The sequence below is a fragment of the Gossypium raimondii genome, chromosome 3, assembly GCF_025698545.1.
Source record: "Gossypium raimondii isolate GPD5lz chromosome 3, ASM2569854v1, whole genome shotgun sequence".
Lineage (NCBI taxonomy): Eukaryota > Viridiplantae > Streptophyta > Magnoliopsida > Malvales > Malvaceae > Gossypium > Gossypium raimondii.
Window position 1 is genome coordinate 13,057,190 of NC_068567.1, and position 72,089 is coordinate 13,129,278.

The 72,089-nt window shown below is 31.9% G+C and overlaps 2 protein-coding genes and 1 non-coding gene across 3 annotated transcripts; all 3 read right to left on the bottom strand.

The window, feature by feature from the left end:
- Positions 1–17,244: 17,244 nt before the first annotated feature.
- LOC105797233 (uncharacterized) lies at positions 17,245–18,332 on the bottom strand. The gene is made up of 2 exons (XM_012627181.2): positions 18,063–18,332; positions 17,245–17,925 (listed from the first exon to the last, which is right to left on the bottom strand). Exons 1-2 carry the CDS (start codon positions 18,218–18,220, stop codon positions 17,502–17,504), a joined length of 582 nt encoding a protein of 193 aa, XP_012482635.1. The 5' UTR covers positions 18,221–18,332; the 3' UTR covers positions 17,245–17,501.
- Positions 18,333–44,187: 25,855 nt separating this feature from the next.
- On the bottom strand, positions 44,188–44,293 carry LOC128040170 (small nucleolar RNA R71). The gene has a single exon (XR_008194829.1). It is a non-coding gene; the product is annotated as a small nucleolar RNA R71 (small nucleolar RNA).
- Positions 44,294–64,551: 20,258 nt separating this feature from the next.
- Positions 64,552–66,977, bottom strand: LOC105797234 (14-3-3-like protein B). The gene is made up of 4 exons (XM_012627182.2): positions 66,402–66,977; positions 66,104–66,226; positions 65,242–65,358; positions 64,552–64,752 (listed from the first exon to the last, which is right to left on the bottom strand). Exons 1-4 carry the CDS (start codon positions 66,897–66,899, stop codon positions 64,732–64,734), a joined length of 759 nt encoding a protein of 252 aa, XP_012482636.1. The 5' UTR covers positions 66,900–66,977; the 3' UTR covers positions 64,552–64,731.
- Between the last annotated feature and the right edge of the window lie 5,112 nt (positions 66,978–72,089).

Genomic DNA, 72,089 nt, shown 5'->3' on the forward strand with positions numbered 1-72,089 from the left:
ATTCACAATGTAGCATCATTCACAATAGTGGAATGAATAGCCCAAGAAATGGGTAAATGATATCCTCTCATTAGCATTACGTGATAGATGAAAAGTAAACATGGCTACGGTCGTTCGTGTTTGTGATGAAGGACTTAATTACTATTTGATAGTAATTGAATTTTCATGAAGAAAGATGTAATGCTTACCATGAGATAAAATAGGATCATATTGGGAGAACATATTTATCCCAAAAAGATTAAGGATATCCTATGAAGGTAACACACTTGTTACAAGGTCATTGGATGAGTATTGATCGAGTAACTTTTGTAATGGTATGTTGTTAGAGAGAGCTCAGTCATGATATTATAGTGGAATGACTTTATGGCTAAATGAGTTTATAATTAATAGGAAAAAAGTTGAAACTTAATTATAAATTATTTGATACCTAATTACATATGTCCAATCGGTTCCTCTGCTAGCTTGTTGAAACTAGAAATGAATTGTACATTGAATCAAATGAACAGAAATGAATGGAAATGATATAATTAGAGAAATTGGTTACATTCGAAAATGAATCTGGTTTCTCACTAAGTTTGGAAATAATCGAGAGTTAATTTAAGTTTTTCAATTATTATTGAAGTAAATAATTGAAGTTCAAAATATAATTAATAAATTGGTTATTTTGAATCAATTGAATGTAGAAATTAAATATATTTTCTCATAGATTCTTTTACGGTAAAATCATTATGACTTTATCAGAATTAGATTTAGGTTGAGAAAATTATGTCTATTTTAGGAAATAGAAAAACATGTGTTAGATTGGATTAAATTATAAAGTGCTGGGTTAAAAGCCGGGGTGAGTTCCAAACCCCTCATATTAAATATGAAGGGCGACAACCCTAGTAAAATAACTAGGGTTTGTCGACCTCCCTCTCCTAGTTCAACTAAAGGATTGTTTTTCTATTAAATAGGTATTAATTGCATTCTACAAATTCAACTAGAGTTTCGCTTTCTCTCTCTATAAATATAGATGACACTGGTAAGGCTATATACACAAGTTTGAGATAATGTTATTCTACCAAAAAATAGTCAGAATTTATTTCTAAGTATAAATTATATTTTTGAGAATAACAATTCTACCGGTTTTTATAAGAGAGAAATTTACTTTCATATTGAAAGTACGAAAATTATTTCTAGTTCTGTGTTTGATTTATAATTGTTCAAGCCTGAACTTGAAAAAACTCATGGTAAGAGAATAGTAAAAAATGTCGTTTGGTTGAAAGTTGGAAACGCCAAGGATCCGTGTTGCACAAAGCATAAGTACTTTTTGAGAAAAAAAATCATTGCTATAAATACAAAAATCGACTCTGTTTTCAAATTTTTATTTTTTTCGCTGTGCAGGAACATCAATTTTTAACCGAAATTTTTTCAATAATTGGTATCAGAGCCAGGTTATGCTATGTTTATAATATAAACTGATATAAAAAATTTCTCTCTTCTTCATATTTGATTAAATTTTGATAAGATGTGGTATTCTTAAAATTATTTTCATGTTTTAGGATATATATGTGAATGAATGTATGTTATTATTTGATTATTTATATGTTAAATTTTGATAAGATGTGGACTATCATCTCTGCGTCGGAAATATTTTATTTATTTATTTTTTGAATAACTCATATTAGTCGGAAACAAACATAAGTATCATGTAACCAATTTTTTGACAAACCCTAGAGAACCGAACGCATCCAATACTGATCGTGACAAGGCAAACTAAATTTAAGAATAATTCAAAATAGCTGTAATTTTCAATTTTTTTCTTGATTTAAAAACCAATTTCAGTTAGGTTCATTAGGGACCCTCTACTTTCTATTTACATCAAAATTTCACAATAATTTTACATTTTATTCACTTTAGTCCCTATGTACAAAACTAACAATTAAAATTTACAATCTAGTCCTTGTCATAGTCTAAGCTTAAAATCTATAAATTTAACACCAAATTCTCCAAGAAATCAACAATGACAACTTTCAAAAATTTTAATAGTTTTACAAATTGGAACATAGGCTAGCTAAATCAAGCTCCCATGACCTCAAAAACATATAAATTACAAGAAAAGGACTTAATTGAGCTTATCTAATGTTGGACGAAAGCTTGGAACCCTCAGGAGCTTTCTTCCTTCACTTATGGTGGACGGTTCTTGTTGGAGAAGAAGAGAAGTATTTCTCTTTCATTCCACCAACTTTATATATATACAATAATGAAGGTTTTTAGTTAACTAATTAATTATTTAAAGTTAATAGTAATCATACTTACAGAATCTTAACCTCACCGTCCATTATAACTCACCTAAGATTGTTTATTTACCATTTTAGACCTTTGGTTAATTGCAATATAAGTCCCTAAGTCTTTGGCCAATTAAAAACCTATAGAGATTGAACTTTTACAATTTAGTCTATATACCTAAATTAACTATTTAATAGACAAAATTGATGGAAAAAAATTAATATATTGTTATACCAACTCCTTAAATATTCATATTTGATATTTACGAACCCGATGTACAAAAATGGGGCTCTAAAATTGTTTATTTCGGTGCCACTGAAAATTGGACTGTCACATGTATGCTCGAAATGCTTAGCTAGTCTCAAAATAGTCTATAAAGATTCCCTCATCTCTTTTAGAATTGAACTTTCCTTGATGTTATATGTCTTTGAGGATGTAACATAGATTGCCAAAGATGTGTAAATACCATACAATTGGTTTTTCCTTTTCCACATTTCATAATGTGTGATTTATGTCTTTGGCCTCAAGTGAAATCAATTTATGATTTATACAATAGTGTTGACTGCTTCAACCCAAAACTTATAAGGAATATTCTTGTTGTCTAATAAAAGATGAGCTATTTCTTAAATTGTCTTGTTCTTTCTTGAATAATCTTCTTCTTTCTTTGAACAATACCACTCTGTTATGGTGTTTTTGTAGCTAAGAATTCATGTGTAATATCTTCATCTTAGAATTCTGAGAATTCATCATTCTCAAATTCCTTGCCATGGTCACTCCTAACCCATACAATTGTTCCAATGGTTCTCACTTTCTCATTCATTAGCCTTTTGCACAACTTTCTGTATTACAAAAGTGAATGGAGAATAATCATCAACACACACAAGAATGTATGTCTTACCACCTATACTTTTTGTTTGCATTGGTCCAATAAGATACATTTGGAGTTGTTACATAGGTGTAGTGCTTTAGACTAGTTGCAACTATTTATGGACTCTTTGTGTTGCTTCCCTTTGAAATAGTCTTCACAAATCTTTGGCACTGCTCCCCTTGACTTAGGCATCCCTCTCATAGCTTCATATCTCACCAATCATTTCAGCCATTTGTATTAAATGGGCCCGAGTCTTTCATGCCACAATTCAACTTCAATGATTCTAGCTTTGTTGCACTGAGTTGGATGAATAACTTTATAATAGTTATCAAGTGTTTTGGCTCATTCCATGATGTCTTTACCCTGTCTAAAAGTGACACACCATTTGTCCTTGGTGAAGTTTACTAGCTTTCCTTGGTCATATAAATGACTAATGCTAATAAGATTAACCTTTAAAACATCAATAAGAAACATATTATTTAACTTAGGCAAACTAGGCACATCTAAAATTCCTTTGCCAAGAATTCTACCTTTCTTACCATATCCAAATGTTACACATCTAGCATTACTTTCATCAAAATTAGACAAGTATTGAATATTATCAGTCTAGTTGCAAGAACATCCACTATTGAAATACCATATATGATCAACTATAGCATTTTAGGTTATTTTTCCTCCACAAAATATTGATTCTTTTTAGGGACAATGTTGAACCGATTAGGTATTGGTATATAAACTGTTTGCTTCTATCTCAAGTCAAGAAGCATATTGTAACATATGGGTTTGATACGTCCTGAAACCCCACTATAATGCATATAATCTTGCATTTAACATGTACCTTTAAGTCAACGTTGGTCATAATGGATTTGGTTGAGCATTCACTATGATAAGTAGTTGTAGCTTTAACGAATACTGTTGAACTTATTGCAACAACTTTACCTTTCTGCTCTATATAGCCTAATCCTCCGTTTCCAATACTCCTTCTAGTAGCAACAATTTCATATATTTTTCCATTGCTTGTGTTAAAATTTTCAAACATCTGTTTGGTGGCTTCAACTTCTTTCCAAGTCTTTTCTAGGTTGACAGGTTCAACAACCAATTGTGACTATTTTCCATCTACTTGTTTATTTATCTTTTTGAATTTCCTCCTTTAGCTTGCTATTCTTAATAACCAACCAAGAGTTGACATCACAGACCATCTACTATTTGTCTAGAATTGTCTTATAGTTATTCAAAAACTCAACATCTGATACCTCCTTTGTAGCCTCATCACAATCACTTTCAATCTCTTCTATATTAACTTTGGAAGTAAATGCCACGTAATTACTCAAGTGTTCTTTGTTAGGTTTAGAATTGCTAGGAGTTTTCATCACTCCATGTAACAGACAAAGATTCTTGTTCTTCATGGTGTTTGCACACTCTGCTTGTATGTGCCCATAACCATGACATTCATGACATTGAATCCCTTTCTTTCTATCTTTGGTAGCTTCCTCATTAATTACTACTCCTTTAGATTTTCCTTGCTGAGGAGTTTTAATATTTTCAAATCATTGACTTTGTTTAGACATAAACTTGAGCCTTGTTGAAGTTTTAAGTCAATAAGGCTATTTGTTCTTGCATGGCTTATTTGGCAATGCTCTGATCAGTGGGCATTGTTTTTGTCACTTGTAAGGTAATGTTATTTTCCTTTGTTATTCTCCTCTTAGCTTCATCAAGTTTGATCTCAAAGGTTTGGAAAGATCAAATAAATTCACCAATACGCATATCAATGTCCTTGGATTCCTCAATGGTAGTTGCTTTGATGTTGAATCTTTCAGGCAAAGTTTGAAGATCCTTTTGAACTAACTTTGAGTTTGAATATTCATCTTTAAGAGTGAACATTTGATTAAACAAGTTAAAAAATTTGGCTTAGAACTTTCCAATTGTTTCATTCTCTTACATTATCAGATTCTCTAATTTAGTAATGAGCATTTGAAGTTTAGGACTTTCAAAGTATTTGTACCTTCATAAGCAATTTGAAGAATATCACAGGCCTTTTTCTAACTCTTTCATTTTGAAATGTGTTTGAACTATTGTCTATCCACACCATAAAATATTGCATTGAGAGATTTAGAATTTTAACTTTCTAACCTTTCTTCTTCTATGGTCCGTTATGCTTAGGGCTTTAGAAGCTTAAGACGAGATTCTTCAACAAAAGGATGTTCACAATTATTGGCAACATATCTCTAGGCTCTTTTATCAGTTTGTTTGGTAAAAGTAGTCATATTGACCATCTAGTAAGCATAATTAACACCATCAATCATAAGGGGAGAGACAAAGGTGTACCTTCCATTTCTACTAAATATCAACACCAAAAACTGCACTAAATGTGCTTAGTGGGAGGTTTTAATACTAGTTGACGAGTCTAAATTGATATTTAAAGATAGAATCAAGAAGTGTTTAGAGTTGTTCCAACTGTTTCAGGCACTTGTAATGAAAAGTTTAGCAAAATAAACAACACAAGAGGTGTTTTCACAGTTTGATTTTCATGTATCTGCGGAGCCTTGCCCAAAGAGAATATTCACTATTTAGCATCTCGTACAACAAGTTTTATCAAGCTCTAACATCTCCCCTCTAAGTTTTTCCCCTGAAAACTTATGACACTAACCAAGTCCCACACTTGATTATTACAGTTTAATGCACTCACACAAACTTTCCTCACTTGAACAAAATAAAATGCTTTCTTTCTTAGTATATAACTTATAGAAGTCTTCATAATATTAAGTGAAAAAGACTTACTAACGAACACTATCTTTTACAATCAATTATCCCTCTAAATTAGCAAGATAACTTATACAAATAATATCTTATAAACAACATAAGATAAGGCTTGAATAATCTGGATATGCTTCCTTCTATAGCTTGATCTGATTCAATCCATGAGTCAAGGTATGATGATTGCTTCGATTGCAATCCAAGAAACCTCTGAGATCTCTTGCTAAGTGTAGTTTGGATATCAATGATGAGCTAGAAATATTCCAATCAACTAAATAAATTATAGCCCAAGGTAATTTGATTCTAAAATTTGTCAACTCAAACATGGTAGTTTTTCTGAGTAGTCAATTCTATTACCAGTTGGCATTGGTTCAAGCACTAGTGTACGCATTCTTTGAAAAATGCCTCAACAATATAATTACATAGAAAGAAACAACTCAAAATCTTGATTTATTAATAACAAATAGATTACTTTTGATACATTCAATGAATTCAACTTCTATTTATTAAAAAATATTTTTTAGCAATTGAAATAACTTTTATATTGTATAATTACATAGAAAGAAACAACTAAAATATTTGATTCATTACTAATGATAAAAACATTATTGTAATCAAATAAATCAATTTGACACATTCATGCTACATTTGGTAGAATTATTATCTGTAACACTCGATTCTGACGGATTCTGAATCGAGTGACCTCTGAACTTGGCGGGTTAACTAAGTAGTGTTCTGAGCGACGTAATGCTACCCCCCAAATGTTGCTATTGGCGTGTAAAGTGGGGTTGTGGCAAGCATGAGATTATTCCAAGGAATTGTCTTAGAAAATGATGAATTGTTAAGAAAATGAGCTTGGTAATGTATTAAAGAACTTCGGCTAATTTGGTTATCATCGGAAAGTATTATACGTCGATTTTGGTTAGTAATGGTGCTAGTTACATTCTAACATTGTGGTAAGGAACAAACGATGGAATGGATCCAAATATATTATTACATAGAAATGTTAGATTTTTGTACGCATTTCTCTATAACTGTAAACCACTTATAAGGAAGATTGAAAATGATTGTAATGCATGTTAAACTATCATAGGGACAAAGGTTATATATCCTGATAATCAGATTAGGAAAAAGGAGGAGTTTTTCTTCTTCCTTCTTCCTTTTTCAAGAAGTGTTTTTATTTAAACCTAAAGGAGCCTAGGGTAATCCATTCTTTCACTTAAGCTAAGTTATAGATCTAGATCTCTACTGGAGAATGCTCTATGCCAAGGTAAGCTTTATGACCCTACATGCCATGATTATGAAAGAGTAAATCCATTTAACTTGGTAAGATGGATGATATAATGTCTTATTTGGGAATTTTTCATGTTAGAAATGATAGAAAAAGAGGTCCATAAATAGATCTTGATGAATTTCCATGTTTTATAGAAGTAGTTGTTGATTATTCGATGGAAGTCTGGATCTAGAGTATGGTGTTACAAAAGGTGAAAATCAAGTGAGTCCCCAAAGCTGACTCTTGTGTGTATACAGTATATTCTAGATGCTTCTGTGTTGTATCGTATGGACTGTGAAATTAACCCTAGAAAATACGGTTATAGAGTATTCTATGGTATGTATGGTTGCTAGGTTTGCATGAATGGTTGTACAAAAATTGACAAGTACCTTCATATCAGAATAAAACTATACGAGTATAATTAAAATATATGGGAAAGGTTATGTGTATGTCCATCTGGTATATAGGAACGGAGCAAAGACTAAGTATTAAGGTGGTATCAATACATGAAAGTCTATCAAGTAAGTATATGTCTGTTTTTGCGGAGTCGTTTAAAGGGGTCTGTCGGGACTATAAACACAATTTTTGAAAGGAAGAATTCATGGCCATGACACTATATCATGTAAGACCATAGTTGGTGGGTTATGGCATCATATGGAAAGAACCAAATGAAGGATATTACCTAACAGGGTTCTCTGTGTGACCCAAAACGATAAGGGAAAAACCTCACCAAGTGCGAGTCTAGGCGAATCCCTGTCATAAACACACCAGAAAAATGGAAGAATTTGTGGCGATTTAATAAAATGGAAGCCTTACGACAAATCTTGTAAAAGACACCTTTGTGGAGCACTCTAAAGAATGACCCTTATGGCAATCTTTCGAAGGGAAAGCCTCTGTGGCGGACCGTGAAAGAATGAAATAATTTCCATGGTGTATTCTGATGGAATGAAATTCTTGATGAATAAGGAAGGGAATGATATGAAAGACGAATTTTGGACTTAGAGCCTTCGCGGCAAAGAATAAAGGATATGCCCTTGCGACGGGTTCCAAAAGAGCATCCTTTTTGGTAAATTCAATAGAGAAAGTTTTCACGGCACACAAAATGGGGTACGCTTATGGCATGTTCTAGAAAGGCTCCCAAGAATAATTCATGAAAAACGCTTTTTTGGCAGACTCAGTACTAAGTGAAAGGCGTATTCATTATTACTTCTAAATGCAAATAGTGAAAACAATAAGCACAAAATGTATCTATGGGTATTATGACAAGGTACTCGATATGATTAAGATTTGTGCATAGATGGAAATTCTAAGAGATATATCGAGGTGATGAGAATGTACTCTGAAAATGAATGTAAACATGGCACGCTCTAAAAAAAGTATTGATCACCTGTGTATGGGTTTCTTATTAAAGTTGAGGAAGTTATGGCTTGGTGAACGGATAATGTAGGTAAGGTCTCAAAAGCAAGAAAGAGAAGGAATTGGACTCAGAGTAGGGTATGGTAACGAACGTGAATAAAGAAACGAAAATGGAGGCAACTTTTGTTAGAGACTCGTTAAAAAATAAGAGCAAAAAGGTGGTTCTTTAAACATTAGATGCGACATGCAAATATGGCTCAGGTAAATGGTGGTTGCCTCACTAAGTTTCATTGAACTTATTTTTGCGTGTTATGTTTCAGGTAAACTCTTAAGATCTGCAACTGGAGGGACGATGACAGGGCTATGCTAAGAAGTGGCAAGGCTGGCTATATACATATAGAGCAAATTGTTGGCGTGTTCAAGTCTGAGTTGTTTTACAGAAGTCTTTTAAACTGAATAATTATGATAGACCAGGATACCAAATGAATCATAGTTGTAAATAAATTCTTTGTGTATTTTAATTAAATTTTCATCTGGTTCACACTTACATATTTCATAGAAAAGTTGTAATTAAACAGTTGTAATTGAATGTAATTTGTATGGATAGAATTGAATTTCTTATGTACTTGAGTAGTAACACCCTAGGTTTGGATAAGGATCATTGGACTGGGTTTGGGGCGTTATATTATTATTTTTCACCATATTTTAGTAAATGAGTTACCAATAAACCAATTTCAATTGGTAATATTCTACCACTCCCACGACTAATTTTTAGCAAAGAGAAGGGGAATTTTCACTTATTTTGAAGAGGTCTTGTTTTTTACAAGTATTTTTACCCATTCTTCTAATTTCAAGTTTAAATTTACCATAATTATTTTTATTTGATGTTTAATTACTTTAAAACATGTGTATTAAATAAGCTTTTTCCTTATGCTATTACACTTGTAACCAAGCATAACATCAATGGTGTTGTGATAACTTCATTAAATTAATATTAGATCTTTGTCATTTCCAATCGTATAAGTGAATGAAAAAATTATATTAAAATTATGAAAATTATTTAGTACATCGCCAAGAGAGTATTTAGATTTTAGAAGTAGGTTTCGAATTGACAAGTGTCCTATAGGGACTATAAAATATTTTAAGAAATAAATATTTACAAAAGTCACATGTCAATCTTTTATGGTTGTTCGTCGAATAAAAATACACTACCAAGATACCAAATACTCACCCTAAAATTATATTTATAAAAAATTATTCAATATTTAAATCATAGGTAAAATGGTAAAGTGTTTATAAACATACTTAAAATTTTCATTCGTTATAAAATAAATAGACAAAGAGTAAAGGACAAAGAGAATGAGAGAGCAAAAAGAGAGCGTATTTTATTGATCAATCAGAATATTTAAAAACTTCTCCAAAGTCTCTATTGATAGGCATAAAAAGTATAAATGAAGTAGAGATCTACTTCTAATGACTATTAGAATTTCAAATACATCAAAACTTATCTTGATCTTGATGGACATCCACTTAATAAGATATTCATAACACTCCCCTTTGGATGTTCGTTGGTAGATAATATGTCTCGTTAAAACCTTACTAAGATAAAAATCCTGTGGGAAAAAAATTCCTACTGAATAAAAAAGAGTACACATATCTATAATACGCATAATATGTTGCCTCATTCAAAACCTTATTAGGAAAACCTAATGGGACAAAACCTCGGTTAAGGGAAAAAGAGTACTGTGTGTATTTATTCCACCTCATAAAAACATCACATACTTTCTCATATTCTACGTATTCAATCTTGAATACTAGTCTTTCAAATGAGTATTTGAATGCATCTAATAAGCATTTATATAACCATTATTTTGAAATTCATGAGTGAGGGAAAATTTTGGGGGAAAAATATTTTGATCTCTCCAGGAGTTTCAACAATAACCATAGCAAACTTTAATCGTGATTCTTTTATAAAAACAAAAATAGGTATTTTGGATAATTTTATAATCCTCCTTCAACTACTATTCACTAAGTCAATTTTACCACATATCTTCAAATTATTTCAATTCATATAAATGAACAATTTCTCGATAATTTTAATATGCTTCTGGCATTCTAAATCCAAGGATTTTAATATAAACTTTACACTATATAGTGATTCATATAAGGTTGTAACAACCATTAGACGCAAGTTAAATCTTTTATGAACTGTCAGTTTAATAATACATCTAAAGGTTATTGTATCCACCACAAAAGAATATTACATCTTTTCATAATCAATGCCAGGACTTAGCGAAAAGCTTCATATTTTTATTCCGTTTTTGCAAAACTAATTCATTTGTACCATTATTGGCTTTATACCTTTAGATATTTGGACTACTGGTCCAAAAACTCCACGAATTTAATTGTACTTCAGTTGCATCTTTCTATTTTGAACAATTTATTCCATAGGTTTATTCAAGATTCTCCTTTTATTTCATTATTTCAACAATAATATTGCATGCAAAACCATTGTCGACCACTTTTATTATCGGTTCCATATTTTCTCGAATTAACATAACGTATCGAGATTTCTTTATTTTCACTATTTTAATCTTCAGTTTCAGGTACCTGAATCTGTTTTGGCTTTTTACTTATTAGTTATGTCTTGGATCTCTTTTGGAGCACCCACCTCCACTATATGACCATCTAGAAGAAATTTCATCTTTGGAACCGATCAATCTATTATTTATTCTAACTGATTATCCTACTGGGACTTTGATTCAAATTAAAATATTAGATGGTATATAACACTTGGTTATTCTCATTCAGTTTGTAAATACATCTGACAGTTAACTTGTAATGAGTTATCCTTGTTGAACTTCTGGTTCAAATTACTCTCACCCTAACTCATTTCAAGTTATTATTTCTCTCCCCCTAATGTTGGGAAAACTATCGAATCAAAATGATAATCGCAAATCATGTCATAATTGAATCTAAAATACAATCAAAACATCTAATAATATAAAGACATTTGTTATTAATATATATATACCCAACTTTATTTGAGGATTCACTCATCCTTGTGCATTGTGGTGAAGCAATTGGAACATATATACACATACAAAAATTCAAAGATGAGAAATATTTAACTCTTGATCAAAAACCAATTTAATGGAGAGCATTTATAACTTATTGGCTTGATGCATACAACATTTAAATCAACATAATCTCATGTTCAAATAGGAAGTTTAGTTCTCATAAGTAATGGTTTAGACATTAACCAGAGGCATTCAATCAATAATTCTCTAAACCATTATGCGGATAAATAACAAACTTTTACAAAAGTTTTTCAAACTCAATCAATAAAAGACTGAGTTATAAACTCATCAGTATTAGCAAGATGAATTGTCTTAATTGCATGATCTAAAATTAATTATTTAAACAAGCAATCTTGCAAACGACAAGTTGCAAGTTGATAACACATATGTGATTTTTTTTGTAGATGCATCTACCAAAATCATATAATATCAAAACCATCCACATGGTGGATGAATGAACACATATTCATTTCAGAAATGCAAGATATTAAATCTCAACTTTAGCTAGTGAGTTTTTAGCAATCAATTTTCATTGAGAACAAGCAACAAATGAGAATTATTTAAATTAAAGAATCTTTTGGTTCTTTAATGAATGTCCATATAAATTCTCAATTAACTTTAGCATCATATATGATCCAGGATGGTCTAACTGGTCACGCCAAGTAGTAATTGCATTTGTATTCGTAAACTTCTGGTTTACTTTAACACGTGTTTCAATTGTACTAAATTGTAACAAATTGATAATTTACTATCATTCCATTTTACTTTGTATCCACATATAAGTACTATTGTGACACTTACTACTGGAAATGTCTAAATCAATGTGAAGTTTATAATGCCACTAAGTCAATAAATATAATTTCCAAATAATTACATGCAATATTTGCTTCAGGGAATATGTCAAAATCTTCAAATGCAGGGCATTTGGTCTAGTGGTATTATTCTCTCTTCAGATGCGAAAAGTCTAGAGTTCGACTCAAAAATACTTTTAAAACCCTTTTAATGAGAGTTTTGCATAATTAGCTAACTACCAAGAATAATTGCCTAGGTCATGTAAAGAAACAAGCCTATACTAAATATATCAATAAACGTCACATCTCAAACATAAAAATATGACATAATGAAAGCTAGCAATTTTTTTCATAATCATCATCCTAGACATGCATGAAATTTAATTCAAATCCAACCATTCAAGCTCATAGAACTTTTCATTTACAATTGCTCATGTTATTTCTCTAAATAATTAACAAATAGAATAATATAAAGCGTGTGAACTACTTACTACCTTTAACAATTTTTGAACTAAATCAAATCTGAATAACCATAAAATTCATTGGTTTGTTAACATAAATTTGCATACTAGATATGCTTTAGTCAAATATACTATTTAATTATAAAACCTACTATAGCGATAAATTAGTTAATATTTATTTTCATGAACAAATTAGATGCTTAAAACAATATGTAATACATGTAATCAAAACTTAAAAGAAGATCATCTCAAAATATTTAAATCATATATCAAGTTGATTCAATATTTAAAGACGTACCTTATTTTTTTGTTCTACGATGAGTCTTAATGATAAAAAGTAAGCAAATTAAACTTCAGTAGTAGACTTTTAATTCAATCAAAATCTATTAATAGCAAACTTTGAAAGTAGATCTTATTTTCCAAGTGTATAATAGGTACATAACCAATGACTTTTCATAAATAAATTGTCTCTCTTCTTAAAAAGTTCTTGGAAATTCTTGTTCTTTTCTTGCTTTCTTCAATTTTCCACTTCTGGTGGTGAGAAAATTTATTACGACCATCTTGCATGACTATTATTATAGTCCAACTTACTACATCCACGTCAAAGATTATGTCTTTCGAATTTATTACATATTGTTACATTCTCTTCAGGGAATGATTAGGTTTTGTGATTAAAAACTTTTGTTCAATCATAAGTAAAAAAATTTCATAATGTTGCTACTACAGGAGCACATTTGAATAATGAAAAGTTGAATAATTTCTCTCTTGTAAGGTTTTCATCGGTAATATTTTTCATGTAATTTTAATTGAGAACTTATTTTGAATATTGTAAAGTTATACTTATAGTTTTAAAACTTACAACTTTTGGTACATCCAACCATAACGAGTTTTAGATAGAATTATCATATTCTATTGCTCATATTTTTCTTTTAAATTATTCCACATTTTAAGTAGATTTTTACAGTAAAATATTTTGCTTTCAACCCCTTAACGGGATGATGACAAAAGAATATCACAAAAATAGTCATGATCAATTTAATTTATAACAAGAGTAATAAATATAAATCAATAACCCAATCCCTTTTGATACATATGAAATATAATATTTTCCTCATTTACAATCTCAATATGAGATCCATTATAAATATCTTTTAAAATCAATGGATTAACCATCACAAGATATTAATATATTAGCTCTTTTAGAGCTTTTAAGTAATTTTTATTTCCAAATATTGGGATGATATTTATTTATATTTTCTTTTATGCTCACTTCGAAATGCAATAGATTTACTAGGACAAACTAATAAATGTCCCAAAAATTCTTTATTTCATAATCACCATTGAAAACATGCGTGGATTTCAAATCAAAATCTATCTATTCATGTTGTCATGATTAGTATCCAATTATAATAAACATGATATAATAAATCATAGTAAAATATACCGAGATTCTTTAAGATTATTGTTATCACCGGCTATTATCAAGAGCACTATTACAAATAGTAAAACAACTTTGTTTTTGTAATAACATTTATAATCTATTAGTAACAAAAACTCATTTAATAAATAAAATCAAAATTTTCGTGTACGATGCTTGAAAGTTATCGATACACAATGTACTAAATTTCAATACCACATATGTGTTATAAAATCTTATGATGCTCTAATCAAATATTTATAAACTCAATTTAAAAGATATAATATAATAATTTCAAGCATATTTAATAACAATAATTTAATCATGAAAATTTTAATCATCCAAATATCATACATACTATAATTAAATAAAAGAATCTTAGTTTAAAAGAAACCTTAACGTAATAATATTTTTTCATAAAATAATTTTACTAAAAATCAATCAACAAAGAAGAAAAACATATCATGTAAGGATTATATAAAATTCTATGTATAAAAAGACAAAAAATTTAGAGATTTATGTGTACCTGACTAGTTAAAGGGTCTAATGTGCACAAGCCTCAAGTGAAATAGCAACAGCTCTGGGAGACAATCAACAATAGTAAAATTTGAGATATTTTTGTGACTTATGGAGAAAAACAATTAAAAGATAATCGTGCTAATAACGTGTTATAGAATAAATAGACAAAGAGTAAATAACAAAGAGAATGGGAGAGCAAAAAGAGAGCGATTTTATTAATCAATCGAAATATTTACAAAGCTTCTCCAAACTCTCTATTTATAGGATTAAAAGTATAAATAAAGTAGAGATTTACTTCTAATGACTATTAGAATTTAAAATTCATCAAAGCTTATCTTGATATTGATGAACATCCACTTAATAATATATTCATAAAACATTCTAAGTTGTTTGGTTTAATCATTTCATATAAAAATAGTAAAAAATAAAAGTATTATTATATTAGTATTCAATACTTTATTAAAAATTAGTTTTAAATTAATTTTTATTGAGTTAACTCATAACACCGACTCAGTAAATAAGTATAAATAATTAAGATAAATGAAATTTTAATTTAATGTAAGATTAAAACTCTCAAAGTTTTGAAATTGTAGATTCCAATTAAAAAATGTAATTATATTTATATTGTAATTTAAAAAATTAACATAATTGATATATTATATTCTCTTGCTAACTTCATTATTTCTTAATTAATCAAATTAAAAATCTTAGAAGTAGACTTGAAATTATCCTTACATGTTTAACTTTTTCATTTGTGAAAAATGCTGAAGAAAATAATAATAAAATTGTGGGATTCTTAATGCGTTGTATCAAATATTATCATATCTAACACGATCTGTCACGGAATTTCGTAGGGACAATGCAAGTCAAGTCAACACCCCATCGTAAACTAAACTCTATAGAAGAAAAGAAAATTACGGAATTATCATTTTATAATTAAGATAAGTGGGATTTTAACTTTAATTGAATTAATAAAATATTAAATATATTATTCAACTAAAATTTTATTTTAATGTTTTTCATACGTTTTATTATTAATATCATACATATTTTAATTAAAGTTGCATTTTAATATAGTATATATTCTATTTGTTATTATTAATTAGTTTCAACACATGCGCTTCATTAATTGTATATTGTTATCAAATACACTTCTATTTTTTAAATATATATTTTCAGTTTATATATATGGGTGTGATAGAATTTATAGTAGTTTTGAAGTTTTATTTAAATTACTAATTTTATTTAATTTTAAAAAATATGTACCATCTCGTGTGAATTTTTATTAGTTGCTATTATGTTTTGAATGAATTAAAATAAAATTGATAGTTTAAGTATAACTTAGACCTGTCCATGGGCCGGGTTCGAGCCGGGCCCACAAAAAAATTTTAGCTCGTTTACTAGGCCCGGGCTCGGCCCGGCCCGAAATATGGGCCTAATATTTTGCCCAGGCCCGGCCCGGAGAAAAAATATGGGGCCCGAGCCCGGCCCGTTTTTAATTAAAATTAAAATTTTTTTTTAATAAAATTAAAATTAATTGTTAGTAAAATTATCAAATTATTAATTGTTAATTGTATTAATTGTTGTAATAAAATCTAACATTTGATTAGTAAATTTATCAAATTATTAATTGTATTAATTGTATTAATTGTTGTAATAAAATCTAACATTTGATTAGTAAATTTATCAAATTATTAATTGTATTAATTGTATTAATTGTTGTAACAAAATCTAACATTTGATTAGTAAAACAAACTTGATGTTTTATTATTATTATTATTATTTTGTAACACTAGTCAAGGAAATGAAAGTAAATAAACTTAAAATAAAAAACTATTATATTTTAAAAATAAAATATATATATATTTAATATTTTTCGGGCCGGGCCGGGCCCGGGTTAAAAAAATCTTGCCCAAGGCCCGGCCCATTTTTTAAATGGGCCTAAATTTTTGCCCAAGCCCATATTTCGAGTCTATATTTTTATCCAAACCCTCCTATATTTCGGGCTGGCCGTCGGGCCGGGCCAGGCCGCCCGACCCATGGATAGGTCTAGTATAACTATTAAAAGAAAAAATTTTAATGGAAATTGAGTTATAATTTAAGTGCCCATAATGGAAAACATTATCGTCTAGAAGTAAAAGCAAAATGCGTGAAGAATGGTCTACGTTTAGGCCAATTACTACTAGATGTGTTTCCGCAAAAAGACTACCTAAGTCAACTAAAATCTCGAACAATTCTTTTATTTTTCTTAATAAAATATTTTAAGTGTAATATATGTAAATTCTAACATATTAATAATTGGTACTATAAAGATTTATTCACACGATAAATATTTTCCATCGAATTTTATTTTAATTATTTTTCCTACGAATATCATCAGATACAAAATTATAAGTTAATCGACCATTTTTGAAGCAGTAAACTTGTAGTTTCTTCCAAATACCATGGAAACTCAGATATTTCAATATTGGAAGCCTAGAATTTGATAAATCATATTGAAGAACAAGGCAAAATTCTTTATTTTTAACTATCTATTATATCAAAGATCCATAATGGTATCCATCATTCCAAGACTTTCCTCCAACCTTAACTGAGATTTTATCTGTTTGGAAGAAAAGAAAACAACCCTTGTTTGAAACAGCCCTAGTTGACTTCTCCAGCTGACCAATTGGGTTGCACTCATTTAACCCAACTTCATAATTGTGTTAATGTTTTTAACTTGAAACCTCATCCAAAAGCTTATATCTTCTTACCTTGTTTCTGGAAAAATGTCTTGTAATGACCCCATTCTTCGATATCTCTTCTAACTTTGTTCTTCTAAGCTTTTCTTCTAAATAAGCATTCTTTATGATCCTTTTTCGCTTCATTTTCTCTTCTAACTTGGGTTTCTTGATGGGAACTTTCATCAATTGTTGTTGCTTTAAACTGTTGGCATTTCTTCGGTTGCCTTTAAAGCCAGCTCCATGGTGATTATCAGCCTTTTTCTTGTTCTTATTATTATCATCTTCGTTTTTGCCTTTAGATGAAGCTGAAGAATTCAATGAATTCTGAGACTTTTCCTTTGAATGCTCCTCTTGATTCAAACACCAGTTACAAACTTCATAAACCCCAGCTTTTGGATACAGATTGCTGCAATATCTGCCACGGGAAAAAAAATAGAGTAAAATTTTTAAAAAGAATAAAGAAAATCTGATTCTTCATCAATGAAAATAAAAACCCAGAAAGATTTTTTTAAAAAATGGAAAATATGAGTAGAGGATATATAAAATAAGTACCTGTGTTGAGATCTGAAATGACAAATTTTGCATTGAAAAAGCTCTTGAGTAATACCAGAATCCCCACACATACAACACTCGAGGAGGCTTGATTGCTGCGACGACGATATTTTCATGTTTCTCTGATTCGTATGTGTTGTTTTATTACAATAATTCATTGATGAATGTTTGATTTCATTTTCATATCGCGTGTGTACAAAGTAATATATATAATTCGACTTTCAAGTGTTCTTTTTAAGTTTTGTCCGAAAAAGAATGCATGATTGAGGTTTGAGGATTGGCTTTCGGTGTGAATTACATATATATATATATATATATATATATATGATGGCGATGGCGATGTTTTTCTATCAAGTCTTTAGAAAATTTGGTTTGTCCCAAAGTTAATGCCAAGAAAGTTATTATCAAAGAACGGGTAGATGAAACAAACAAAATTATAATAATAATAATTAGTTAGGGAAATAAATAAAATACGGATCATACTTTTATACATAGAGAGAGTAGAAAGGCCGCCTAACTTTCTAACAAATTAAGTGATTGGTTAACTTTATGCCATATCCCCAATAGAATCTTAAAGATGAGATGGAATTTTAAGAATTGGTTTGGTTAAGTAGAAAAGGAAAAATAAAAGAGTGAAAAGAAGAAAGCAAATAAAATTTGAGTTTTTTAGCAATATAGAATAATGAGAGAAAAAGATTAAAAAATATGATATTTTTCAAAAAAAATTGAAATGTGAAAGTTAAAAGTGTGCATTTACTAATTATGCATTGTTTAAAATTTTATTTTTTTCCTTCTCATTTTTCAATTTTACCAAAAAGGGCGAAGCTAAAAATTTCCAAGAGGAAAACGATGTAACACATAAAAACTAGAGTAAAATTTTAAAAGCTTAATTGAACTGCACTCTTCGTTCTTTGATCAAACTGAAATCATCAATTATTTCGTTTACATCAAAAATTTTTGCAATTCCTTTTTCAAGGTAGACAACTAAAGAGTTTCTCAAAAAATCATCTTCCATCTTGTTACAGAGTCAAATTTTCACAATCTTCACAGCAGGAAAATCATGTATTGTTGATGCAGTTGAAATTGGAAAAATCAATATAAGACGAACTAATCAATCAACTAGTGGGTGCATAACTAACTTTCCATTCTCAACTAAACTTTTACAAAGTTCAGAAAGTGTTGATATTTTTCTTAATTTAGGATTTTTGACATACATTAAGTTCATAATGTCTCAACTCATATTGAAGACGTTCTTTCTCTTGTTGAGAAAAATCTTCTGCATAGAACTTGTCTACAAGAATACATATTTTCCCAATATCAAATAACTTGAAAAACTCTTTCGGATATAAAGTTGTAGTAAGAGTGAGGAGTTGAACAACATGCTTGTTAAATTTGCTATTTAATTCTAGCAATTGAGTATCTATTCTAGCAAAATATATATCAGCTCGATAATGATGCTCCATTGTAACATCTTCCTTCTTACACAACTATGACCTACCGTGTATTGAGCATTCATATTTGGAACATCCAAATCCCAAGTTTTACAAAAAGATATCACCTTGTTCAACAATTCATCTCATTCGTTGTCTTTCAACTTTTGAATCAAATCTTTTATTGTCATGTCATTTAACATATCTTGAGATCGACAATGCAAAGCTCAATAGAGATTGTAATTGCCCAATTGCCGAAAAATGCAGTTTCGAAACACCGTTTTCGTAATTCGGGTTTGAAAATAATTATATTTAATATTTATAGAGTTGGTATAAAATAATATTAGAGTTTGGTCATTCAATTTTGTCTTTTAATTGCTTAATTAAGGTACAAAGACTAAATTGAAAAGGTCTTATCGCTATAAGTTTTTAATTGGCTAAACACTTAAGGACTTAAATTACAATTAGACAAAGGTCCTACAGGGAATTTAACCAATTTCTAATATATGTTAGTGGCTGATAAACTAGGTTAATTAAAGTTAATCAAATGTTAACCAAGGTATAAAAACAAAACTTAAGTCGAAGGAAAGAGAATCATCATCTTATCCATCCTTTCATGCTTGATTTCTTCAAGAAAAGAAAAGAAGAAAATCATCCAAGGGTTTCAAGCTTTTGGCAATAAATTGGTTAGTGCAATTAAGTCATTTTCTTGTAATTTTCTATATTTTTGAGGTTAGGCGAGCTTGATTTAGCTAGACCATGTACCAATTTGCAAAAACTTTTAAAGTTTTTGAAAGTTTCCATTATTGATTTCTTGAAAAAAATTGGTGCTAAATTGATAGTTTTTAAGCTTAGATATGAAAAAAAAAACTAGATTGTAAAGTTTAAATTATTAGTTTTGTCCGTAAGGACTAAAGTGAATAAATTGTGAAATTTAGTAATATTAGAAAGTAGAGGGACTTAATGAGTGTAATTGGAATCAATTTTAAAACTGAAGCTCAAAATTGAAAGTTATGGCTATTTTAGTTTTAGAGACTAAATTGAATAAAATGTAAAATTTTAGGGCATATGAAAATAAAATTATATAGGTTCATACATATCATGGCATAATATGAAAATGTTTGGTATTGATGAATTGTCTAAAATAATTATTTAGATCGAGAATTGGATCAAACTGGAGATATTGCAAAAAAGTCAAAATTATCGATTAGTCCTTGGAGGTTCAACTTGTTATTTTTTCCAGGTAAGTTCATATGGTATAAATGTATTTAAGTAATTATGTATTTGAATTGTGTATGTAAGTGTGATTGTGGGTTGATTTGTGGTAAATTGGTATAAAAGGTAAGAGTTGGACTAAATTATAAAGAAATGTTTATGTGTTAAAGATGTTCGGGTAAACTTAATAAAGGTTAGGATACGACTGACATGTCAATAGGGTTTTGTGCATGCTTGTGAGTGATTAGTTACAGATGTTATCAAGATCCAACATTTTGTTACGTACTCGAAGATACATATGACATAGGTTTAGCCTAGACTGGTAACTTGATGTCATTTTAAAGGTTAAGCCTAGACGGGTAACCTGACATTGACAAGAAACCAGACGTCTCAATATAAAGGTTTAGCTTGGACTGGTAACCTGACACGAATATATTTAGCTCAGACAAGCAATTGGTGTAATAAAGATACTTGTGTATCAAAATTCATTTATTAGGGTTCATCAGGTGTAACAGTTAAAGTGAAGATGAAAAAGTGAAATTATATGATTTGAACTTGATGTCCAAGTGGACAATTGTTGAATTGAACATTAGTATGGTATTGAAATGTTGACATTGTCATATATATACATGATTGTAACATTCCTTAATTGAATAAGTTCTGAGTTTGGTTAAGTAAATGACTTGAAGTGGCATGTTATGTACTTGTGATATCATATGATTTGATTATTAGTAAATACTTACATTGTTAATGTTTTGGTTTGCCATGTTAGCCAAAATATGCAATTTGTTGTAGCTTTTCGTATTTAATTGAAAGGTAAGGTATGTTTTATTTAATGCCTATGAACTTACTAACCATTTTATTTGCTTACCCAATTTGTTATCCCTTTTTCTTGTAGATTGTTACCTTGCGGAACGTGTCAAGCCAAACTGTTTCGAAGCTCACACTATTCTATCACCAAATTGATAGCTTTTTTATCGTTTTGAGTCAAGGATTGTGGCATGTATATAAGTGTTTTGGTATATACCTTGATGTATAGGATGTCTTAATGAGTTTGGTAACTTGTGATGTTTTAATGGTTTTGATTTATATATGGTGATGAATATATATATGTGTGCATTTCATGCTTAATGGTGTGATAATCATAATTATATAAATAGCATATGAAATGGTATTAAACTTTGTTTATGGTGATTTGGATGTTGGTCTTGTATGTGATTTAGAAATGCATAAATTGGCATTGATAATGCATAGTTGAATTGAAATTTTTATATTGATATACTTGGAATATATATGGCATATAAATGGAGATGTTTCAAGATAGTTCGACATAGGTAAATGCTTGGTATTTGGATAATTTGATTGATATGTCTGTCATGACAATGGAATGTTGAGTCTAATGGTTGAATAGGTAATGAATGCTGTTAATAAGTTAAATGTGGTTATTTGAACTTGATTGGTATGGTTTTGGGTATGTTTTGGACCAATTAGATTTGATGTTTGGTGCGTATGTTGTATGTTTTGTTTAAAAGCATTGAAAGAGATACCAAATGGTTCATTTTTACCAAAAATAGAGTCTTTGTCCCAAAAGCATCCTTCCTCATTGCAATGACAACAGACAGTAAGTGACGCTGCTACGTCGAGTGGTTTGACGTTGTGACATGAAATATTTTTTTGGTGACGTCCCAACATGATGTCACAACGTTGGCCTTGAACTTTTAAAACTTTGCAATTTGGTATTTTTTCGTGCTCAAGTTATCAAAAGAGCTTTTGTAAGCTTTGTTAAGATTCGGGATTGATTGTTAAACCTAAAATGAATGTGATTGATGTTTGAATACTTATGGAAATGGTTATCTTATCATGAATTTCGCTATAACTGCTCTGATAACGACTGTAGCATCCTGTAGCTCAGACCTGACAATTGGGTCTAGCGAGGGGTGTTACAAAGATGATCAATAATTCCCAAAACTTCTTTCATCATATGAAAAATAAAAGTAAACTTGATAAAGGTCATGAAGAAAATGGGGTTTTCCAAATAATGGACCGACAAAATTATGGGCTGTGCTCATTCCGTTAGATACTTGATCAAATGCAATAATACTTTATCAGATGTTATTTTTCCTAAGAAGGGTCTTCGTCAAGGGGATCCTCTTTCTTCGTACTTGTTCTTATTTTGCATGGAAACATTCTCGAGCATGCTTAGAGCAATAATTTGTTAAGAGGTATTCGTGTAAGCATGAACAGCCCGATGATCAATCATTTGATCTTCGCCGATGATGCTCTTCTCTTTGTGAGTAACAAAAAAAGTGATGTTGAATGCATTATTAATATTCTTAGGAATTTTTCTACTGTTTTAGGACAAAAGATAAACTTTGAAAAATCAATGGTCTTTTTTAGTCCAAAGAATTCGAGTGCTCAAAGAAGAAATTTTGGCGATCTTCTTGGCATGAATGTCGTGGAGAAGTTGGATAAATACCTAGGCCTCTCACTCCCTATAGGTAAAAAGAAAAAGGAACCTTCATTGAAGTTACTAATAGATTATCATGCAGGATCAATAGCTGGACCAAAAGATTACTCTCACACGGTGGCAAAGAAGTTTTCATTAAGGCGGTGCTACAATCCATTCCAACATATGCTTTGTCTATCTTCCTGGCCTTGAAAGGTGTGATCGAGGGTTTTCAAACCAATCTTAGCAAAACATGGTGGGCAGGAAAGGATAAGGGCAAATTCTAGTCGATGCTCCCTTGGAAGACTTTGTGCCATCCCAATGGTATGGTGGGTCTCGACATAAGAGATATGCGGCTCTTCAATCTTGCTCTCATTGGTTGTCAAGTTTGCTATCATCAAAGCATTTCCATGATGGTAATATTTTCAATGCCAAAAAGATTGATAAAGCCTCTTTTACTTGGTCGAGTATTGCTACTGCTGCGGAGGCTCTCAAGAATGGTTTCAGTTGGCAAGTTGGAAATGGTGGTCGTGTTAATATCTAGGTTGATACTGGGGAATGGAAGACTTAAATGGAGGAGCCCTTATTTCAAATATGCTCAACACTCATGAAAGTAGTGTTAGAGATCTTTGGCTTGGGGATGAAAGATGCTGGGACATCGATCAAGTTTACAAGTTGTACAGGAAATATTGGGGTGACAGGATTTGTATCTTACCCATCTGGAATGAGGGCGAAAGTGGTAGAATTGTGTGGTTTCATAATCCTCATCATTGCTTCACATCAAAATCTGCCTACTCTTGGGTTCTTTTGAAGGAGTTGGGTCTTGGGTCACACAGGTTCTATCGAAAAACCATTTGGAAGCTCGATACTTTACCTAAAATTCGGGTGTTTTCTTAGAGTGTGGGGCACGGGATCCTCCCTACGAACGTCAAAATTGTGTCTATCAGAAATGGCTTTGATCAAGGTTGTCCTAGCTATGAAGTTGTAGCTGAGACTCTTATTCATGCTCTAAAAGACTACCCTATTTTACGTGAGGTTCTCTCTATTTTTGGGTGGGACATAAGCACCATGTCGAGGAAATATGATTGTTGTATTGACTGGCTTGAAGACATGATGAGAGCCTTTGACAAGGGAGCCATGGCTGACTTGATGAAAACGTTATGGAATTGCTGGAACAGTAGAAATAATTTTGTGTTCAAGGGTAAAGGGGAAAGGGCTAGTAATATTTTGAACGAACATCTACTTTCCCAAAATGAAGCAATCAAGAAATGGGAAAAACCTCCAAAGGGCGTTGTTAAAATTAATTTTGATGCTTCTATTAATGTCAACAGAATGGGTTATGGCGCGATCATTCGGGACGATGATGGTTTTGTGTTAGGAGGAGGTGGGGTTTTATTGACAAAAGGGTGTCGGTGCATGAGGCAGAGTGCATTGCGTTTGAAAGAAGCATCAAGCTGGCGTGTCAACTCAATGTTATTTGTGACATGCTCTTTAAAACTGACCATGCTAGTCTTGTGAACAAAATGCACAACAATGGTATGGACGTCACTATCATCGGTGCGAGGATTAAGGAATGTAAAGATGCATTCAACAACTTTAAGTCTGCCGACTTAATTTGGACAAATCTGTCTTGTAATAATATTGTTGATTTAATCTGTACTAAAATTGTGTAGTGAAGCAAAAACTTGGTTCTTCGATGGATGATCCAAAGTAAATCCATAATGTTGTTATTAATGATGTTACTTAATAAAAGTGTTGACCCTTTTGGTCGTTTTATGTTAAAAAAAATACATGCCAAATCCCAATTCAACCAAGACAACATGTTCCATTTCATATAAGCATCAACCATTGCCAAACTAACATTTCTACTTCATTCATGCCATTTCATATATCATTCCTTTGATTATAATTCATCTCACCAATTAAATAAGCGCGCGCGCGGGCGCCCCCCCACATATATATACTCAACAACATGAATGATTCACGTCATTAATTCAACATGATCACTAAAGGTTAAAGCAAACTTGCCATAAGTAAGCATATTTACATGCTAAGTTATACCACAAGACACCTTATATACATGTCACAATCTACGACTCAAAATGATCAGAAGCTACTAAATCGGTGATAGGATAATATGAGCTTCAAAATAGTCTAGCTAGACGCGTTCTGCAAGGTGATAATCTACAAAGGAAAGAGGAAACAAACGGGGCAAGCATATATGATGCTTAGTAAGTTCATAGGCATTTAACAAAGCTTACCTTATCATTTCATCTAAATACAAGAAAACCTACCATAACTTAACATGTACATGGCAATTATAACAACAATCAGGTGAGTAATAACTTATAACCTCAATCATATGATGCTTCAATCATGTAACAAGCAATTTCATGTCAATTTGGATAACCAATCTCAATAATTCATCCAACTCAAGAATAATATGTTCACATAAATGATTCAAGGCATTTTCTTCAATTGATTCCATAATCTTCCTTTTGAACATCGCGTTCATTTATCTAGTTTCAATTTCTCGTTTATACATTTATCTCTTAGCCCAATGAACTCTAGTAAATTGACTTAGATACACAGGTAACTACACCACACCAGTTGCTGGTCCGAGCTCGATATATATTCGTGTTAGGTTATTAGTCCAAGATAAATCTTATAAAGACACATCCAATTGTTTGTCCAAGCTAAAAACATACCTGTCAAGTTACTCGTCTGGGCTAATCCTTTAAAATGACATCAGGCTAACAATATAGGCTAAACTTGTGTCAAATGTATCTTCGAGTCTGAAACAAATGTTGGATCTTGGTAACATCTGTAACCAATCCTGTACAAGCATGCAAAACATCCTATTGGCATGCCAATTGTATCCTAACCTTTAATAAGTTCAAATGGTCATCTATTACACATATAATCATCGCTTTTCAATTTAGTCCATTTCTCACTTTTGTACCAATTCAATTTACAACCAATCATACATATATGTAATTCTAATGCATACTATCTAAATTATAAATACCATATGAACTTACCTGGTCAAAACAGTAAGTAAATTGAACCTCCAGGGACTATTCAACAATTTTTGCCTTTTCCCCAATTATTTTCGGTTTGATTCAGTTCTTGATTTAAACAATTATTTTAGACAATAAATTAATACCAAAAATTTTTATGTCATTCCATGATATGCATGAACCTATTTAATTTCATTTTTTAAATGCCCCTTAACTTTTGCATTTTATTCAATTTAGCACTAAAACTGAAATAACAATATCTTTCAATTTTGAGCTTTAGTTTCAAAACTGATCTCAATCACTTCCGTTAGGGACCCTCTACTATATATTGTTACATAAATTTGACATAAATTTCATAATTTATTCACTTTTAGTCCTTATATTCAAAAACTAACAATTAAACATTACAATCTAGTCCTTTTTCACATCTAAGTTTAAAACCTATCAATTTAACACCAATTTCTTCAAGAAATCAAGCTCCCATGACCTCAAAAACATATAAATTACAAGAAAATGACTTAGAAAAGTTTACCAATTACTAACTGAAAGTGTGAAACCCTTATTTGATTTTTCTAAAATCTTGGTTATGGAGTTTCGGTGGTGGATGGAAAAGACGAAGACTTTCTTCCCTTTCCTTCCATTTAATAATTCTTTTATACTTTAGTTTAAGCTTAATTAATTTATTTTAATTAAGTTAATTATACCTTTAACTAACTTAATCAACATTTAATCATGAATTACTAGTTTCTTACATCATTTCCCACTAACATACATTATAAATTGGTTTAATTGCCCTTTGGGACCTTTGACTATTTAAAATCTATAGTGATAAGACTTTTTCAATTTAGTCTTTATACCGAAATTAAACCATTAATAGAAAAAACCATTAATAAAATTTAATAAACTTTTATATCAAATTTTTAAATATTTATATTTAATATTTATGAACTTGATTTATGAAAATAGGGTTCTGAAATTGCCTTTTTCGGTACCACTAGAAATCAAGTTGTTACATCTCTTCATTGGGAATAAGCTAGTAATTGAATTCAAATGAGAGTTCTATCAAGTCTCACTAGGAAATTGTAAAGAGCCAATTTGATTCATACATGTTCTAGTTTCTAACTAGTTTATGGAAACCAAAAAAGCTATTTTAGCTGCTTGGGCACTTTGTTATTCATCATGGCGTTTGGAAGAAGCAAAAGACATATTAACAATATAAAAAAAGTCTTTGGAAGATTAATGCACTTCAACCACTTATTTAACTGCTACAACCAATGTTAATTGAAGACGGTGAGAAAAACAATAAACATAATAAGCATACTTACACATGTTCAAATTCAAAGCTTGTAAGCCACTCAATTCCCTATGCATATTGCTCGCTCTATCATAGCCTTGACCTCATAGATTTTGTATGCCAAAACTATGTTGCAAAAGAACCTTAAAAATCTCATTCTTCAAAGTCAACGTTGCAGTATCTTTAACATGGACTATATTAAAAAGTCATTTTATTAACCAACCCTTCTTTATCAACAAATCTTAAAACCACTTCCATTTGCTCCCTTTTTGATTCATCTCTCACTTCATCCATAATAATGTAAAACTTTCTATCACCAATTTCTACACTAATTGTATTACAAACTTTAGTAGCATATATTTACAGTATCAATTTCTTCGTTATTGAAGAAGTGTATTTAGCATTTTGTGGAGGACTTTTCAAAACATCTTCAACTTTCTTGTCATAAGTTACTAAGAAGGTTAACAATTGAAGAAAGTTTCCATGAACTTTTTATTCCAAAATTTCATCATAACCTCGAAACGTCAACCACCGGATAATATCTATATTTGTTTTAAGACATAAATGATTAACTGAAAATTTGTGTTGTTTTCCTTTCAAGTGATGCTTCAATATGTTGGGCTTGATTAATTAAATTTGCAAAAGCTTGTTCTGAATTGTTATATTGTGAATTTAGATCTTTTTCCTATGTGTGTCAAAAAAGCACAATTTTGTCAATCATGTACCTTTTTGCAAGTACTAAAACCATTATGAGTAAATATAATTGATCCAAAATGACCACTTGGGATTTATAATAGCCCATTTTTTAGTGGTGTCAGAAATGGTAGTTTTAGAACCCCATTTTCGATGATCGAGTCCGTAAATATTATTACTTTATTATTTACTAGGTTAGTATAAAGTTTAATTAAAGTTTGGTCCACTAATTTTGTCATTTAGGTAGTTAAATAAGGTACAAGGACTAAATTGTAAAATTAGTAAAAGTTAATCAATATGGGTTTATAATTAATTAAAGGACCAATTGAGAAATTAACCCAATTTTAAATGACCAAATAGTGGTGGATGATTAGGAAATCCATTCACTTTTGTTAATTTGGTTTAAGATTTAGTTAATTAAGTTTAATTAGTATAATTAGTAATTAATTAAAGTTAATGAAAGTATATATATCAAATTAACAGAAAAATAAAAGCAATTTTATGCTCATCTTCTTGCTCTCAAAAGAAAAAAAAGTGTTTGAAAGTTTTGTAACTTTTGACTTTAAATGGCAAGTAGTTTTAAATATGTCTATTATAATTTTTATGTTTTTGAGGTCCCAAGAGCTTGATTTAGCTAACTCGTGTACTAATTTATAAAAATTTTAAAGTTTCTAAAAGTTTTATTTATGAATTCTTGATGAAATTGGTGTTAACATTTTAGATTTTAAACTTAGAAGTGAAAAAGACTAGTTTGTAAAGTTTAATTGATAGTTTATGAACATAATGACTAAAGGGCATAAATTTCGAAATTGGTGTTATATTTCTTTAATTTTAGGTCATATAATTTTATAGAAGGATATAATTTAGATTGGTTTTGAAATCGAGGCTCAAATTTGAAAGTTATAATAATTTTGGTTCTAGGGACTAAATTGAATAAAATGCCAAATTTTAGGGAACATCTGAATAATGAAATTGAACTGATAGACTCATACAATAGGAAGATAAAGGATACTTTGAATTTACAAATTGATATTAATTATTGTATAGATCGAGATTTGTATGAAATGGAGGAGGATAAATGAGAAAAGGTAAAATTACCGATTAATCCTCGATATTTTTGTCACTATTTTTCCTGTAAGTTCATATGGAACTTAATATGTTATTTATATTATTTTTGAATTATATTATAATGTATATTAGTTCAGGTTAATCGTTATTTTGATAATTTTGACATCTAAAGGGCTAGATCATAAAGTATGGAGAATATTGTTATTACATATAGATATGATGTACTAAATGAATGTGATATTGTTATATGATTTGATGATATGTGTATGATGACATTTCAAGGTTTGAAATGATACAGAAATGGTAACGGTGTCCGTGTGAACTTAGTAAAACGATTAGGATACAAATGGCATGCCATTTGGGTTCTAAAAAGGGAAAGGGTGTTTGATTAGAAATTAATACGATGACTTGAGATCCAACATTTGTTGCGGATTCTCTGGAGCTCATGTGAGCAACATTGAACTAAACTTGTGTGAGAAACCCGATAATGTCAGCTTGTGTGAGCAAATTAGTTTGATGTGTCTGAGTTCAATTCGTTATAGTTCTCTGGGAGAAAAAAAAGAAATGAAAAAATATTAAATGAAAACGAAATGGTTGAAATGAACATAAGTGAATAGAATGGATTCTTATGAATGTAAATTGGGCATTAAAATTTTTCTATGCAAATGAACTAATCTATATGTTGTTGTTGTTGAATTGCACATATTAGTGAATGCATGTCATCTGTGATACCATTGATTTCAATTGATTAAATTGTTATAAATGTCAAGGTAAGTTAAGTAAATTTCATATGGACTAACAAAACATTCGTTATGCTTACCTGTTACATATCTTTTTCCTTGTAGATTATTGATTTGTGAAACGTGTCAATCGAATTGCCTTGAAGCTCACACTATCCAACTATCAACTCGGTAGACTTTTGCTTGTTTTGAGCTCAATTATGTGGCTTGGAAATAGGTTTTAATATATGTAACTACTTTGAATGATAGTCTTGATTTGAACTTTGGTTAATGTTCATATATGTATTTATGTATGATTTGGTCATGTGTTGAGCCATATGGATAGTATTTAAGTGACTTATTTAAGTGTGACATAGGATGAATTGATGATGGTGTGGAATAGATTAAGTTATGTAAGTATAATTGTTTTAAAATAGTGCCAAATTGAGGCATGTTGGTTTGGTTGATTTTGGAAATGGTAAAATGGATGTTTTAGTATGTGTTTTGGTTGGCTTTATGTAGGTTTAAGTGTGCTTTTAAGCACTATTAGGGTAAAAGAGTTTATTTGGCTTGAAATCCATACCAAAGTAGTGTTTTTGGCAAAAACATAGGGGTTAGTAGACTGTCTTTGGTATCGCGATACCACACCTTGGATATCATGAGCATTTTGCACGGGAATTCCCAAAGAATGATGATGCTTCATCTATTACCACTCAAAAGTCTACTCTTGCAGTTAAGGGTTGGGGAAATCCTTGTAGTGGTTTTGTTTCTAGAGGAAGTCAAAGGAAAGGTGTCGATCCGACTATTTAGTAATCAGATGTCAAAGCCCCAACACGAGCCTACGTTGTTCAAACTTGTGGAGAGGGTAATGCTACAGATGTCATAGCAGGTATATTCCTTTTATATTACTAGTTTGTCAAAGTACGAGCCTACGTTGTTCAAACTTGTGGAGAGGGTGGTACACCATACAAAGTCAGTTCACACATAAAAACGTTAATGAATTAGTCCGTACACACTTGACAAAGTCAGTTCGTATATACATTCCATAGTCAGTTAACGTATGACTTCTTATAGAATCAATTCACACATACGTTACAGTGATAGTTTGCATATAAACACAACATGCACATTATCACAGCTCGCATATTTACACAGTCCACATATAAATTCTACACACACATTGAAACAATTCACATATAAATACATATATGTATATGACACATAGTCATTCAAAATCCAAGCCACATTCATGATCGAAAATAAACACTTATTGACATCAAAACCTATACATATGCAACATAACCGAGTCTAGAATGATTAAAAAGTCTATTGAGAATGAAGCTGGATAGTGTGAGCTCTAGGGTGATCCGATAGACATGTTCTGCAAAATGCCAACTACAAAAATAGAAAAAAATTAAGTAAGCATTTCGTATGCTTAGTAAGTTCATAGGTTTTAAAACATAACTCTCCTCAATTCACAATTAAAAAAATGAATTAGCTAAATTAATAACTTTTCGGTCATCACATTTTGCAACCATAAGGTGAATTCATGATCACCAAATCATTTAACGATTCAATCTATACTATCAATCCAATTCAGTACCATTAAATCAAAATTTCCAATTACACTTCATTTACAATAACCTAACATCATATGAACATTTCCAATTTCAATTCATATCATCATTCAGTCATTTCTCTTTTCATTAACAGTTTATAGCTCGATAAACTATAATAAACAGATGTGAATATGTGGGTGATTACACCACACCAGTTATTTCATTAGAGTAGTAACTACACCACACTAAAGCACCGAAGTGTGAGGCCAATAGGCTCGTATATCATATATCGGTACATCCCTCCACTACACCAAGGTCTTCATAGAGACAATAAATAACAGTGGTCTTCATGGAGACAAACTCGGTAATCTGCAACAAATGTTGGATTCTGGTACAATTAGTGAATTCCCATACATCAATATCATTTCTTATACATATCTTTCCCAACGTGCAAATAACCCTATTGGCATGCAAATTGTAACTTATCATATCATATGTTCGTACGGGCCCAAATAAAATATCATAACAACTTTTTATAATTCAACCATTTCCTCACCTTTTGTACCGATTTGTAAACAATCCAAAGTACATTCAAATACTATAAATTCACAATTCAACCACAAAGTTAAATATATGTAGATAAATTTTCCAGATGAACTTACTAGGTACAATCAACGATAATTGAAGCATCAATAACTAATCTACAATTTTCCTTTTTCCTCGATTATCTACCGATTGATTCAAATCTTGATCTATTCAGTAACTCATTTCAACTCATTAGTTTCAATCACTTATACTATCTCATTCCGTGTATATGAAATATTAATTTCACTTTTCACAATTTCTCCAAAGTTTCGCATTTTATTCTATTAGTCCTAAAACCAAAACGATCATATCTTTCACATTTAAGCCTCGTTTTGCAATATAATTCCAATCAAATCATTCTAAATCCCTATCATATCTATAATTATATAAATTTCATTCTTATTTTGAATTATTTCCATTTTAGTCCTTATACTCAAAATTAGCATTTACACTTTACAATTTAATCCCCTTTTTATTTCTAAACTTAAAAGCTAACATTTAAACACCAAAAGCTTTGAAATTCAACAATGGTAACATTTATAAACTTTAATAGTTTGAAGAATTCATCAATAGTTTTGCTAAATCAAGCTATAACGATCTCAAAAACATAAATTTATGAAAAAAGAATTTTAGAATCACTTACATGAAAGGGTCGAATGCTCAGGAATTTTTGAAGCTTTCAACTGTTCCTTCAATGCTGATATTTGGTAGAGAAGATGAGAATGAAATTCATTCTTTTTCTTCCCACTTTTGTTTCTTTTATTTTATGCCTTACTTTCATTAATTTATCTTTAATTTTTAACAAAAAATTGTAAAAATCATACACCAACCGTCCATACTAATATATTATGGCCTAATTTCCATTTAAATCCTTGAAAAATTTCTATTTAAGCCTTTTAACTAATAAAAATCAATAGCAATTAACTTTTACAATTCTTACGATTTAGTACTTATACCTTAATTACTAACTGTTCAATAAAATTACCAGACTGAAATCAATATAACACTATAAGATGCTTGTCAATATTAATAAATAATATTTACTAACTCGATCATCAAAAATTAGGGTTCCAAAACTGTCATTTTCGAAACCACTAGAAAACAGGTTGTTACAACTCTCCCCCATAAGAAATTTTGTCCTTGAAATTTTACCTGAGAATAGATTTAGGTACTGAGATTTTATTGTTTCGTTCGATTCCCACATAGATTTTTTAGTACTATGTTAGTTCATAGATTTTTTAGTACTATGTTAGTTCCATAACACTTCAACTAAAGGTACTCATTTATTTCGCAACTCTTTCACTTCCTGGGCTAAAATTTTCACTAGCTCTTCATTGTATGAGAAATCGAGTTGCAACTATATCTCATCTTGAAAAATCATGTGAGAGGGATTAGGATGGTATCAGAATAGCATAGATACATGGAAAACGTTGTGAATCTTTTCTAATTCTTACGGCAATGCCAATTGTAAGCTACTAGGCTAACTCTCTTAAGAATTTCATATGGTCCTATGAATCCTGGGTTGAGCTTTCCTTTCCTGCCAAATCATAGAATATTTTTCCAGGATGAGAATTTTAGAAATACCCGATCACCAGTCTGAAACTCGATACCCTTTCCCTTCAAGTCAACATATGATTTATGTGTACTAGAAACAACTTTCAAACATTCTCGTACGATTCTGACATTCTCTTTAGTTTCACGAATTAGTTCAATCTCAACTAAGTTTCTTTCACTCAATTTAGACTAGTACAATGGAGTTCTACATTTACATCTATACAAAGCCTTGAATGTTGCCATCTTAATGATCGATTGGTAGCTGTTATTATAAGAAAAACCAGCTAATGGCAGAAATATTTCCTAACTGCCCTTGAATTCAATAACACAACAACATAACATGTCCTCGAGTATCTGAATAACTCATTCTGACTAACCGTCTATCTACGGATGAAAAGTGGTATTGAAATTCAATTTAGTACCCAGGGCCTCATGTAACTTACCCCAAAACCTAGAGGTAAACCTCGAATTACGATTAGAAATAATGGATAATGGTACACCGTGCAATCTAAAAATTTTGGCAACATTCAACTCAGCTAGTTTCTCAAGCGAATAATATGTTTTGATCAGAATAAAGTGAATTGATTTCATTGATCTGTCAACAATAACCTAGATCACATCTTTCTTCTTTGGTGATAGAGGCAAACCCGTTACAAAATCCATCGTAACACATTCCTATTTCCATTCGGCAATCATAATAGGTTGTAGTAACCCTGATAGAAAATGGTATTCAACCTTGACTTAATGACATACTAAACACCTGGATACAAACTCTAAAATCTCACACTTCATTCCTAGCCACTAGGAGAACATTGATTTTCAACTCAATGCATCAGCTACCATATTTGCTTTACCCGGGTGGTAACCAATGACCAGATCATATTCTTTCAACAATTCAAGCCATCCACACCAAATTGAACTCTTTCCAAGTCATCAGGTATTTCAAACTTTTATGATCAATAAAGATGTGACACTTCTCACCATACAAATAATGTCACCAGATTTTTAAAGCAAACACAATAGCTGCCAGTTTCAAATTGTATGTCAGATAGTTCTTCTCGTGTAGTTTCAACATCGGGAAGTATAAGCTATTACTTTATCATCATGCATCAAAACACAACATAATCCGTTTAACGAAGCATCACTATAAACAATGAATTCTTTCCTGGATTCAGGCTGAGTTAGAACTGGAGCTTCTATCAATAATGCTTTCAATCGATCGAAACTCTATTGACATTTTTCTAACCAAACAAAATAAACATTTTTCTATAACAACTTCGTCAACGGTAGAGCAATCATCGAAAAACCTTTAACAAACCGTCTGCAATATCTGGCTAATCCTAGGAAACTTCACATCTTAGTAACATTTTTCGAAAGTTTCCAACTCATATACCATCCGTAGAAATTATATGTCCTAGAAATCCAACCTTTCAGAGCCAAAATTCACATTTTTTGAACTTCGCGTATAATTATTTATCTCGCAGAATCTGTAATACGATTATCAAATGGTGAGCATGCTCAGTCTCATCCTTCAAATAAATCAGAATATCGTCGATAAATACGACAACGAATCTATCCAAATACGGTTGAAATATTTGGTTCATTAAATCCATAACCGCGACAGGGACATTAGTCAGACCAAATAGCATTACAAGGAACTCATAGTGACTGTATCTAGTCCTGAAGGCAATTTTCAATACATCAAGCTCACTCTCAACTGATAGTAGCCAGACCAGGATTGATCTTCAAAAATATGGTGACTGTCTTTAATTGGTCGAATAGATCAACTATACCGGGCAATGGGTACTTATTCTTTATAGTGACCTTGTTTAATTTCCTGTAATTGATACACAGTCTCATCGATCCATCTTCCTTTTTCACAAATAGGATTGGTGTATGATAACTCTAAAATATAGAGTTATTTTCAACACTTTTTCATATTCAATTTATGCAAAATTTGAGTAATTGATAACAGTTTTTATAGTTTTTATTTATACTTTTTTATATTAAATTCTACTACAGAATTGTGTCAATTTAATAAAATTTATGCTAAATACAGTACTTTTTACATCTTTGAGGACTTCATATGAAATTTGCAACCTCCTAAGGCTTCAAGAAGGAAATTTAACCTAGTAGAAAGAAGCTTAACAAATGCAGAAGCCCAAAAAAGTCCACCAGGAGAAGCCAACCGTCCACCGACCTAACGTCAAATGTAGTAGTAATTTCGGTCTATTTTCGCACTTAAGGAGCTTGTTTTCTAGCCACTTTAGTATTTAATATTATGTTTTCATTATTTAGTACTAAGTATTAAAAGTTAATAAAAAAAAGTGTTTTTAACACATTTTTTAGTGTTGTTTACCTATTAGGTCGGCACGGGCTTAGGTGGGCTTAATTTTTGTATTTAAGTGTGCAGGAGGCCTAATTTTAGGCCCAATTGATGTAAGAACTTGGGATGAGTGTTGTACAAGATTCCAAAATCATGAAAGCACGATAAAAACATCCAAAGCCATAAAAAGACAGGTATGGCGTGACATAGGAAGTCTATGGCGCGACATGTAGCCTATGTTGAGCCATAGCCTGAACATGGGTCATAAGCAATGATGACGTCAGCAACCATACTTGCACCCACAATGTCGGGGGCATATCGGGCATAAAGTGCACACATTATAGCCTATAATAAAGAGTCTTTTGTACACAAATTAGTGCATCAATCAATCCATTCATCCATCAAACACAACTTTTAATTTTCTTTTCTTTTCATGTTTTTTTAGTCAAAACTTTTCTATTCCGATGTGAAGAAAATTGCAAGCGGAGATTGCTCCGGATCCGTGCTTCAATATATTTATCAATGAGAATTCTCTCTACTCTTCTATTTTATTCTCTTATTTATATTTCGTTAGCCTGATCAACTAATGTTTGTATGAATATTAGAATAAGTCTTGTGCTTTATCCATATCTTGCATGATTTGTTTATTGGACTGATTAGTTCATTAAGTTCATAATAAGATTAGTTTGTATAAATTATGTGTTCTTAAATCCTAGGCTTGACAACCTTAGGGAGTAATCATAGGTTAAATGAGATCGGGAGATAAGTGTGAGTGAATATATCGTAGTTTATTTTGGTGGAGAAAGTGAGGTCAGGAGATAAACGAGTATCCATCGATTAATTAATTAGTAGAGGCCGGGAGGTAATACTAGTTAATTAATAGAAAATTCATATTAAAACTCGAATTCTAAAATTAGTTAATCTTCTATTTATTAATTAGGGATTTAATCGATCATAGGCTAGAGGCTCTCATTGTTGACACTAGGAATAGGAAATTCCATTAGTTTAATTTAAGTTTATTTAATTTAATTAGTTTAATTAATACTTTAATTTGGATTCGCACTGCTAATTCGTGACTTGGTTAGATTAATAATTATTTTTTGTAATTAATTTAATTTTAAATTTCTCCAATTGCAATAATACTTGCCAATGTTTTGTTGTAAACTTTACTATATTACAATTTGACCCGTAAGCTTACAAACATTGCCGATTTAATTTCTCATATTTTTGGTGTGATGTTTTTACCATAAATGATAACACGTTTTGTAGGCGGTCATCCACACAGGGGTAAAATGGTCTAGAAGACTCATTCTCTTCTTCCCTCAACCTCATTTCTTGAATCAAAGAACCACCTTCTCTTTATTTCAAGGGATGACAACCTTTTCATCCAAATATAGCAAATCGACAACCTCCTCCTCCTCTACTATTCAAAGTTCGGCCAAACAATAGAGGTTTACAAGGGAATTTTTATGCTATTTTTAATATAGGACGTTGGGGGCTAAACTAGTATCAATCCCTCAGACATCATCCCTCATTCATCAAAGCATCTTTCTTCTCTCATCTCAGATTTTCATTTTTGCATTCTTTCTACATTTGAGAGAAACGCGAGTGAGCAATTCTAAAGTGTTAAAGCTCTCAGGCCCTCCATTTAAGGAGTAAATATGCATCGAAGCAAAGGAAAAGAAAGGTGGAAACAACCACGAGCAGTATTTTAGAAAACCACCAGATTCTACTTGGAGTTTTTTATTCCCTTAAATCTTTATTTTTTATCAAAGTTGAAATACATGATTGCAATTTATTCTATTACTTTTGATTTACTAATGATGACTTATTTTTGTTTATGCTAGAATGATTGAAAATTCTTGACTTATGTTGTTCATAACATGTTTATAATATTTTATGCCTCAAATTTTATTCATCCAAAGAAAATCATAGACATGTTTTTATACATAATTAATGTTTGACTACATTTGAACTAGTCATTTAATGATGATTAGTGGACATGATATTTGGATGGTGATTAGTGGACATGATATTTGGATGGTGCATGTTTGACCTTTTGATAATGAATTAGGTCAACTTAGTAATAATATTGAAAGGTATTTACTACATTGCATAACTTTAGGAGGATTAATGTGATTAAATTGTTTCAAGATAGACATATCACTGTTACTTCACATAATTTTTAATGAATGGTGCTTTATAATATAATATTTAGTTAAATATGGCATAGACATATGCATATTGACTAATAGATAAACATAGGACTTGACGAAGCTTATGACTAAAGATTCTAAGTTAATAAACAGTTTAGTTGCTATGGATTGTTCTTGAACATTTATTTAACATTGTTGAGAATAAATTAAGTTGAAGAAAGTAATTATTCTAGCTCAATCATGTCATAGTAGTTAAACCTTATGAATTGTTGCTCCATTATACATTTATTTTTTACATAGTTAATTCACATTTCACAATTTAATTATTTTTAATCACCAACTTGCCAATTGAAATTTCACAATATTTGCCTATACAGTCCCTATGGACATAATACTCTTACTCACTACTTTATTACTTGTTGACGACTGTGTATACTTGCACATCAATCACAAATACAGTATTCGTGACAGTGCACCCTATGGTGACACGCTTGATTATATGAATCCTCTATGAGTCAACTCTTGCAACTGTGCTTTTAAGTCTTTTAGGTCAATCTTCTAGGGAAATTGAGATTGGGGGAATTCTAGACATTAAATCAATAGTGAATTCAACTTCTCGTTCTGGTGGTAACCCATGTAACTCTTCTAGAAACACATCAATAAACTCATTAATTGTCAACACCTGATCAATCTTCGAATCTATCACTCGAGTATCTAAAATGCAAGTTAAAAATGCCTTACAACCTTTTTTGATCAATTTCTCAGTAGAATTCGTCGACATAACATTGGTAGTACCATAAGTCCTTTTAGATTCAATATTGATCAACTCACCACTTTGACATCTCAGAACAATCCGCTTTTCTCTACAATTAACTACAGCGTCGTGCAAAGTTAGCCAATCTATACCTAGTATCACATCAAAATCATCAAAAAGTAACAACATTAAATTGGTCAGAAACTCACAACCCCGTATTCTCAGCCGACACATTTTACAAATCAAGTTGATTATGAAACTTTGAAGCAACAGATTTGTTACCCTAACATCAAATTCAATTGGTTCTATTGACATATTTTTTTTAGTTACTAAAGCAATGCAAATGTAAGGATGGGTTGATTCAGGGTCAATCAGTGCATATATAGTAGCATCAAAGAGAGAAAAAGTGACAGCAATGATATTTGGGGCAGAAGCTTCCTACAAAGCTCGAATGGCATAGGCTCTGCGCCCAAGCCTCAGATCCAACAGTAGAATCTTTGGTCCCACCTCAAGTTGCTCTAGTGTTACTGCTTTTTCATGGTCGTCTACCTCTCTAAGAAGTAGACATCGGTCTTCTAACCTGGTCAGTAGTATTACCCGACTTCTTTGGGTAGTGTCTCAAAAAGTGATTTATGGAACCACATCAGAAACAAGCCCCACTTTTAACTCGGCATACACCCTCGTGTGGTTTCTTGCGATGATAAAAACAATAGGTCTATCTACATTACGAACACTACCAACACTAACTGTTTGCATACTCTGAGGTCTCGGATTACTCAATCTTGTTTTATCTCATCCAGAATACCATGAATGAGAGGTAAAACAACTATGGAACTCCCTTGATATCTTTGGTAGAGGAGTATAAAATGATTTTGACATACTTTGTTTATCGGAGTCCAAAAATTTAATTTTGGAATGTTTCCTCTCATTGTAGATATCATTTATCTTCTGCGCTTGCTCAGACAGAACAACAAACTCTCGCAGTTTCAGTTCTTTGACTAACATTCGGATATCATCATTCAATCCACATTTAAAGTAGATGCACATCTTGGTCTCAACCAGTACAATTTCGTGGGCATATTTACTAAGTCGAACAAATTCTCGCTAATACTCAACCACAGATCTATTTCCCTGGTTTAGTTTGAGAAACCCTCTCTTTTTCTTTTCTAGATACAACATGTTGATATATTTCTTTTGGAATTTAGTTTGGAAAAAGTCCCAGTTAACAATGTCCTTCGGTAAAATGGCTATCAACTTAGATCACCACTAATAAGTTTCGTCTTTCAACAATGACACTATACATCTCAAACAGTCGTCAGGATTAGTGCCATTTTTTTGAAGACTCTCTATGTGTTCTCTAGGCAGTATTCAACCCTGGCTTGATCATCTTCTATTTTTACTCAGAACTCTTCAACCCCACAATTTATAATCTTGTCAATCGGAGGTCATCATACACTTTTCGTATTTTGAGGATGAGGGGGTACCATAGGAGCCACATTATGGGGTGGAGGTTGCTGAGCCACAAGATTGGCTCACATAAATTTAGAAAACCACTAATTCATCATACTAAAGAAGGCATTTCTTGCCTCATTTTCTGACATTTGCGGAATGGGGATACTATGACTTTCTTCCTAATCGAAAGTTGGAATCTACTTCATCAGAGACGACAAGGTTTAATTCGACCGATAACTTTGTATCTATAAGAGAAGAAAGTCATATCGTATCAAAAGATTGCACACTTCACAGGTTTTCATGGCATGTATTTCCTAGACTCAATACAAGCTATGTTTAGTCCTAGAATTGTGTAAATCATAGCTCTAACACCAATAAATGTAACACCCGTTGCCCAGCCCGATCGTTAAACCCGAGCTATAGAATACTACAACAATACAACTTGCACTTTTACTACAACATACATATTACTACTTTATAGACCAGCTTGTACTTAGATACTTTACAGAGAGCTTGCACATACACACTATACAAAGTCGATTCACACATAATAACATTAATGAATTGGTTCACACATACTTGAAAATTTAAGTTTATATATATAATATAGATTTTGTTAGCGCATGACTACTTATAGAATCCGTTTACACATACATTACAGTGGCAGTTCACACATTGACACAGTTCACATATAAACACAACATGCACATTGTCATAGATTGCATATTTACATGGTTCACACATTGGCACAGCTCACATATAAACATAATACACACATTATATCACACCCGAAAATGTTAAAGGTTTGGTATAACGAAAATTTTGAGTATTTAATTAGAAATTTTTTTATTTAAGCGGGTTCTAGTATGATTATGAGAATCTTGGGGATTGATTGGTAAATAGTTAGAATTTAAATTTAGTTTCATCACATTAGAAAGAGTTTTCTTTTAATGGGAAACATTATGATTAAGGGTATTAATAGTACTAACTGACTTGGGATTAAGGGAAATGGTAGTGGAAAGATTATATATGGGAGTATTCTTTCATTCTAGTATTCATTTTCTTTCTTCAATCTTCTTCTCTTGTTTGTTCTAAAGAGAGAAAAGTTAATAAGCAATTTGCATGGAGGAGAAAATTATGTATTAGCTTAAGTGATTGAAGGTTTAGTAATGGTAATCTTTTTTAAATTTTCTATATCTTTTGAACTGAATTACTCATTAGTTATTTTATTAGTTTTAGTAGTGCATTGTTTCGGTATATTTGACTATGCATTCTACTGATGATAGGGAATTGTTCTATGGTGAGATGGTTGTTGTATTGTTGGTGTATGTTTAGTGTTGAGATGCAAATACATGTTTGGTTGTAAGTATAAGTTGAATTTTTGATGAATTGTTTCTAGTAAAGCCCTATCGAATTTGATGTTGTTGAATGGTCAGTTAGGTGATATATATGGTATGATTTGTCTTGTTATTAATAGTATGTTCAGTTGAATGCTTGTTATATGTCTGTCATAAATATGAACGATATACGGAGTATGGAGGGATGTATTGGAAGATTAAAGATGAAAAAATGACATTTTGTGCACTATATGCCACATGATATTGCTGTTGCAGAGGTTCGAGCGAATTGTACAGTGAATGTATACGCATAATATTTGGTTTTGCGGAGGTTCAGTTGGAATGTATGGAGATATTTGCGCACATGTATATGATAACCTGATATGTTGTAATTCGGTGTAACAGATTAAACTAATTTTTGCATTTGAGGAGCTTGAATACAAGTATTTTGGTTAGGTTGTAGGTAAGTTTTTGTAATTTTATTTGCATTCAATAAAATGTGTAATTTGAGTCTTTTATTGACCTTAGGGGCCGAATGAGGCCTAAGGGTGAGCTAATATGCTTTGTGAATGTGCAGGAGACCATTAGAAGGCTTGCTAACTCAATACTACTCGCTGTGTTGAAACACAAAGAGCTTGATGCCACAACATAGAGAGCAAAATAAAAGAATTTCAAGACTCTCTTCAGTGTCACGACACACCCCATAAGCTACCCTAAAAATGAGCATACTGCCTTCAGTGTCATGACACAGCTTTAGTGTTCACAACATCGATCCTGTACGGAAAATAATTACAAGCCAAGGGCCTTTTGGTCCGTACAATCAAACATTAAGCACGAGAGTGTTAGCTGACCTAGGGTTGAGGACGACGGCCACCCTAAATCTAAAAATAGGTTCATTTTTAACACATGTTATGGAAAGCTTGGGATACTCTATAATTTCCTTTGTAATTCCAGTTTTTAGTTTTTCCTTTTCTTAGACTTTTAGGTTATTTTCAGTTTCATTCTTTACTTTTTTTGGGAGATCTGATTTGTGGAGCTCGATTAACTTTGTGCAAATTCATCATTATATTCAATACAATTCAAGCTTTTCCTAAACTTTATTCTCTTGATTTGTTATTAATGTTTATCTTTTATATCAAGCTTATTTTGTTTATGAGATCCATGAGGAACTAAACCTCTTATGGGGGATTAGGGAGTGGAGGTATGATTAATTAACTGTTTTGTAGGGTTTTCTTAATAGAGCAGTTGTTCAGGAGATGAAAAACTTAAACCCTAGGCTTGATGACCCTAAAAAGTCATCTAGGTGGGAATTAACCCAAATTTGGTATGGTCTATCTGTGAACACGTTAACCCCAAATCGGTCAAGACTGTGAGGTCGAGAGATAAGTAGTTATTACCAACTCGTTATTCTGGAGAAAGATCGAGAGATCCTAATAGGGTATCGACTAGTTGGTTGAACGAGAAACTTGAAGCAACAATTGATCATGATTACCAACACGAGCTAATCACCCATGCTCAGATCTAATATAGTTCACTATTTTTTTTCCCAACATTTCTTTTGTTTTTTTTATTACAGAAAAAGCTCAAAAATCACTATTTTTGTTTGATCATAATATAATATACTTAGAGTATTAATTAGATCTATTAGTGCTTAGGTTAGGATGAACTTAGTGCTCACCTCCCTTGGATACGATTCTCGGAGTACTCATTACTTCGTTGTACTATTTTACAACCTGACCTGTATACTTGCGGACACCGCCTATCTAATATATTTTATGCATGATTCTTACTCTAGATGTGGTACATCTGAAGGCGGTCAAGTTGTTGGCGCTGTTTTCGGGGAGGCAGTTTCATTAGTTTAATTTTAATTTTTGCATTTTAAATAGAATAATTAGGAAATTTTTAGGTTATAGCTATGATCATATTTTCTTGTTTGTGCTAACTCCTCTTAATCTCTTTTTGGTTTCAGTGTATGACACGTAGTAGGGGTAACACCTATAGAGCAAGTTACTGATCTCGAAAAGATAATATGTAGGAATCTTCAATAGTAATAACAACAACTACTACGAAAGATGCAGAACCCACCACCTGCTATAGGCAACATACCTTGCAAAAACCCACTGTTCGACAAAGCTAATGATAACCCACCAGACTTACCACCACCACCATAGCTACTAGGAAATAGAGCGTGTAATGAAAGAACTCTAAGAGAATATGCGCAACCAAATCTAGACATGGTTCAAGGGAGTATCGCAGGGCCAACTATTACAACCAATAATTTCGAGATCAAACCAACAATGATTCAAATGATTCAAAATAATTTGTAGTTTAAGGGCATGATGACAAAGGATTCAAACCAGCATTTAAAATAGTTCCTTCAGCTTTGTAACACATTAAAATATAATGAGGTCACCAATGATGCTATTCGTCTTCGGCTATTCCCCTTATCCATTACGACATGGGACAAGCTCACAAGAAAATTCCTACAAAAGTACTTCCCTATTAGCAAGATAGTCCAGCTAAGGAGAGAGATTGCTACGTTTAAGAAATTAGAAGGAGAAAGTTTCCATGAAGCTTGGGAGCACTTTAAAGTGTTGATTCAGAAATACCCACACCATGGACTACCTGAGTGGTTATGATTACATATATTTTATAATGGGTTGGATGCACATGCACGGTCAGGGTTAGATGGAGCAGTAGGATGAGCATTAATGAACAGGACAATGAGTATGCATATGAACTTATAGAAAACATGGCGACAAACTCCTGCCGATGGGCAACTAAACGCTATACATATGGCCAAAGACCATCTACGGTGAAGGTTATCTATGAGGATAAAAAATACAAATAATTAGTGAACAGACTCTTCCACATTGAGGCTTTAAATAGTGCACCATCTATATATGAAGGAGACAAACCACTCTTCCACTATATTAACAATTCTACCGAGGATGTGAACTACATCAAGAATAGGGGTGGAAACCCTTTTTCAAATACATACAATCTCGGATGGAGAGGTCAGCTGAACCTAAGATAGGGAGGAAATCAAGGAGGAGGAAATAGTTCTAATCATGTTAAAAATGCTAACTATCAATATCTTTATTTAAAAAAACCTCAAGAGAGGGCCAACCCAAATGGTCAACGTTTGGATTAAATGGAAGATGAAATGCAGTCAATGAGGACAAGCGTGAAACAGGTGCAGTTTGAGTGCACCAATTCAGTGAAAACATTGACTAAACTTGAAGATCAGATGAGGCAATTGATGAGCATGATGGGAGACATCAAGAGAAAAATTGGCACATGTATTCCTAGTAACATTGAAGATGATCCTCAAATAGAGGGGAAGGAACATGTGAAAGCAATCGCGCTCCGATTGGGTAAAGTGTTGAGTAGCCTAGAGAACCCAACTTAGAAGGCGAATAAGGGGAATACTGATAATATTCATCAAGAACCTTTAGAAGCTGATGACGATTTAGAGTTGGAAGAGGTAGCTGAATTGACAACTAAGCCGGAGGAAGAACAAACAAAGGAACCTACAATTGCAAAGGTACCATTCCCGTCACGGTCAAAGGAGAGATAAAGATGGGACGAATATGTTTTTGTAAGTTTTTTAAATTTATTTAAATCATTCAATGTTAACCTATCGTTGATAGACTTAATTGAAAAGGTTTCAAAGTACGCCAAGTACCTTAAAGAAATTATTTCAAGGCATAGGAAAATTCAAATTGGAGAGTAGATTAATATAGACGCATCATCTGGTGTGCTAATATCTAGAAAGCTTTCCCCAAAATTAAAAGACCCAGGGAGTTTCCCAATACCTACAGAAATAGGGAATATCCATTTCAGTAAAGCTCTATGTGATTTAAGAGCTAGCATAAACATAATGCCTCTAACTATATATGAAAAAATTGGGCTAGAAGACCTAAAAAATATTCAAATTACACTGCAATTAGTCGATAGGTCGTCAGTACAACCTAAGGGAGTATTAGAAGATGTGTTCATAAATGTGTGTAATTTCATAACCCCAGAGACTTTGTGATCCTGGACTTTCAGGAAGATCGTGAAATACCTATTCTGCTGGGTAGGTCTTTTCTAGATACGTCAAGCTAGAAAAAAATGAATTAACAATGACGACCAATGGTGAAACAGAAACTTTTAAATGTGGACACCAACAGAGTGAGGAAAACAGGAAAAAGTTGGGAGAACATTTTCATAAAATATCTATCTTTAAGCCTAACTACCCTAAATCAAGGGAGATATTTTTTGTAATCTGTACAGGTTGAAAGAACAGTTTTAAAGATAAGGACAAATAGAAGAAGGTGGAGTGGCACGACGGACACTGGGCCAACACTAAAAGATACAGGAACAGAAAAGCGTCTTTGGAACTGTCAGACGAATCTGACAATAAAATTTAATAGTTCTAATTAACCTTTAATTTTATGTAAATTATTATATATCTAACTAACTAGTTAATCTAGATTCTAATTTGTATCAGATTTATGTTCTGAGGAAACAAAACACTTTAGAAATTGGAAATTTGGGCTAAAGAGTCAGTGTTGCAACACGGCAACCTCGTGTCACAACACCAAGGCCAGAATCAAAAGAATTATACGGGTTAGGTTGTAATATAGTTTTTACAACGAAGTTGGTGAGTACTTTGAGGATCGTACCCAAGAGAGGAAAATACTAAAATAATGTTAACCTAAACGCAAAGAGAATTAATTAGTAATCTAAATAAATTATATTATGATTGAACAAAAAAAGAGATTTTTAGGTTTTTATAAATAAAGAAATAAAAATTGCATAAAATAGTGAACATCAGAAAACTAATATCTAAACTCAATCAAATTTAGGCATGCGTAATTAGCATGCTTCGGTGGTCATAACTAATTCCTATTTTGGGTTTCTAGTTAATCATCTAATCGGTACCCTAGTAGGATCTCTTGATCTTCCACTAAACTAACGAGTTGGCAAGAACTACTTATCTCTCGACCTTACAGTTCAGACCAATTCGGGCTAAGGTATTCACAGATAGGCCATACAAAGTTTGGGTTAATTCCCACCTAAATGACTTCCTAGGGTCATCAAGCCTAGATTTTAAGTTCTTCCTCTCCCAAACAGTTGATCCGCTAAGAAAACCCTACATAGTAACTAGTTAATAATACATCCATTAGCCAATCCTCCATAAGAGGATTAGTTCCTCATGGAATCCATAAACATAATAAACATTATAAATAAGATATGTATAAAGAATAAATCAATAATAAGGTTTAAGAGAATCTTGATTGTATTTAATTTATAAAAGCGCAGAAATCCACAATAGTTTGATTGCGTCTACAAATCAAGCAGCACGAATGAAAATAACTAAAAGGAACTCTCAAGCCTAAAAAAAAGAAAATTGAAACTAGAATTACAAACAAAATTCTAAACTGTCAAAATTGTCCTCCAACAAGTGTTTAATAAGCCTATTTATAGAGTTAGGGTTGGTCGTCGTCCTTAACCCTAGGTTTGCTGACGTTTTGGAGTTAATTTTCATTGTACGAACTAAAATGCCCCTTACTTGTAATTCTTCTCGTACAGGGTCGATGTCGCAACACCTAGTGCCTATGTCACGACATCGAAGGTAGTATACTCTGGTTCAGGTTTGCCTACAAGGGTGTGTCATGACATCCTATGGCTGTGTCGCGATAGCAAAGGCAATCTTGACATTCTTATATTTTGCTCCCTATGTTATGACATTAGGCTTCCTGTGTTGCAACACAGTGACAACGACCAACCTTGAGCTATTTTGCCTTTGAATGATATCCTGCAGACTCACTTAGTCTGTTAGCTCAACCTTAGGCCTCATTTAGCCGCTAAGGTCATAAAAGGACTAAATTTACACTTTTATTTAATTAAAACTAAAATAGAAAAACTAACTAAAACATAATGAAATTGCTTGTATTCGAGCTCCTTAAGTATGAAAACTAGTTTAATCTACTACTCTGAATTACAGCAGATCAATATACCATTCCATACTCAATACATTTTCAAGTTTTCCCACTTCAATTCAAAATAAATATCACCCGATGGAACTCTAGTAGGTTGGACTTGGATACACGGGTGAACCATGTTCCTCATCCTAGCTAAAATTACATTAGGCTACCCCTCTGGGCTAAACCTATGTCATATATTACTCAAGAATTCACAACAAGGTTGTATCTTGTTATATTACTCGAGAATCTGCAACTAGACTAGATCTCGTTATATTACCCGAGAATCTACAATAAGGCTAGATCTCGTTATATTACACAAGACTCTACAACAAATGCTAAATCTCGTTATAATCTATAATAATCTCCGATCAAGCGTGCATATGACTCTATCAACATGCCAATTGTATCCAAAGATTTTACTAAGTTTATGTAACACCCATAACCCATAACCCATACCCGTTGCTGATTAGGATTACGACATATTATTGTACAATCCAGAACAATCAATAAAAGATAGCATCAAGTTGCCAAAATAATTAACATAATTTCACAATAAATCAGATCAGAGTAATACATACATTTATGAGCATTAAATGAAGCTTAAAAGGCCTTAAATTTTGTTTAGAAAAAATCAGGGACTAATTTTAGAATAATTCAAAATGTTCTGGGAAAAACTAAAAATTTTCACTACAAAGGTCACACACTCGTATGGCTATCCCATATGCTTATGTGCTACTATACACGCATTTGTGCTCACCCGTGTAACTCACTGACTTGGGTCACATAGCCATGTTGTAGGTCGTGTGCTAGCCCGTGTGAATCGTGCACCTAACACATTCAAGGCATACACCCGTGTAGGTTGCTTGTGTGTGACACACGGCCTTGTGATAGCCCGTGTCCTAGGTCGTGTGTGTCTAAAAGTTACCTAATTCATGTTTATTTTTCATCCAATTGCATAGATACCTAAACCGGTTTTCAACTCAATATTATAAGACATCAAAATGTATTCCAATGACACCCAAAACATGCCAAAACAAACATCTTAAGGTCTAACCAATATGCCATCCATGACACCACATTTCAAGTACTTTCACAATTCATTTCCTTAACTAAGTTTACAAGCTACAAGAACACTCAAATAACTTATTTTCTATCTCAAAATGCTATACCATAAAATCAAGTATGCACCTCACTTAGCTACTTATACCACATCATCATATTAACAACAAGACCAATAAGTACATATAAACCCTTACAAACATAATCAAATTCTCCTATTACATGCCATATAAGACAAAATATATTCAAAAGCTACCAAATGATCCCTGGATAGTGTGATTCTTCGAGCTGATCCAATCTCCCTATCCACAAAACATGTCTACAAGAAATAAGACAAATACCATGAGTAAGATTTTGTAAAGCTTAGTAAGTTCGTTGATTGAACGGTAAAGCTTACCGAATCAAACATAATAATAATTCAAATACAAGATTAATGAACAGAGTTCCTGTCAATGAGGTTATTATTAGAATTCTTGTCAATCACAACTCACAACAGGTGGGAAATGCTCAAGACAATAATACAAATCAATTTCCACTTTTCAATAAATTTTCAAAGATCAATAAAACATATCCCGATAAACCAATAGAATAACATTGACTACTCGAAAAATACTCGTATATCCATTTAATTCATTAAACATCAAAAACATCACTAATTAACATATTTATATACATATATAGCATATAATCACACCAAGGCATAAATCTTCATTACAAATTATACTAGCCAACACATTTATCTCACATTCAATCTTATGATACATATCTCACCCAAAATATATTACCTGAATAGCAAATGGTTAAAGGATGTCATAGTGTCTTTCAATCATGATCTTATTCGTCTGATTCATGATTCCATAGCGTCCTTCAGCTATGGTCTTACTCGTTAGAATCGTGATGCCATGACGTCTTTCAGCTATGGTCTTACTCATTAAAATCGTGATGTCATAACGTCTTTCAAATATGGTCTTACTCGTTAAAATCGTGATGACATAACGTCTTTCAGTTGTGGTCTTACTCGTTAAAATCGTGATGCCATAACATCTTTCAGCTATGGTCTTACTCTTTAAAATTGTGATGCCATAACGTCTGTCAGCTATGGTCTTACTTGCTATGGTCTTACTCGTTAAAATCATGATGCCATAACATCTTTCAGCTATGGTCTTACTCGTTAAAACTGTGATGCCATAACCTCTTTCAGCTATGGTCTTACTAGTTAAAATCATGATGCCATAACATTTTTTAGCTATGGTCTTATTCAGTTCTGGTATAATGCCACAGTGTCTTTCAACTATGGTCTTATTTTTTTCTTTCAAGCTAGAAAATTTGATTCACATATATACACAAATAGATAATAATTCATCGAAACAATGATTAATTGAATTACCAAGTTATGAACTTACATGACTAATTTGCAGTAATGGTTCAAAGTATCCTGATCAGTGATCGACGTCGTATCAATTCATTATTTCCATTTTCAATTACACACATCAATATAATCTAACATTATGCAATTAAGTTCATATAATACATTTAAAAATGTACTAAAATTAAACTAAACGAACTTACCAGACAAAATTGTAGCAACGACAAAGTATAGAGACTATTTTGTAATTTTCTCTTCCTCGATTTTCTATTCGTTCTTGATCTAAAATAATAATTTCATTCAATTCCCTAATTCCACAACAAAATTAACTCATTTTATGCAATTTAGTCCTTTTAGAAATTTTTACAAAATTGCCCCCAACATTTTACTTTTATTTAATTTAGTCTTTAAGCTCAAAACTTGCAATTTAACCAATTTTCGTTAAAAATAAATTCAGCTGAACGATATTGGGTCTCATTACAGCCCATAATTTTAGTTATTTCACCTCAAGTCCTTACATTTTTATCACTTTAACATTTTAGTCCTTTAACATAAAATTAACAAAAACTGCTTTACAAAATAGTCCTATTTAACAATCGAACATAATAATCCATCACAAAACTTCAAGAATATACACAACACATCAATGGCATAATCCACAATGTTTAACAATTTTACAAATTAGTCACTGTATTTGCTAGATCGAGCTAATATGAGCTTAAAAACATAAAAAAATATTAAAAACGGACAAGATTTACTTACCCAAATGAAGAACTCATCTTGGTCGAAGCTCCTTCTATGGTTTTATAAAGGTTTTGGTCTTTGAGAGAAAGAAATTGAAGAAGATAAAATTATTTTACCTTTTAATTTATTATAAATTTTACTTTTTTCTTAATTTACTAATATACCCTTCATTATAACATTTAAATTTCATCTTTTCTTAGCCATTACAGTCCAATACAAGCACAAGGGTCTAATTTCCTTTAGAACCCCTTATTAAACCTTTTAAACTAATAGTGATTGACTTTTTTAGCTTTTACAATTTAGTCCATTTTCTTTAATTATTAATTAATTAGGATCTAAATGCAATTTATCAAAATCTAAAGAATTCCACATCAATCTTATCATTAGGCCATTTAAGGATGGTCCAATTACAGCATTGGTCCTTCAATTATATTAAATTTCAATTAAAAACTTTATTTTAATTTAATCTTAAACTAATTAGAACTTAATGAATAAATAACCCAAAAGTTAGTGGAATAATTGACATCCACCACTACTTGGATATTTTTACCATGTTTTAGTCACCATTTTGGCCCCTTTAGTTATTAAATCTATAACAATTCACTTTTGTCTCCTTTACAATTTAGTCCTTTACCAAAATTAAACAATAAATCATCAAAATTACTGCACCAAGCTTCAATTCACATATATTACAAATCAGTAAATATTTAATAAAATATTTACGATCTTAAATAATGGAAAAAGGTCCCAATCCTCATTTTCATAAACCACTTAACTTTTGAACCGAACCACTTAAACTAACTTTTAATTCAATAATTAAAATTCATCAATTCAAAATTCAATATAAAATTATTATAGACTCTCATAATTTAAATACTAGTTATATGAACTTACTCATCAGTTCTATAGTCCCGAAATCACTATTTCTAATACCACTGAAAAATGATGTAACGCTCCAAAAATCTAAGTCTTTAATTTTTGCATAATTTGACACTGATTGCTTGTTTGTTTTAATGCCTAAGTGATTTCAGTATGTATGGGAGTGTTTGAGTAGCCTGGGTTCAAGTCTTGGCCTTGGCAGAATTTTTAGTTTTGCTCCTAACTGAATCTGGTCATTGGCACGTAGGCCTTATAAATATTAGTATTTGTTTTACGACATAAAAAGATCTTGTGGTCTAGTGGCAAGGTGGCGTGTAGTGTAACTGTGAGGTATGAGGTTCAAGTACTGGGTTGTACAGTAGAATATTTATTTTACTGCTTGGGCTGTGTAGGTAGTGGAGTTGGACTGCAACAGAGCTAAGGGGAGTGAGTTTGAATGAAGTTGGAATTGAGTTGTTGGGGGAGTTGGAGGATAAATTAGTGGAGTGATTCAAGGAGGGATAAGGGGAGAGATTTTAGGAGAAAATCAATGAGTTGTTTGTGAGGAGAGTTGTGCCATTTTGGGAAAACTCTAGCTATAGGTTTTGGTTGGGGGTTAGCTTGTGCCAAATTTGGTCAGTAGGCACTATGGTAACCGATTTTTTAAGTTGTTATCTTTCTGTCAGTTTTGGTTTCGGTCATTTTTGCGTTCTTGCCTTTTCTCTTTTGGGTGCTGATTTTGCCAAGTTTGGGAAGTTCCTCTTGGGTTTGTTGTTTTCTTTTTTTGCTCTTTCTTTTTCTCTTTCCCTCTCCTCTTATTGCCGAATTCTCTCTTCTCTCTCTCTTTCTCTTCTCTTCTTCTTTTCTAGCCGTATATCATTCTCTTTCTGTCTTTGTTTTCTACCTTTTTTATTTTCTTTTAGATCGATAAGCTATCTTCCTTTACTATCTGTGGTTTAACTGTATATCACTCTTCTTTGTCAATTCGAACTCCTCGAGGATTGAGGGAGTATCAAGTATAATCAAGTCGTTGAAATCTTTCTCTCTTCTCTCGATCTAAGGCAGGTATGTGGGCTAGCATTCTAGGGGTAGGCCGAATGCTTGTTGTATTTATGTAAGTTATCATGAAGTGGATTTAAACCACATGATTAAGCAATCATGTCCAATAAATCCGTTTACAATACAGATATTCGTCAAGAAGATTTTTATCAACCTTTGTCAGTGGTATAAGTGGGCTAAGCCACTTTTGTCAATCGAGGCAAGTATTAGTTTATTTTGGTTAAGGATGTAAAGGAAGGAGATTAACCCTATTGTTTGGCACCTAATGGCAGACTTGAATGAATGCAGATTTTGGGTGTTCATGGATCTTAGTGCGTATTCACAATCAGGTGTGTAATCGCCCCACTGCAACTGCAGATCAGTGAAAAGTCATAAATACGGCTTTTGAAACCACTCAGGTGTGCGATCGCCCGAGTGGTAAGCCCAACTTGCGATTCATGGGAAAATGACCAAAATACCCTCAAAGGATAAAATGACTGAAATACCCCTAAAGGGTAAAATGATTGAAATACCCCCGAAGGGTAAAATGATAGAAATACCCTCGAAAAGTAAATAATCGAAATACCCCCGGAGGATAAAATAATTGAAATACCCCCAAAGGGTAAAATGACTGAAATACGCCTATAGGGTAAAATAACTGTTATACCCCTAGGAGATGAAATGACTGTTATAGCCTTATGATATGTATGGTTGATTTGTTTTATGATATATACATATGACTGTTACTGAGTATGACGTTCTGCATTCACGAATGGTATATGACATGACATACTGCATGGGGTTGGGATATTGATATAAGGGAAGTATACTATACTGGTGGCTTGGCCACATATATTGTTACTGGCAGCTTTGCTACGATTCTATTACTGGCAGCTTTTCTGCGATATTGGTGTGTTGGCTGGGTGGGTCGATTTTATCCCCACATGGTATGTTGGTGGTACAGAGTGGTGTGTTGGCTGGATTGGCATGGGTTGCATTATTGCATAGTTACTGTATTGGGATAAGTCCAGCACTGTTACTATTTTTGGCTAAGGGCCACACTGTACTATTACTGAATAGGGCTCAGGCCCAGACTGTTACTGCATGTTGTATGCTGACTGTTTGTTAAGGGATTACACATTGAGTTTTGTAAACTCACTCTCTCCTTTTTACTGTGCAGGTAATCCTAAGCCATAAGCGATTCGGTGCTGCGAGGGACTCGGAGGTGGCCACACAACTGTTGTTGTTCACAATTGCTTTTAATTTAATTTTAATTTTTTAAGTTGGGTTTTGTTTTGTAATAAGGCCTCTAAGTTGGTTTAAATTTTTAATTGGGCTTTTGCTTACATATTTTAAACTGCTAGTTTAGGAGAAGACGAATTTTTAAAATAATTACTGTTTTCAAAGTCACGAGTTTAAACAATAGAATTTAAAAAGCTTCTGCGATTTTAGATCAACTTATTAAAACAATATCAGATAACAAGACAAACATTTTGACTAGTTGATTTGTTAATTAATAGTAAAGGGGTTTGTTTTAAACTTAGAAACAAATTTTCACCAACGAGTTCAAATTTCGAAAGACACTTCAATGTGACACACTAGATTCGACCATAACATCTAGGTAGGGTTTGGGGTGTTACAAATGCACTGTTATAGTATACATGGGCATCAAATACATATATCTCAGTATCATGCATGTAATCAATCATGTTCATACATTTATACCCTGTAGTTATTAATATGTTTCAATTCAATCTGCTTTACCCTTATGTGTCAAACTATTAGTATGTCAATATATACTCAAACATACATATACATTTATATATATAATTAAATACAAGTATGCATAACACACAAATTAATAGGTTCCAACTGAACTTACCTATTCAAAACACCAAAACGAGTGAATTTTTTAGGGACTAATCCGTAATTTTAACTTTTCCCTTATTAGCTCAACTTTGATCCAAATATTGATCTAGCAATTATTTTATATAACCAACCAATACTAAACATTTTCATACTATGCCATGATCTGCATGATCCTATATAAATCTTTTTTTATTCCCCTTATATTTTACATTTTATTCAATTTAGCCCCTAAACTCGGGATAAACATAACTTTCGATTCCTAGCTTCGAATTAAAATCTGATTTCATATATTTTCATTAGGGACCTTACACTTTCTATTCTAACATAATTTCATGGTAGGTTTTACATTTATTCAATTTGGTCCTTGATCTAACAAAGTTAACGAACAAGCTAGATTAACTTTACAATCTAGTCATTTTCACAATCTAAGCTTAAAATCTATCAATTTCAAGTTTAATTAATCAATTAATCAACAATAGAAATTCCCTAAAAATTTAACAATTTATCAAATTGATACATGGTCTAGCTAAATCAAGCTCTCATAACCCCAAATCTATAAAAATTACAAGAAAAGAACTTAATTTCTCTTACCTATTAATGGCTGAAAGCTTCAAAAGCTTGAATGGATTTTTCTTTTGCTTCAACAATGGTGGACGATTTAAGGGTGAAGAAAAATGGTGAATTTCCACTATCTTTATCTTTTATACTTTAATTTACCTTTAATTAACCTAGATTAATTAAATTAAACATAGTTTAATTAACATAATTAATCTTTTAATCACAATTAGTGGAAGATGTCATCATCATGCATTATCTCCTATTGAAAAATAGTTTATTTACCATTTTGAACCTTTGGTTAATTATTATTTAAGTCTCGGCCTTTGGTAAATTAAAACTCTATAAGGATTGGACTTTGACAATTTAATCCTCGAACCTTAATTAACTAATAATTTGACAAAAATTACTTGACCAATCTTCAATTTATTTTTATATCATTTTGTAAATATTCTTATTTAATATTTACAAACTCAATTTACGAAAATGGAGTTCTAAAACCATATTTTTTGGTATAATTGAAAATTCGACCATTACAAATATAATTTCCAAGCCTCTAAGTTGAAGAAAAGATCAAGTAGGGAGAAAGGAACTAACAACTTCTTCAATGAAAAAGGATAGTTTAGGTGGAAGACTAATATTCCAAATCCACATCCAAGTTTAGGGTGGTTAATAAGGTTTGAAGCAATATGCTAAGTTGATTTGATAGGAAAAGGCCATTTGTAGTGGCATTACGTTAGGGCCATAACGGAATATGGGAAGGGGATGTGCAAGAATGTTGTTCGTAATGTTATTAGGGAAATCAAAAGACCTAATAAAGGAGCCAGAATAGAAATCCTTAACCGAGATATGTTCTTCATCGAGTAGAAGAGGGCCATGAATGAGAGGATGAATAGAACCCATGCCAGTCTAGTTGGCGTGCCAATAATTGATAAGGGACCCATCTTTTATAACCCATCGAAACCTTTCTCTATGATTTGATGAACACTATCGAGAGTTTTCCAGGTAATAAAAAATGTTAGCTTTAAAATTTGAGTTGCGAAGGTTTTTGGTATGTAAAATTTGAGCCTAAAGTTTAGAATTGGAATTGATAGGTCGCCAACAGATTTTAGAGAGGTGGGCTTGGTTTTGAGCCTTCATTTGATGAACTTCAAGACCTCCATCTCTTTTCGTTTTTCTGAAAGTTGCCAAGTTGGCCAAATAAAGGCGCGAATGAGATTTCATCCTCCCTAGGGACGATTTCGATTAATATGACCAATAGCATTTACAAGTGCTTGATGAAATTTTCTGACATTGGATGAAGTGGGATGAGAGAGACGCCATAGTGGATTTAATGAGCATGAGCCTCCCAACAAGAAAAAGCAAACCATTGTATTAACAGCCCATTTTTGGGTCAAATCAGAACTGTGGTTTTGTGACCACAAATCTGAAATTGAAATGATTATTTTATTTTTATTTTATTTTTTACAGCATTAATATATGATGGTGTGAAATTTTCATAAAGAAATTTTACCGTTTAAATGCTTACTTCGGTAAAAAGGACTAAATAGCGTAAAGCGTAAAAGTTGTGTTCTATAAGCTAAAGGTGTCAAATAGCTATAGAATATTAAAGTAAAGGTCCTTACGTGATAATTAGCCCAATTCTGAGTTAGTGGAGGATATTTGTTTTGGCATTTGTGTAAATATGAATTTATTTTAATGGCAAATTAGTAAAATGTTAAATAATGTTTAATTAAATAAAATAAAAAAACTATTTTTATGCTATCATCTTTCTCCATAGCTGAATATCAAAAGAAAAAGATGAGTTTGGGAGCTTTGAGAATTCGATTCATGCATGTTTCAATTGTAAGTCCATTTTGACTCGGTTTTTGATGATATTTATGTTTTTGTGATCGTTGCAACTAGTACTAGCTAGCTCGTGTCTTCAATTTCAAAATTGTTAAAGTATTTGAATGTTGTCGTTGTTGAATGCATGAGCATTTTGTTAGTTGATGATGGAAAATAAATCATTGTTGTTAGATGTACAAGTTTTGTAAAGTGAATTTTGGTAAAAATGTCAATTTTGGATTAAATTGTGAAATTTGAAAAATTTAGTGGTTGAATTTTAAAATAGATGAAAAATATGGGCTGATATGAGAATGGGTAATATTCAGACAGCATGAATTTGTATTAAATTGAATGAATTGTGATTGTTTGTAACAAGGACTATATTGTGATAAATGTGAAAGTCTAGGGGCTAAAGTGTAAGTATGCCCAAATGTGTATTGTGACTAAATTGAGAGATTATTTGATTAAATGAGTTGAATTTGTTATAATATAGATCAAGAAAAGAGGAACTTGGACTTAGATCAAGGCAAGAGCAAAGTACTCGACTAATCGACTAGTTTCGTTGTTTTTACGTCCAAGGTAAGTTCGTATGTAATACGTACTATTTTATCAATTTTTTTTATGTTTGGGATAAATTAAAATGTGAATGTGATGCTATAATAGCATTCGGTGATGATTTGAAAGTATATGACACTAAGTATGCGAATTTAAGATAGCTTCGACTGAATAAATGGCACTAAGTGTGCGATACCGAGAGAGCTTCGGTTTATGTGATGGAACTAAGTGTACGAAATCGTTATAGCTTCGGCTAATCATATAGCACTAAGTGTGCGAGATCTTTAAGCATTGAAAGGTTTCGAGATGGTTTAACGTATTGAGCGAAGAGGTGAGAATGTGATAAATAAATACAAGATAGTATAGGTACGTACAAAACCTATGTGGTTGTTGATACTATGTGTATGAGGTTTGATGGAATATGTATATATAAATGAGTAATGATCATATGAAATGAAACGGAAAGTTTGTGTATTGATATGCAAATTATCATGAAATGCTTATTGAATGTATTGTATACTCAATTGATAGATCAAGTTTAATTGTATACAAAATCACTAAGCTATAAAGCTTACTCTGTGTTTTCTGTGTGTGCCTTGTAGTAAAATCAAGCTAGCTCTGATCCGGGGATCGTCAGCGACTCAATCACACTATCGGATATTTTAGTTGGTACTTTTGAAACTTTGTATATATAGTATATGGCATGTATAGGCTAGTGTCAATAGGATACATTTTGAGATATGAAATTAGCCATGTGAGTTGGCTTGTAAATGATGTATAGGCTAGTTTCATTATGGATAGTTTTAAATTGTATATAAGTAGCCACGCGAAATGGCTTGAAAGTGAAGTTAATGATGAAGTATAATTGGCCATGTAATTAGATCAATTTAGGAAGTATGTTATGGTATATTTTGTGTGATGGATGGTGGCAATTCAGTTTGTGTGATGACAAGGTAGTTGATGGATGTGTTTTTAATTTGTGGTACACGTTCCTATAAGTTATGAGGTGATTATGTCATTGTTGTGAATTGGTCATTTTGGTACGTAGTTAATGGTGAATGATGATCATGTTTTGTGAAATACTTGTGGTCATAAGGATCATTATAAAGTGTCTTGTTATTAGTATTATTTGGTCATGAGATGTTATAAAATTTGTGAGATTTAATGGTTATATTGGTATGACTTTTGTGGCTAATTTGATAGCCAAATATGTGATAAATGAATTAGTTGTGTATATGTAATTTTGGCATATGCTCGGTATATGAAATGTAATGATATATGCTTGAATATATTTTAAATATTCGAATGACATGAATTTGATAGTAATAAGGTTCGAACATTGGATATATGAAGCACATGTAATGTATTATTGATGTATAATAGTTTGGTTTGAAAATTTGATAAGGTAAATGGTAATGAAATGGTTGAATTGTGAAGCATGATTTGAAAATGTGATTTAATTAGTAAAGCATGTTTGTTTAAATTAGCTACATGTTTTAATTTTGTGTTTTATTGATCTAGTTAAATATTGAAGTAAGGTTCGATTATGTGAAATGATTAGTAAAGGATGTTTGATTTTTGTTGGCTATGAGGATCTAATATGCGAATTTGGTTTATGTGAATAGGAGAATTGTAGCTAATTGAGTTTGGTAAATTTTGTAAAGAAGTGGATATAACTTTGTGCATGAAATGTAATAAATGATTGTGCTGAGCTATGTTTTGTTAGGTAATGCCTCGTAAGCCTAATTTGGTGACGGATACTGGATAGGGGTGTCACATTTAATTGGTATCAGAGTCAGGTTTAGTTGGTTCTAGGACTAATGTAGCATGTGTGAGTCTAGCTATGCATGCCATATATATAAAATGCAATAGTGTGATGATTCCTGACAATTAAAATGTGTTTTTGTATAGTAAATGGATCCCAATCGAGCTGTAGCTGATGATGTAGAAAGTAATGCGCCCACTCCCGTTCAAGGGGCAGCACCGACTGATTCTAGGCCGATTACGAGTAGCCACGAGGGAGAGGCTAAACAAGTCTTCTTCCAGATGATGAACAAATGGTTCACACAATATATCCAGACAAATCTGGCTACTCAACAACCTCCACCCCCGCAAATGTCTGTGATGCCTCAAGTTGTTGATCCGATACGACTAAGTAAGCTTCCAATCGATAAGATTCGTAAATATGGGGCCGAAGAGTTTAGGGCCACTATCGATGATGATACAGAGAGTGCTAAAATTTGGCTTGAAAACACAATACGAGTATTTAATAAATTGTCTTATACTCTAAATGAATGTATTAAATGTGCGATTTCACTCCTGAGAGATACTGCGTATCAGTAGTGGAACACATTGATATCTATGGTTCCGAGAGAACGGGTTACTTAGGAGTTCTTTCAGATGGACTTCAGAAATAAATATATTAGCCACAGATTTATTGATCAAAAATGGAAAGAATTTCTCGAGTTGAAACAGGGTTGCATGGTTGTGACGGAATATGAATGTGAGTTCATGAGATTGACTAATTACGCATGAGAATGCGTTTCAATTCAAATTATTATGTGTAAACGATTCATCGAAGGGTTGAATGAAGACGTTAAACTTTTGGTCGAAATTCTTGACTTGAATGAATTTGTTGTTTGAGTTGAAAGATCTTACATCTTCGTTAAAGAAGTTCAGAGAATCACACAGTCATTCAAATGCTCCATTTGGGTATATGAGTAGAGATCATTCGAAACAATACTCCTACCCTAAGGCTCAAGTTGCAATGGAACCAAGTGTTGGTAGTGTTAGATACAATAAACCTGACTGTCGATAGTGTGGGAGACGGCATATTGGTTAATGTTGGGGCAAGTATAATAATAGAGTTTGCTATAAATGTGGTTCACGAGATCACTTTATTCGGGATTACCCAAAATTAGCTGAGAAAGATAATGTCCAGTGTACGAGGCCAAGTAACACGGCAACTAAAGGTAGACCACCCAGAAACATAGGAATTGTGATTGGTAGTCAAAGAGGGACAACAGATACAACTGTGACGTCCGAGGCCAGAGCACCTGCTCAAGCACACGTTATTCGCGCTCACGAAGAAGCGTTGTCCCCAGATGTCATTACCGGTACTTTCACTCTCTATGATACTACTATAGTTGCATTGATCGATCCTAGATCAACTCATTCTTATATATGCATAAATTTAGTATCCAGTAAGACTTTGCCTGTAGAGTCTACTGAATTTGTGATTAGAGTATCAAACCCCTTAGGCAAGTGTGTTTTAGTGGATAAAGTGTGCAAGAACTGTCCGTTGATGATTTGAAATTTTTGCTTTCTGGCTAATCTGATGTTGTTACCATTTGATGAATTTGATATAATTCTGGGTATGGATTGGCTAACGTTGCATGATGTGATTGTGAACTGCAAACGAAAGGCGATCGATTTGAAATGTCAGAATAATGAGACTATCCGAATTGATTCAGATGATCTAAATGGGTTGCCGGCTGTGATTTCGTCAATGAAAGCTCAGAGTTATGTGAGAAAAGGCTAAGAAACTTACTTTGCTTATGTTCTTGATACAAAAATAATTGAAAAGAAGATTGAATCTGTGTCAGTTGTGTGTGAGTATCCAGATGTATTTCCTGAAGAGCTACCAGGATTACCACCGATTCGAGAAGTTGAATTTCGTATTGAACTAGTGCCGGAACTACTTCGATATCAATAGCTCCATATAAAATGGCTCCGACCAAGTTAAAAGAATTGAAATCTCAGTTGCAAGAGTTAACCGATAGAGGATTTGTACGACCGAGTTTCTCTACCTGGGGTGCTCCGGTATTATTTATGAAAAAGAAAGACGAAACTATGAGAATGTGTATTGATTATAGACAACTCAATAAAGTGACAATCAAGAACAAATATCCTCTGCCACGAATAGACGATTTGTAAAGAAGTGGATATAACTTTGTGCATGAAATGTAATAAATAATTGTGCTGAGTTATGTTTTGTTAGGCAATGCCTCATAACCCTAATCTGGCGACGGATACGAGTTAGGGGTGTCACAATTGTCTTTTTTTTGGCTCGTTTGTGGTGAATTGGGTAATCCAAGATAGCAACTAAAATAAAAAGTTTCATGGAACCTTAAAAGGTTAGTAAATAGTGATCTAGGATTTTCTAGAGCCAGGAGTGTTCGTTGAGAAGAAGACTTTTTTTTGAAGGCTGATTTTTTGTCTTGATTCTCTATAAAAAAAAGTTATGAATTTTGTGGATTATGGTGGTGGATTCACTATCAGCTCAAGCAAAAAGAATGAATCATCAACAAAGAAAACATAAGAAAGGTCAGGGCCGACAAAACAACATTTAAGGGGGAACCATTTCTTTTGAGAGCAAGCATGATTGATAAGATGGCCAAGATACTCCATACATAGGGTGAAAATGTAGAGAGATAAATGGTCGCCTTGTTGAATTCCTCTTGAAAGTGTAAAGCTGTTGAGTTTTTCCTTATTAACCAAGATGGACATGGTAGAAAGCGAGATACAACTCATAATAAGGTTAAATCATGTCTTCAAAAACCTGAAGAAAATAAGTGTCTTTCTAATGAAATCTCAATCCAACCGGTCAGAGGCTTTCTTCAAGTGAAGCTTAAGGGCCATGAAGCCTTGTATCCCTTTCTTCAAGTCTCATGGAGTGGATGGCTTCTTGAACAATGACGACATTATCATAGGCTTATCTACCAGGAATAAAACTAGCATGCAGAGGAGAGGTCAATCTGTCAATGATAGGATAAAGTTGCAAGGAAAGGATTTTGGTAACAAGCTTGTAGAAGGTGTTATAAAGACTAATTGGTCTGAACTAGTTGATTGTGAAAGCTCTAAGGCATTTAGGGAAGAGGAATAAAGGTTCTATTTATCTCTTTTTTCATGGTGCTAAAACTGAAGATATCCATGATAAAATAACAAAGCTTGGAATGAATGGTAACTTTAAGTGGTTTGAAGAACCAAAGGGCTTTCTTGATCACAAGAGTGGTGATTGGGGAGCAAATATCTTAAATATGCTATAGTGAAAGAAAAGGCCAAGAAGGGGGTAGGTAGAAACAAGCCAATCATTATTGATCTTCTCGATAGTGTAGATAGATTTAAAGTGAGGGTTAATTAGCTCAGCAAAGGGTCAAAAATGCTATTTTCGATCTAGTCAACAAGGTTCGAAATGCGATTATTCTTCTTACAAATGAGAGTTGTGAAATGGAAGAACTTAGTGTTCGTTTCTCCCTTAATGATCGAACCCACTCTCGACTTCATCACCTAGTACATTTTCTCTTGATTAAGAATTTCATTATAATCCAAAGAGGGAGTCTTGTAAACGTAAATAAGAAAATCACACGGACTTTAAGCAAGCTCATGTTGGATTCCTAAGAGGTGGGAAAGGATTCTTTTTTTCTGAGGAAAAATATTGCCAAAGGCAATTTTGTTCCACTCTCTAAGGTCAATGGAGAGGTTTGATCCTTGCATCCAACTATTAGAAACAAGAGGGGAAAAGGTGGGATGACTGAACCACGTCGGTTGGAACCAAAAAGGTTTATTGCCAAATTGATGTCTTGAAGTACGAAGATTGAGAAGGATCAGGCAATTATCGGAATAGGTTTTGGTAGGTGAGTAACAAAATATTCAAGGTATAAAAATTTGGTTAGCAAAAGCGAAATCAATGCGCTCTTGAATAAGGTTAGGGCAAACACACATATTTGACCAAGTAAAATAAGGTCCAAGAAACCCAGGTCAATAAGATTACAGGTGTTGAGACAATTCTAGAAGTTGTATACGCGAAAAATTTACAAGGAGACCTCTTTTGTCAATAAAGGATAACACTTCAATGAAATCATCCACAAGAAGCTATGGAAGTTAATGAGACTCAGCAACTTCAATTAAATTTTCCTAAAAAACAAGTCTTTCTTGCAATCTAGGACTAGCATAAAAACATGTTTTGGTTTTTAGTAAAATATGTTTATTTTGATATGATTTGAGAACATCTTTAAGCAAATAATAGAAAATGAAGGTATAATTAGCATAAAAGTAACATTTCATGCAAAATGTTAATTAGATTACTAAGGAAAAATAAAGATTAATCCTTATATTGTATTATTATTCATTAATTCTTATATTATTGAATATTACCTTGTTAATGATATTATATTATCTTCGAAATAATATTTTCATATTTGAAATATAATATTTTCACTCATAATATTAGATGTTTGATCCAAAAGCCTCTTTAGTACCAATTGAGATTAAAAGTATTTGTGCCAAGCGAGACTCGATTATAAAATATTTTCATACTCATGTATGTCGTTCAAGTCAATTAGGCCTACTCAAAGAGACCTTTTACTATTAAAAAAATAAATTATTAAAAATATTTTTCAGTTACTATTTTATATATGTTTATATTAAATTTTAATATAAAATTACCTTTTTATCATTTAAATTAAATTAAGTCGATCACCAATCTATTGATGCAAAATTTTTTATCCAAATTCGAACTTAATCAAATATGATTTATCAAACCGGACGAGACTAATGAGAGTAATTATGAGACGTTATTCTTTCATCTTTTTAGAGATGGGACGGGATACATATCTTGGTTGACGTGGCAACAGATAGTATTGTCCATACGACGACAAATCAATGATGTTTCATCTCGTGCCATCAGCCGTCTTCCTAAATGCAAATTGTAGACATCATGACAGATTAACATCAACTTGACCTACAGCTTTATACGATGTGAAAGTGAAACCTCTTTCCTTTCAGTGAGATTCGAGATTCTTTATCGTCTAACACCAAAACCACTGCTAACACCGCTTTATCATCCACCGTGGAAGGAGGCGGATTTGGCATCTCATTTTTTGAAAGAAGACAGCACAAAACTGTAGGCAGACCTGCCTAACTTAGCCCGATACTTCAGAGAATTTAACCCAAAATATTGGAAGACAAGTGATGCAGGAAACGACTAACTGTTCGATGAAGATAAAATAAACAAAAAAAGTAGTGCCCAAATGCTGCTCTAATAAAATCACTTCCATATTCCAAAAACAAGTTCAGTACAGAATATAACAACATCATTGCCATGGGTTGCTTCCCATTTTTTTAAATTACACACTGTAATCAGAGAATCAAATGACATTCAAAGCCCACCTCCTTCAGATGAAGAATAGGACCAACACCGCTATAACACACGTTCTACGGCTCATCTAACTGGTCCTGCATGAAAATCAACACCAGACTGAGTTAGGCATGGGCAAATGCATGTGTCAAAATCCCTGTTAGCATGGAGTTCGTGTGTGCCCTTGAGAGGGGCTAACATGGGTGAGGATAATGTGGATTAGGGGGAAATCAATGGTAAATTTGCAGAATTAGGACTGAAAAACGAGTAGAAAGTTGAAACTTTTAAAACCGTAGGGGTATAAGAAACCTTTAGGGTTTTTTTTCTATTAATTCAAAGAATATAATAAGAATAATATTGATCATAAAGCTTACTAAGTTATTTATACTAGCCTTTCTTGCAAATAAGACTTTATTCCTTGCCCTAGATTTAAACCTTAAAAAGAACTAATCATCTGGGCCAATTATAATAAAAGGACCAACAAAAAAATAACATAATAATGTAATCAGCATTAATAAAAATTATAGATAAAACAAGCTCCTGCTTCAGAGGGGAAGGGAAAGGGTAGAGGAAGGGAGGGCAATGACCTGCACATCCGAAGTCCAGAGAGTAAGATTATCCCTTAGTAGTTGCATAATGAGAGTGCTATCCTTGTATGACTCTTCTCCCAGTGTGTCAAGCTCAGCAATGGCTTCCTCAAATGCCTTTTTTAAAGAAAAACAAGCCATATTTAATGAATTTCCGAAATTAATTTATGATTTATTCTTACCATAACAAGCAACTATGCACCGACATCCAAGAATATCACAAAGAATGTTTTGTAACAAATTACAAACGTTATTTTCCAATGATTTCAGAGGTTAGCCTCATTCCATTTATTCTCTCCCCATAAACATAAGCAAGATAATAACGAGAAGAAATACAAACAATTCTTCGTCTACCAACACAAATCTATTGAAATTTGGGAAATCTTGTACTAATTTGTTCCCTACCTAACTACAACTCTTAAGTATTTCAAGTTTGTTCACTGACCTACCATCTTACCATGTTGTTCAACTCTTCATTTTTCTTAAAACACCCGTATCTGACTTACTAGGACACGGATATGGAATATCACCCTCCAAATATATATGACTTAATTGCTCATAAGGATTTGGTTTAGCAGATCTGCATCAAAAAAACATTATTCACTATAGCTAACACCCTGATTTAACACTAGTTTCTTCCCAAGTTCACAATTTTCAAAATGAGAAGTGAGTTTAAAGTAATAGAATGATGAGAATCAAACAAATACAAATGGAGCTATCTTTTCGCAATTATCTGAACAAAAAATTATTTAACTAATGCTGGTTCATACTTTAATCTAATAGGCTCCAGATTAAACTAAATGGTGGATTTATAGCATAAAACATGATAATGTGGTAACAAAAATAGCAGAGGAAAACGCACCTGTTTAGCCATGCTACATGCCTTGTCTGACTGATTGAGAATCTCATAGTAGAACACCGAGAAATTCAGCGCTAGCCCCAATCTGATCGGGTGCGTCGGTGCTAGATCCGCCAGTGCAATATCCTTCATTCAGTTCAACACAAAAATCTAAAGAATCAACTTTGGAAGAAGAAAATATGAAAGAGGTTTCAAAATCGAAGCCCCAACCGTAAAGTCATATTCCCCCAAGTCAACATCCAAAATTGTACTGTAAAATTCAACTATTCAGTCAAAGCTTGAGCTGGAGTTAAAATGTTACCTGAGCAGCCTTGTAAGACAACATAGTATCTTCGGCAGCGGCTTTCCTCTCATCACCAACCTTAAACTCCGCTAAATAGCGATGATAATCTCCTTTCATCTTCAAATAGAAAACCTTGGACTCACTAGCAGTAGCAGAGGGGATCAGATTCGACTCCAATAAAGTCAAGATACTAGCGCAAACTTCCGACAATTCGGATTCAATCTTGGATTTGTACTCCTTAACCAGCACAACATGTTCCTCGTTCTTTCGACCTTCTTCTTTCTGCTCGATGGAAGAAACGATTCTCCACGCGGCACGTAGAGATCCGATGACGTTTTTGTAGGCGACGGAGAGAAGGTTCCTTTCCTCGACAGTTAATTCAGCGGCTGGGGTTGAGCCGAGGACCAGTTTTTGCATGAACTGAACCATCTCCTCATAGCGCTCAGCTTGCTCGGATAGCTTCGCTAAGTAAACGTACTGATCGCGGCTCAGGTTGTCGGGGACCGTCGTCGCCATTTGCAGTAATGGTGGGTTTCGTGGGAGAGAACGTTTTTCCTTTTTTTTTTTTTTTTTTTGCGCTTTCGGGTGGGACGCTGAAGGCCTGAAGATTTAGAGTGTTTTTTTTTTTTAATGCAAGGTTGAGGAGGGTATAATGGTAATTAAAAATGAGAATAGAATTGGTTGTTGTTGTTTTTTTTCTTCTTAATTTTATTTAATTAAGATAAACTTATTTTTGAATTTTTGAGCCAAGAAAAGTAGGTTTTGTTGGGGAATCTGGATTTGAAAACTTAATATATTGATTCAGGATTTAAAATGGAATTGGGCGGTTTTGGAGATAAGATTTGCATGTAATGAGTGGGACCCAATCCAGCTCGAAACGGTGTCGTTTTGAGCATGACAGATAACGTTTTCAACGCGAGTATCAAATCAAACTCTATCAAAGGCATCGTCGTTTATAGTTCTCTCCAGCTGGCCTTTGTTTTTTTAAATTGTATTCCTTTTGGCGGCTTTCCCTGTGTTGCAGCAGGCCAGCCAACCAAAATAAAAGTTTTAAAAATATTTATTATTCAAAAATTACTATCTATGAATGAATTATGCTAAAATATGGATACGGCTTAAAAGTACAACGCTTCCAATGGGTTGGATGAAGTTGGAACTGCATCTTAATGCAGACCACATCAATATACTAAGTTAAGAATTTTTATAAAAACAAGGCTAAACTATTTAATTGGTCACTCAATTTTTAGGATATTTTTATTTTGGTCACCTAAAATAAAATTCTTACACTTTGATCACTCAACTTTTAGGGTGCTTTCATTTTAATTATCCAAACATTAAATCTCTAATGACTGTTAACTATCACACTACATCATATTTACACTTTCATTTTGGTCAGCTAAGAAATATTTTTTAAATATTAATTGGGGTAAAAATCAAGGATTAAAGTGAAAGAGGTAGAAACTAAAATAATACACAAAATTTGTCAATTTGTAATTGTTTATTCCATTACCGAAAATTCTATTTTTTTAATATCGAAAATTTAAATTTCAAAACATCAAAATAAATTGAATAAACTATTGAAACAATTTTATCCATTGATAATGTCAATCGATTTGTACTATAATATTATAATTAATTAATTTAATCTCTTTTAAATTTTAAAATTAACGAAATCAACAAATAACTCATATATAATAATTGTCTATTAAATTTATTTTGATTGTATAATTTAGAATCTTCCATGTTAACCTAAAAGTAAAGAAAATATCCTTCAAATTAATTAAATTAATTTTTGTTCTTTGTTTGGGTAAATAAGTGATGAAAAAATTATGAGTATTGTTTGGCATGGTAGATAAAATTAATTAATTAAATTAATTGTAAGAATTTTTCTTTATTTCTATTTTAACATAGAAAATTCAAGATTATATAGTCAAAATAAATTTGGGTTTCAGTAAACAACTATTAAAGACAATAATTTTTATTGATAATTTTGTAAAATAATTTTAAAACATCAAAATAAATTAAATAACTTGTTGAAAATTCTTTATTTATTAATAATGTAAATTGATTTGTTACTATAATTTTGAATCTTAATATTTAAAATTTATGTTTCAAAACAAAATTTAGAATTTTCAGCAATGAGATAAACCAGGACAATTTGATCAATTTTGTATATTATTTTAGTTTCTACCTTTTTTTCACTTTAATCCTTAATATTTTTACCCAAATCAATATTTAAAAAAGATATTTATTAGGTGACCAAATTGAAAGCAACTTAAAAGTTGAGTGACCAAAATGAAAATGCAAACATGACGTGGTGTCTACAATTAACCACCATTAGAGGTTTAATGCTTGGGTGACTAAAATGAAAGTGCTCTAAAAGTTGAGTGACCAAATTGCAAGGATTTCATTTTAAATGACCAAAATGAAAGTGCCCTAAAAATTGAGTGATCAACAAGAGAATTTACCCTAAAATTAAAGATTACACATTAACATGTCTGTAGCACATCTTCTCGTTCAAATCATTTTATGTAACTAATTTTTTAAAATTCACTTACATTAAATATAAAATAATTATTAATAAATAACCATTAGTTTAACAATGTAATTATACTATTTGAACATATAATTTTAAAATTGATGTCGTATCTTGAAAATATTTTCCACGATTCGCTGAATAATATAATAATTTTAATATGAAAATTATTCTATATTGGAATATGGTATAATAAAAAATTAAGTATATAAAAATGGGACAAATGAAAAAAAAAAAAAAAAAGCTAAATTTTTTTTAAGTTGTTTGTTTCTTCTCTCTTGTTTTACCAAACAATGGTGTTAACCTCCGGGCTAGTTACTATTTGCTTTTTTTTCTCCTACTAATCTTCACTTTATTTTTTTTCTCTTCATTTGTTTCATGCGTCTTCTTTTTTCTTTCAATTTACAAATCTATTTTGTGAGTATTTTTACTATCTTCACCAGTTATAATAGACAGATGATGATGTTCGTTGTCGCTGAAACTCCCTCAGTCACCAGCAAATTCTCTTGAAAAGTGGGTGGCTATTTGTCAAATTCTTAATTTGTTTTTGTTCGAGTCGGTTTGGACTCGTGTTGTCTTAAATTTTATATTTTTTTTGTTTGTTTTTCATTGTTTAATGGATTTTCACTTTTAAAAGTTTTTGCCTGTTTTTATAGCATAGTTTTTAGTCTTGCTTTTGCAAGTGATTTTAAAATGGTTTTGTTGTCATCCTTTCTAGTTTAGTGAATGCTCGGTTATTTTGCTTATTTTTCCCACCGCTTAGGACCATTCGCGGTTGGTTTCCTTAGCGTGATAGTTGCTTGCGATCACTCTAGATATGTCGTGCTTGAGTTGTGACAAAGCTAGTTGTCGACATGTGTTAAGTTCTCCTAATGTTGAGGCTAAAGTTTTTGTCATGTTGATAGAGCTTGTCCTACACCGTCAAAGACAGAATTTTTTTTTTCTTACCGAATTGTATGGTCCCATCCACAGAATTTTTTTTTCTTACCGAATTGTATGGTCTCATCCATGGAATGTATTAATAAATTTTCTATTTAAAAAATGGGACAAATATTATCCTTTTAATTTTATATGTGAAGTCTAAAAACTCTCCTAATTGCATATAGAATAAATTAGTTTCTTTCCCGTGCCATGCACAAGTTAATTATATAATTTATTTTTAATTTAATACTAAAAAGTTTAAAATTTTTACGACAATTCCATACCTAGATTGATAAAAAGAATGTGAAATTCTGTAAAAAAAGATAAATAGTATTAGTAAAAATTAAGGAAAACATATATTAAAATAAAAATAAAAATATTAATAAAAACTAAAAAATCATATACCACTTTCTAAAGAATTTAGTTAATTTTAATATTATATAAAATTATGCCTAAGGTGAGAAAAAATAGATGCATCAGTAAATATACATAGTAGAGATAGAAACAAATTAAAGTCAAGAAATCAACAATAATTTTCTTTAAAAAGTAACAAAAATTGAAAGTAATAACATAAAAATTATATATTAAAAACTGAACAACTTGAGATGTTATTATTTAAAATCATTTTATATAATGTGATCATTTATATAGATTTTAAGACTTTTAAAATTAATAAATCTATATGCGTTGTTATCTTAAATTTAAACTAAATAATAAAATGTTAAGATAAATAATATATTTTATGAAAATGTTTAGATTTAATCAAATAACTAATAATATAAATTAAACAAAAATATACATAGATTAATGGTATAGGTCTAAATATATTAAATTTATCTATTGATTTTTAAGTTTAATTTAGATAAATAAATTTTGGATTAAGTACTAAAAAATCTCTATAAAATAATTTTAAAAAATCAATATAGTCCTAGTTGAAAAGTGTAATCAATTGAGTCTTTAATCAAAAGTTAACAATCAATCAAATCCTTATAATATGGATTCTCATTGAAGCCCCTTACGACCCGTTAATGCTAACGAGGTAGGTGATGTAGCAATTGGCATGAAAAAAATGGATGTGGTGGCTCATGTGACATTTGATGTGGAAAAATATCCGACATGGGGAACTTAATAATTTTTTTAATTGTCATATGAGGGCATAATCTTTTTTTTTAATTATTTTAGGAGGGATTTATTGATTTTTAAGGATTATATAAACATTTTCAAAAAAATATATAAAAGGAATGGTAGTTTTAAAATTTTTATAGTAATTAATAACTTATATTTTTATGATTTCTTATTTTTATAATTTTCTAAAATTTTATAATATTTAAATAATATTTAATAATTTTTTAAAAATTAATAAAAAGTATAACTTTTTTTTGTTTTTCCTTACTCGGTGCCTACATCATATCTCAATTCAAACTTATCAACTTCCCTCACATCACCACTCCTCAATTAAAAGCATTACCTATCACTTAGAGGTGTTCATGGGTAGGACCGGGCTAGGTTCGAGCCAGGCCCAGAAAAAAATTTCGGCCCGTGTCCTAGGCTCGAGCCCGGCCTGACCCGAAATATGGGCCTAAAATTTTGTCCTGGCCCGACCCGAGAAAAAATTCCTAAGCCCGAGCCCGGCCCGGCCCATTTTTTTAATAAACAGCAAAAATTTATATAAAAAAATATTTTAAAAATATTTTAAAATTAAAAAATTAAAAAATATATATTTATTATATTCGGGTCGGGCCAGGCTGGGCCCGGGCTAAAAAAATGGTGCCCGAGGCTGCCCAAACCCATATTTCGGGCCTATATTTTTACCCGAACCCTCCCATATTTCGGGCGGGTCATCGGGCTGGGCCGAGTTGCCCAGCCCATGAACACCTCTACTATCACTCACCTTAAGTCACCAAATATTAAATATATTGTCTCTTAGACACTACATGGAACCCATAAAAGTCTGATCACCATCGCACTTTAAACTCCTAGCTAAAACCAAATCCAAACCTTCAAAATAGTAAAAAACTTCTATAGCTTTTTTTTTTTTTCCAATTTTTATAACTTTTTAATACTTTTAATAAGTTGTTATAAATTTTTAAATAAAATTTATATTTTTCTATAGCTTTTTATAGTATTTATATATTTTTAAAATTTTCTATAATTTCTAAATTTTTATTTTATTTATATAATATTTTCATATTTCTCGACCATTCTACCAATAAAGGATTATTTCCAACTTTATTTAAGGAAATGGGCCA

What these genes read in the sequence shown, in the direction of transcription:
- LOC105797233 (XM_012627181.2), bottom strand. Translation starts at nt 18,220, where the DNA reads ATGAATTATTGTAATAAAACAACACATACGAATCAGAGAAACATGAAA. An exon ending in CATTTCAGATCTCAACACAG is followed by an intron (nt 17,926 to 18,062) that starts GTACTTATTTTA and finishes TTCCCGTGGCAG; the next exon opens with ATATTGCAGCAATCTGTATC.
- LOC105797234 (XM_012627182.2), bottom strand. Translation starts at nt 66,899, where the DNA reads ATGGCGACGACGGTCCCCGACAACCTGAGCCGCGATCAGTACGTTTAC. An exon ending in TGTCTTACAAGGCTGCTCAG is followed by an intron (nt 66,227 to 66,401) that starts GTAACATTTTAA and finishes AACTGAATGAAG; the next exon opens with GATATTGCACTGGCGGATCT. An exon ending in CATGTAGCATGGCTAAACAG is followed by an intron (nt 65,359 to 66,103) that starts GTGCGTTTTCCT and finishes TCTTTAAAAAAG; the next exon opens with GCATTTGAGGAAGCCATTGC.